This window comes from Bos javanicus, chromosome 3, assembly GCF_032452875.1.
Source record: "Bos javanicus breed banteng chromosome 3, ARS-OSU_banteng_1.0, whole genome shotgun sequence".
Taxonomy (NCBI): domain Eukaryota; kingdom Metazoa; phylum Chordata; class Mammalia; order Artiodactyla; family Bovidae; genus Bos; species Bos javanicus.
Window position 1 is genome coordinate 18,723,250 of NC_083870.1, and position 72,089 is coordinate 18,795,338.

Consider the following 72,089-nt stretch of genomic DNA (forward strand, 5'->3'; position numbering starts at 1 on the left):
TGAGCACAAAGATAACACATTCTTACACCCTGACACTATTATGTACGAAAAAGATACAAATGCACAGTTCTGGAGAGAAATTTGGTGGAGATAATGAGGCCATTCTTAGTATGCTAAAAAATTATTGGTATAAATGATTTTAAAATATTGCTCATAATATCTACTTGATACAATCTACTTGATCTATGCTCCCAAGACCTCTATAGTAACTATCACCCAAACATATAACCTATAATCAAAACTCTCTTATTACATTACAGGTGGCGTAATGACCACGGCCAAAAAGAAAAGTTCAGTTCAGAAGATGTCTGGTTCATTTCCTGGTCTTGGGTACAAGGTCATGTCTAGAAGGCTTATGCGTTAAGGAAGATAGTTCACCTGTTTCCCATGAATATTCTGAAGGGAGTATTTCCTCTCCTCCCTTAACTCCACAGGACAAAATGAACCCCCATGAAGAGACACATAAAGAAGGAAGGGAATGTTGTGCTGCCTGTCTGAATGGAATATGCTGGAGAATCTCTCAACTCGAGTTTCCACAGGGATATTCTACGGAATGTCACTACCAAGAGGATAGGTCAAGGGGAAAAATTGGAGTTGACGGCCCATGAGTTTCAGATACAGTTACACTGGAGTCCTCCTTTGGAAACTCACAATACACATGAGGCTTTGAGAAGCGCTGCTGTATAAGAATAATAAATAAATAACTTCTTTCAATTTGCTTAACCCCTGGTTCCTAAGTTTAGTTAATGATAGCACCTTAAGTACCTAAATACTCGAAACCAGTACTTTGACTAATCAAAAGGTATCATAATGCCATATCCAAGCAAAAGACAGCTATCTTGAGCTTTCCATGTGGGCTGTAATCAGCATGATCTTAACCACCTACCACCTGGACCCTTCTCTAAGTGCCTGGAACTTGGAATCATGCATTTAAGACTAACTTCTCATAGAGAACAGAAGAAAAGTTAACACATTAAAAAAGGGAGAACCTCAGAAGGCAAATAGGAATGACTGGAGCTTTTCTACTTTTGATTCATCAAATTCTGGCCACGAAAAACAAAATTCACACTGGAGACAAACCACATTTCAAAGACTATATCCTACTATCAATACCTTCCAGACCCCCAAGGTATTATTTCATGAGCTCTAAATTTCCATGGTTTCCACATCAACAGATTGGCCCAAAGGAGCAGACCACATCTGACCAAACCAGCAAGTTGAAAGCCCAGCTCAGTCACTGAGTGATGTCTGGCAGAGAACTTAACCTCGACATGGCCCTGTTTCTATATCTGAAAAGTGGAGACAGCAGCCCTTTCATCAGAATAGGCTGGATGGGGGACACCTCATAAAAAGAAGACTGTAAAATCCTTTGCAATACATTCAGTGTCCCATAAAATCTTAATAATTATAATCAAGCTGTGTCTAGAAGTCTGCAAGGTCTGCACATGACAAGTAGTAGTCACTGCTCTGGTATCTGATAACACGACATTCTCACCCCCAGTGCCTCCTTTAGCTGCACAAACTGGTCTCGGCCAAGTCTGGCTTCTTCATACCAAGGTTGCAAGTGAAAAACATGGCTGAAGCCAAGTCATCTTGGTCTAATCAGCATCACGTTTCACTGGAGACAAGATTTTCCCAGCCTCCTATCACAGATCATGAACTTCTGTATAACTATGGCTGAGGAGACCGCCTGCATGAAAACTGACCCCCCACTGCAGAGGACTTCCCCACTGTACAGCATGTGTTCGTCCTACTCACATCACAGGAGACAAACTGTCAGCTGAACTATGTTGGAGATGGTAAAGAGATCTTATAACTGGCACTTTCCATATCAAAGTGCTGTAGCCTCCACACTGGCAGCAAAGGACTAAAGGAATATTACTGATGGTACAGAGTATGGGTATCCATACAGAATCCAGGTAGATTGGGACTCAAATTCCAGCTCTGACACTTGCCAACTTCTTTGACCTCAGGTAAGTCGCCTAACATCTCAAAGTCTCAGTTTCCCCATCTATAAAATGAAAATAATCATGTTTACTACACAGGATTGGTTAAGAACTAACTAACAGACAGCAGTTACTATCACATATGGTTTCCAGTGATGGCGACGGTGATGATGGTGATGATCACAAAAACGAAAACAGACTCTCACCATTCTGTCACTGCCTCCACTACAATTCCCCCCACTGAATTGGAGATGTAGGACAGAGGTATCACTACTTCATGTTTGTGTTCTCAGCACCGGGACCAATGCTTAATAAATTTGATTTAGACTTTTGTTTTTATTTTCATGACTCTTGGAGGTGGATCAAAAAAGATCTTACTACGATTTATGTCCAAGCGTGATCTGCCTATGTTTTCCTCTACAAGTGTTATAGTATTACATTTAGGCCTTACATTTAGGTTTTTAATCCCATTTTGAGTTTATTTTTGTGTCTGGTGTTAGGGAGTGTTCTAATTTCATTCTTTTACATGTAGCTCTATAATGGCATGGGGCTTTCCCTTGTGGCTCAGCTGGCAAAGAATCTACCTGCTATGCAGGGCACCTGGGTTGGGAAGATCCCCTGGAGAAGGAAAAGGCCACCCACTCCAGTATTCTGGCCTGGAGAATCCCAAAGACTATACAGTCCATGGGGTCGCAAAGAGTCAGACACGACTGAGAGACTTTCCCTCACTCACTCTATAATGGCATACATGGGGAAAAAGTCTAAAGGAGAGTGAATATATGTATATGTAAAACTGATTCACTTTGCTGTACACCTGAAACTAACACAACATTGTAAATCAACTGGACTACAATTTAAAAATTGTTTTAATTTTGATTAGACTGATTTGATTATATGATGCTGAATGCAGAAGATTAGGCTAAAAGATGACAGATGCTTGGATTAAAAACATGAGACTTCCTTCATGAATTATTGTCTACATATGGGCAAAACCAGTCCACTTAGCCTGCCTAGGCTGGTGCCCCAGGGAGTTTTCCTCACTGAAGCAAATTCTGCTTGTTCAAGTCTTCGTTTGAATAATAATAGCAGAGGAAGCTCAAAGTGACTCAGGTGGTACTCCTGGAATTCTTTTTAAGATATAGATATGAAACCAGTCCCTTGGCAAAAATAATTTCTTTTTCACAACCTTTGGTTTTAATATTCAAAAGAAATCACTGCCCAGCCCAAGGTAGGAAGAACTAGGATCTTCATTTTAATGTCACTGCTCTTGCCCTCCTCATCCTTACTCCCACCACTTGTGTCCTGACAATCCAGCCACCTATTCCATACACAGAGCAAGGTTTAAAAAATAATAAAATTGTGTCCTTTCTCCTATCAATGGTCCATTGAGACTTCTCTCACATACTCCTTTTCTACCCACCCTCTTCTTCCTAATCTGCCATCAAAAAGTGACTTCTTCTGGACTCTTATAGGATTATTTTCTGATCATGGAATTTTTATATCATCTTATGTATAACTATTTCAATTCAAGTATTCACTATTTCAATCAACAAATACTTCCTGAGTACTTGCTTTATATAAAGCACTGGGAATACAGCAGCAAACAAAACAGATATGTAGGTTCATGGAAACTACATCCTACTGTGTTCAACTCTTTCCTCAGTGAATTGATGGATGGATGGTTAAAACAAACGTCTCTCTATAAGGTCACTCCTTGAAAGGACCAAGGAGACACAGCCCTTTATCTCCACCATAGTGGAGAGTAAGAAACTCTCCACGATAGTCGACAGCTCAGCCATCTTTTCTTAAAATATACTTTGCCCACTCCTATTCCCCAGCTTTCCTCACATTGACTGTAATGCCTCCCACTTGACCTGCCTGATACCCACTCAACTTATGCTGAATAAGCCCCATCTCCTCCCAGAACCCCTCTCAAACTGATTCTTTAGCCAGCAGTGGTACCTTCCTTCTTTAACCTGTAGAATGCTTATGTATTATAACCAGACTTTACAATTACTTCATATTCTCTAAATGCCCAGGATGGTACCTTTGCCAGTGCTATAATGCTCCCTTTAACCTAGTGTAGTACCTTCCATTTAACAGGAAGTTTAGTGAAAGTTTTGATTAGCTGAATAGTAAGAGACTGTGGGGGGCTTTCTAGGTGGCATTAGTGGTAAAGAACCCACCTGCCAATGCAGGAAACATAAGTGACGCAGGTTCCAAAAGATCCCTTGGAGGAGCACATGGCAACCCACTCCAGTATTCTTGCCTGGAGAATCCCATGGACAGAGGAGTCTGACAGCTATGGTCCATATTCACAAAGAGTTGGACCTGACTGAAGCTACTTAGCACGCACGCACACAGACACTGTGGATATTCATGGGACAGGTTGGGGTATCTGAATCACAATCACTATTCTAGGACTTGTAGTCAGAGACATTCAAAAATGTACGCACCCTGGAATGTACAAAAGGGACCCCAAGATCTAATATTGAAATATACTGGCAATGAAAGAGAAGATTATATTAATGTCAGAAAAACTAACTTGTGCCCTATGAGAGGTTGTAACCTTTCCACATCTATAACACCTATAGAGGAAGACCACTGCAGATGGTGACTGCAGCCATGAAATTAAAAGACACTTGCTCCTTGGAAGAAAAGCTATGACCAACCTAGACAGCATATTAAAAAGCAGAGACATTACTTTGCCAACAAAAGTCCATTTAGTCAAAGCTATGGTTTTTCCAGTAGTCATGGATGGATGTGAGAGTTGGACTATAAAGAAAGCTGAGCACAGAAGAATTGATGCTTTGGAACTGTGGTGTTGGAGAAGACTCTTGAAAATCCCTTGGACTGCACAGAGATCCAACCAGTCCATCTTGAAGGAAATCAGTCCTGAATATTCATTGGAAGGACTGATGTTAAAGCTGAAGCTCCAATACTTTGGCCACCTGATGTGAAGAGCTGACTCATTGGAAAAGACCCTGATGCTGGGAAGGATGGAGGACAAGAGGAGAAGGGAACAACAGAGGATGAGATGGTTGGATGGTATCACCAACTTAATGGACATGAGTTTGAGCAAGTTCCGGGAGTTGGTGATGGACAGGGAAGCTTGGTATGCTGCAGTCCATGAGGTCACAAAGAGTCAGACGCAACTGAGCAACTGAATTGATAGAGGAAGTGACTCAATTCAAAGACCCAAGTTGTGCTGCCAGAAGCACTTTTCTTGTAATTTGGGAAATGCTCTCAAACAATGTGGTTATAGATGAGACTTTATTGAAGAACCCTCAGCTGAAAGCTGACAGCAAGTCAGCTGAGCCCAGGGGTAGATGGAGCTTAGTCAGTCACGCAGAGAAGCAGCATCCACTCTCCATCTGCAGATAAGGAAAAGCCTCAAAGAAAAAATACTTGAAAATTTCCAATTACATTTGACAGAATAGCTAAAAAGCTTATGTACAATCACTTTAGTGAGTTCTAAGGCTTTAAAACTTCATTTAGTTTCACTGCACTTAAAAAAAATCTCTGAATATTCTGTCAGGTGACCTTCCCTGGTGGCTTAAAGAATCCGGAGATTCTTTAGACGATAAAGAATCCACCTGCAAGGCAGAAGGCCCAGGTTTGATCCCTGGGTCAGGAAGATTCCCTGGGGAAGGGAATGGCTACCCACTCCAGTATACTTGCCTGGAGAACCCCATGGATAGAAGAGCCTGGTGGGCTACAGTCCGTGGGGTCACAAACAGTCAGACATGACTGAGCAATAAGCATGCATGCATTCTATCAGGTACAACATAAAATGAGTAAAGAAAATATACTCTTATTTCTAGAAACATTGACTCCTAGGAGTTCTCCTATGTCTGCTCTTGTTTATCTTAGAATAAATTTTTAAATCTCTGATATTATTCTGCTTTTTATCTTCTCTTTGTTTCATCTCTTTTCTATCGGAATTAAACTTTTGTTTTTCTTTTTAATGTATTTATATTTTAAATAGATAACACATTCACATGCTCAAATATCAAAATGTATAAGAAAATACACAGTAAAAAGACACTTCCCCACCTCTCTCCCTACAGGTAACCACTGTTATTGTTTTTTTGTATGTCCTTTGGAGAAAAATTTTTAGCATACAGTAGCTGCAAATACAAGCAAATATTACCTCATCTTTGGAATTAAACCTTTCATATCACAATATGTCCCACTCCATCGGGGTAGGGTTGGAGTACCTTCTGGGAGGAAGTGTCTTGCACCATGCCTGGCATAGAATTAGGGATGCTATTATATAGGAAGCACTCAGTAAATGCTTGTGGATCTAAAGAGGCTACTGCAGGAAGAACAGAGAAATGCACACACAGCCTGACTTCTGTTCCTCCACTAATGCTATGAACTCACTCAGATTCTCACTTAAAGCAAAGGGACAAGGACCTTACCTTGTGCCCCCCTCCCGAAGTCCCTTCAACCCAATCCTATTTCTCTACCAGAGTGGTTTTGAGTATGGGATGGAGAAAAGGAATTTTTTAAAGGAGAAGACACAAAGAAATGAGGAAAGGAAAGCAACTAAAAAAAGGATGCAGGAGAGGAAGGGGAAGGTGGAATCCAGAGAAGCATGAGCCCCTTTGAAAAGGAAGGGTCAGATGAAACCCACTAAAAATTCTGATCATCACCTGAACCCCATTCCATCCCCATTCCATCACCATCCTTCTGTCAGACATAAGCTGTGATTCAGGACACTGAAACACTCGAGATTAGGACTCAATAAATTTATCATGACACAGTGATTACTGAACACCAGCACCTGGAGAAAACATTCCAAGCCAGACTGGCAGTGCCTGTGCTGACAGTGCTCTTTTCCACATCTGAGAGGCCATGACTTTTAGTCCCACGACCTAAGACATCTGCTGAGTGTGAAGCCTCAGCTCCTAATCTCCTTTATGTTATGCTTTGCTGTCAGAAACAAAACCTCTCCCTCAAAATAATTTTTTAAGTTCTCTAGACTTATATCCTCTTATCTCATCCCAAAGAGTGACTTACCATTCTATCAGAAATAGATCTAAGTCCCAGAATAGAGAATGTCACATAGTATCTCTGCCTTTGAGGAACTATGGCCCTTCTTTCACATGGTAGCTGTGAACGTTTTTATAACAGATATCAGAAAGTTTCCACAGTCCGATCAAAAACATCTGCTTCTTTCATGCAGAGTGTGTTCACCATATTACAAAAATTAAGTTTGTATTTCCCATTCAGTATGTCTTTTGACAAATTCCAAAGCTCTGTCCTGCTGGTTAAGACAAAGATACAATTCTGCAATCTATGGCCAGCGTGATGACAAAGAAAGCCAGGAACCCTCCGCTCCTCTGGGTGCCATCAGGAGTGGGCCTAAGGTGGAAGTGCTCTCTCTGGGCACTCACGCCCCGTCACCATGTAAGGCATGATGTAAGATGAAAGCATCTGCTGACTCTCAGAGGTATAATTATCACCAGGGTGGGGGTATAATTAAAGTACGGATAATTTACCTTGAAGAAGATAAAAATTAAGAATTATTAACGATCATAATTAGCCCTGTTATATCTAAGAATCACAAAATGCTTTACAAGCTGTAATTATCACAGCTCTCCCTCTGAGGAAGGGATTCATATCAGCTCCTTGTTTAACAGGGGGTGAAGTGATGGGCACGGGGGGGAAGGCCGAAAGGGGTGGAGTAATGCTTCTCTGTCATCTGTCCTGTAAAGTGGCGAAACTCGAGAGAGGCCCAGAAGGGCTGACTCCCATTATGGTATATGCCCTCATCCCCAAGCCACCACCCCAACTGCCAGAACTCCATCTCAAATCAAGCCACTCATCTCATTCTGACTTGCTGGCCATTTAAACTGCTGTAATGCAATAAAACTGTTGCATATCAGCCAGGATTTTACTAAACACTTAGAAGAAATAACAGATACTGCATTGCCTTCAAGGAACTTAAAACCTAATGAAGAAGACAAAACAAGCGCCCATTAAATTAGAGAAAAGTATGGAAATTACACATTAACTAGTGCTAGGTTATATGATGCTGACTAAGCATGCTCTGGAAAAAATTTTCAATTGTAAGATCATTATGTATAAAGGTCAAGCAAGGTTTTGGGAGTAGATGGAACTTGTGTGGGGCCTCAAAGAAAATATGTTAGGTTTTGGACTGGCAGAGGTGGGGTTCCAGGGGATAGGTCATTGAATAAAAAGAAACAACAGGAAAATTTGAAAGGTTTAACATATAATTTTAAAGAAAAAGTCTTCACTGAAGAAATGTTTATAGAACTTACCAATGAAACTTACTTTCTTTAAAGCCATCTAAAATTATCCTACTTAGATATTTTCCCAGAATCCACATCATGGCTCACACTGGGTTTTGGAGACGCCCATTAGACTGAGGATGACAGTAGAATTTTCACTGTTTTACCTAAATTTTCATTTTGGTGATTTCTCCAATAAGGCCAAGACCGAACCTGGTTCTGCTAGAATGCCACAGAATGTCAAATACATTATCTACTTTTTTTCTGGGTTGAGAAAATGGGTTCTGTGGTCTCTATCTCTGGAAAAACCTAAGACCATCTCAGTTCTCTGTCTGTTACTCCAACAGAGCTCCACATCCAAAGATTTTAGCATAGATGAGGCTTCGTGATTGATCTAATAATTATAAAGCATCTGAGTGATATAAGTTTATAATCTCTTTTCAATTCTTCTTAAAGAGTTCAAATCTCAAAGCCAAGAAACAGTACAACACTGCAGCTGCGCTCTGAACTTACCATCATTAACCCTTGATAAAGAGGAACATTTTTGCAGAACTGAGCACAGGCACTTGGATCATTCTTGGGCCAGTCACTGACATTCTCTGACCTCTCAGTCTCCAGTCTATAAAATAAATATAAAGAGACTTTTTGCCTACAAAGAATATAGAGATCTTCAGGTGATTTAAAAAAAAATTTTTTTAATAATCACAATGAGTGACATTGCCACATTTCAAGGATTCCAAGTTGGTCTTTAAAAAAAAATAAAATGAATGAATAAGTTAGGAATTGATAATTTTCTACATTCTCTGACATTTACCAACCTTTTAAGGAATGAGAAAGCAAAGAAAATCATTTCCTATCTAAGCATTACGTCAGGAGGTCCTTTTAAAATAATATTGTAAACTAATGACACTCTTAAATACAAGAACATTATATAACAATGAGGATCACTTCATTAGAATATCAAATTTGATTTTACAATTTAGCGTTTGAACCTGTTTACAGTGTTTCTGATAATGGACTGAGAACAGCAAGGAAGAGAGGCTAGTTCTCTTAGGTGTGTTCAGGTTTTTAAATATTTTCTCTCACATTGTACTGACTTTAAACAAAGTAGGTAAGAGAGCCACTGAACTGAGAAGGGAATGGCAATCCACTCCAGTATGCTTTCCTGGAGAATCCCATGGACAGAGGAGCCTGGAAGGCTATGGTCCATGGGGTCGAAAAGAGTCGGACTGAGTGACTGAACTGAACTGAAGAGAGCCACCACTGAATTTAAGATTTAGATTCATTCAGAGTGGTGAAGAGTTTTTTCTGTTACTGTGAATACAATTGCAACAACTTTCTCAAGGATGTTCAGAAGCCTCTTCCTTTTGGGTTTGCTTCTATATTTGTTTCTTCTTGTTCAACTATTTTAGATGATTGATGTGTGAGTTGCTCAGTCATGTCCGACTCTTTGCAACCCCACAGAAGATAGCCCACCAGGCTCCTCTGTCTATGCGATTCTCCAGGCAAGAATACTGGAGTGGATCAAACCCAGGTCTCTTGCATTGCAAGCAGATTCTTTACCGTCTGAGCTACAGGAAAGATCCACTAGATGATTAATATTTTCCCTTTATTCTCTTAGAACCTAATAAATGTCCAGTCCTTTTTTGAGTGTATTGACTATAGAAGTGTAATGAAATCATACAAATGCATCCCACCACCTGGGCTGAGGTCCCGTAACAGATCACACAAGCAGATAAAAACAGAATCAGACATAAGGCAAGGTTTGTCAAGGGAACTCCTTGAAAGACACCCATAAAAAGGGCTATTACCCTCTGTGAGATACAGAGGTTCTGTGATGGTTTGTGGTTACAGTGTATATAGTGCTCATGATGATTCCATCTTATTCAAAGATTAAGAGAACTCTGCTGCTGCTGCTGCTAAGTCACGTCAGTCGTGTCTGACTCTGTGCGACCCCATAGATGGAAGCCCACCAGGCTCCTCTGTCCCTGGGATTCTCCAGGCAAGAACACTGGAGTGGGTTGCCATTTCCTTCTCCAATGCATGAAAGTGAAAAGTGAAAGTGAAGTCGCTCAGTCGTGTCCAACTCTTAGCGGCCCCATGGACTGTAGCCTATCAGGCTCCTCCATCCATGGGATTTCCCAGGCAAGAGTACTGGAGTGGGGTGCCACTGCCTTCTCCGAAGAGAACTCTATAAAACCCTAAATAGAAGTCAAAAAGAGATATCTTCATTCTTCACTAAGGAGCTGCTACAGCAAGTTTGCTGAGTCCAAGAAGTGGTGACAGTTCTAAGAGAACCTTTAGATCACAGACATTGATGCTGAAGTCCTTAAGGATGAAAAATTGAACCAGGCTTACAACTGTCTTCCCATTGCCAATCAATTCCACTTTCCTCTTCACCCCACTTCCAGGATAGCAACAAGGGAAGGGATGAATTGAATTCAAGATCACTATCATTCAGACCAACTTGAACATTAAAATACAGCCATCAGGACTCAGGTCCCAAATCTTCATATCCCATTGGAGGATCCTACAAAGTCTCATCAAAATTCAAAAAACCTACACTTGCCTCTGTTGGACAAAGGAAGAGAGAGAAATGCCAAAAACCACTGAATCATTTAATAGTCTCCATAAACCTATTACAAACCAAAGTTTCATACTGTCTGAAATGTAAGGGTGAGAGTCAACCAGGGATAAAATTCAGGTTCTTACAATAAAACAATGCTGATATTTGCAAATGATCGCCAGAGTTGAGAAACCCCTGACAAACATAATGGGTCAGAATGACTGATTACCTTAATGTGCTTCCACGAGAGCCAGACTTAAGTGTTTAGGTGTCATAATCATCAGTAACTGGGGCTGAACAAGATGACTATATCTACAATAATGCATTACACCAGCTCTTTTCCTCCAGGGGCATCAATATGCTAATGAGAACAGAAATGAGCAAATTTCATTTAGATAGAATATCACTAATAATAACATTTCACAGATTTAAAGTTCTCTTATGAACAATTTGATGAAAACATATTTTTAAGTACCCTTAAAAATTATTTACTAAGGACATGATCTCCAATCTGTAGGAAAATCATAAGACTAAAGAATATAGATGCAAATGTTTTCCCACCAGCATTTTTAGAGAAGAAATTAAAACTAGTTCCTTACAAACTCTTGTTGACCTGGAATGGCCTCAGGCAGTTCCCCATGGACTGTCATATCCCGGAAAGAAATCATCTGGGTCTCATTAGTTTATGCCAAAATTTCTGTTTAACCTCAGCCTAGAATTTATATCTTTTATAAAGTAAATGGTTTACAGGTCACTACTTTGTAATGAAATTGCAATTAACTAAGATTCTGAACATGAATTTATTTAATTTTAACAACTAAGGAAAAATAGAGATTCTGCCAAATATTCTATCCTTTCATGTTAGGTGGAGCCAGTACTCTGTCAGGAAGAAAGGTCTGTGAACCTCGTGCCAAAGAGCTACGTGAGCAAACAGCAAGATAAACAAGTCATTCATGGAGACAGAGGTGGAGCTGGGCTTGGTTAGAAATGAATCAGGCCATCCCACAGAGTGGGTGTCTCCTTTCTAAGTTGTTCTTCAGGGCACAATTAAAACCTCTATAAAAGGCCCAGCTCCCAGCTGTTCAGTACACCTGCCAGCAGTGTCAGCGAGCACTTGACCTCTTCCTCTGGTGAAGTGGGTAAGTCCCATTCGGTGGGATCATGTTCTTCTGTACGATTCTTCATTTTCCAGCTGTTGTAGATGTTGGGGGGGGTTAAGGAGGGTCTATGTGACAGTTAGCATCAGTATCTTACAGATATACCTGCTCCTACTGCTGCTAAGTCACTTTAGTCGTGTCCGACTCTGTGCGACCCCATAGACAGCAGCCCACTAGGCTCCCCCATCCCTGGGATTCTCCAGGCAAGAACACTGGAGTGGGTTGCCATTTCCTTCTCCAATGCATGAAAGGGAAAAGTGAAAGTGAAGTCGCTCAGTTGTGCCTGACTCTTAGCGACCCCATGGACTGCAGCCTACCAGGCTCCTCCGTCCATGGGATTTTCCAGGCAAGAGTACTGGAGTGGGGTGCCATTGCCTTCTCCGACAGATATACCTAATTCCTACTAACTCCATGCCATCTTTCTACGGAGCACTTAACTCTATAAGTTTGTTTGGACATTAGGGGTTGGAGGATGGTCATATATGACTGATGTGGCTCATCTTCCTAAAAAAAGTTTGCCAGCCCTCAGTTCTCTTCTTTATATTGCTTCTACCCAATATGGACTATGCTCATGTGGTTATGGTACCTGAGGTATTGAAGTTGAGAAGCAACTAAAGAAGCCAGCTTTCCAGGTTCAGTCTGACTCACCAAATCTGGCAGCCAATCAGAAAGCACCTAACAGAAACTTACAATGATTGAATACTTGTAATACATAAGAATTAAGGCTAATAATATGAACTTTGTTTTCTGCATTGATATATCTAAATATTACAATACCACCTTTGACTAGGAAGTAGTACTTAAGAGCTGGTGACTTACAAATTATACTTCTAGATCTCTAAAGGACTATATACAGTTAGGAACTAATCCACATCCCCTTTTTATTGTTCCAGTTTTGCTGCTACAATTAGGTTTACTTATCCATTTTAAGATCCTTCACTTTTTGGTTTTCACGTAGCTGCTTTGCTCAGTCTTAGAGGAAAATTCTTGAGTAGCAACCTATCAAATCTAAATATCTACAATCTTCAGTCTGATTTGAAAAACACTAGGGAATAGGAAGAAAGAGAAAGGATATGGATAATATAAACTGGGTAGAAAATCAAAAGCTAACTACAGGATAGCCTGAGATGCGTGCCTGGCTTGAAATTTTTCAGAATCTCTTCCCTTTTATAAGCACTACATGAAAGTGAATGTCAGTCAGTCATGTCCAAAGCCTTGTGATCCCATGAACTGTAGCCTGACTGGCTCCTTTTCCATGTAACTCTCCAGGCAAGAGTACTGGAATGGGTTGCCATTTCCTTCTCCAGGGGATCTTCCCCACCCAGGGATCGAACCAGGGTCTCCTGTGTTGCAGGAAGATTCTTTACCAACTGAGCCATATTCAAAGATTTTAATATGCTTTGAAAGTTCCAGTTGAAAATACTTTGGTAAAGTCAAATTATTTAGGGATCTGCCTGAAACTGTGGAGAAAGCCTCCCCAAGATCAGAAACAGAGTTTTATTCTGAATCCAATTTTATTGTTCTAGGTTTACTTGAATTTGAAGGAAGAAAAAAATGTCTCCACTTCTGAGAAGCATCTTTAATATCACTAAAATTTTCAATCAATATGCCTCACATGATTGTGATGGGACAACACTAAGCAAGAAAGACCTGAAGAATCTCCTTGAGAGGGAATTTGGAGATATCCTTCGGGTAAGAAATAACAAGAAAAGGAAATTTCTCTACTGATTTAGAGCTATGAAATTTCTTCTCAGGAGAGACCAGAGCAAGGAATGGTGACTTTATATTCATTTATAGCCATGACAGTTCTACACCATATTCCCCATTCATGTCTGAGTCTGAAGGTAATTAATTAGTTACTTAATTATTTAATCAGGCTCTTCTCTAAATGGCATTTAGTAAAATGGCATTTCTGCAAATGTTTTGTTCTGTTTTCAAACATGGGATAAAAATCAAATCAGCATACTGGCTATTTCAGACAGAAATGGCTGCTGCAAATCTTCATACATTTCCACTGCTTTCTCTCTTGAGGATGAATTCATTCTTATTTATCCAGCTATAACTTGTATTCTTTTGATCAGCATTAAATTATAAGATGCAAAAATTTCCAATGAATGTATGCTTTAAAATTAGGTTGTTCACGTTTTACATGCGGACAAGACTCCATACAACTGAGTGTTTCTCTAATTGTTCTTAATGTCTTTTGAGTACCAACATATTATAAAATATGCAGTGTGTGTGTGGAAGTTTACTACCTGTAAATAGTACATTGTAAAAGTTTTGATTTCTTTTTCAGAGACCACACGACCCAGAAACGGTAGACCTGGTCCTGGAACTTCAGGATCGCGACCGTGACGGGCTAATCGATTTCCATGAATTCCTCGCGATCGTTTTCAAAGTGGCTGCAGCTTGTTATTATGCTCTCGGCCAGGCCTCGGGGCTAAATGAGAAGGAAGCCAAGTGTGAGGGAAAGGGAAACCCGTTACAAGATCGCAGGAGGGAAGACCAAAGGAGATTCGAGCCCCAAAACAGACAACTAGAAGAATGCAGGCTGAAGAGGCAGGAACTGGAGGAGCTCGCTGAGGAAGAGGAGCTGAGGGAGCAGCAAGTAAGACGTGAGCAGAGGCTGCAAAGGAGAAAACAAGAAGAGTGTGGTGAGGAGGAAGAGCTGCAGCAAAGGCCCAAGGGTCGGGAGCCAGAGGAGCTTCTGAGCCGAGAGCAAAGTTTCGAGAGGCAGGAGCAACGGGAACGACAGCGCCTCCAGGTGGAACAGCAACAGCGGCAAAGAGGAGAGCTGCGGGAGCGCCAGGAAGAAGTGCAGCTCCAAAGGCGGGAGACTCAGGAGCTCCAGAGGGAGCGTCTGGAGGAAGAGCAGCAACTGCAAAAGCAGAGGCGCGGGCGCGAGGAGCGGCTCTTGGAGCAGGAGAGGCGGGAGCAGGAGCTGCGGCGCAAGGAGCAGGAGCTGCTCGAGAGACAGCAGGAGCAGCAGATCCGCGAGGAGGTGCAGAGCCTTCAAGAAGACCAGGAGAGGCAACGACGCAAGGAAGAGCAGCGCTACGACCAAAACTGGAAGTGGCAACTAGAGGAGGAAAGCCAGAGACGCCACTACACACTGTACGCCAAGCCAGCTCAACGGGAGCAGGTGAGGGAGGAAGGGCAGCTGCGGCTTGAAGAGGAGCAGCTGCAGCGGGAGAAGAGGCGCCAGGAGCGAGAAAGGCAGTATCGGGAAGTGGAGCTGCAGAGGGAGGAAGAGCGACTAAAGCAGGAGGAGGAGCAGGTGCAGAGAGAGGAGCAGCTTCAGAGAGAGAAACGCGAGAAGAGGCGCCAGGAGCCCAAGAAGCAGTATCTAGAGAAAGTGGAGCTGCAGGAGGAGGAGCAGCTGCAGAGAGAGGAACGAGAGAAGAGGCGCCAGGAGCGCGAGAGGCAGTACCTCGAGAAGGAGGAGCTGCAGCGGCAGGAAGAGCGATTGCAGAGAGAGAAGGAGCAGCTGCTGAGGGAGGAACGCGAGAAGAGGCGCCAGGAGCGCGAGAGGCAGTATCTAGAGAAAGTGGAGCTGCAGGAAGAGGAGCAGCTGCAGAGAGAGGAACACGAGAAGAGGCGCCAGGAGCGTGAGAGGCAGTATCTCGAGAAGGAGGAGCTGCAGCGGCAGGAAGAGCGACTGCAGAGAGAGAAGGAGCAGCTGCAGAGAGAGGAACGCGAGAAGAGGCGCCAGGTGCTCGAGAGGAAGTATCTCGAGGAGGAGGAGCTGCAGCGGGAGGAAGACCGACTGCTGAGAGAGAAGCAGCTGCTGAGAGAGGAACGCGAGAAGAGGCTTCAGGGGCGCGAGAGACAGTATCTAGAGAAGGTGGAGCTGCAACGGGAAGAGGAGCAGCTGCAGAGAGAGAAGAGGCGCCAAGAGCGGGAAAGACAATATCGGGAAGAGGAGCTGCTGCGGGAGGAAGAGCGACTGCACAGAGAGGAGCAGCAGCTGCAGAGAGAGGAATGTGAGAAGAGGAGGCGCCAGGAGCTCGAGAGACAGCTAGAGGAGGAGGAGCTGCAGCGCCTGGACAGGAAGAGGCAATTCCGGGATGAGGATCAGCACCAAAATGAAGTTCGTAATAACAGGGTTTACGCCAAACACCGAGAGAACAAAGAAAAGAGCTGGCAACTGGATGATTCCCGGGTGCAGGAGAGTCAATTCCAGCAGGATCGGCGCCCCCTGCAGGATGAACAAGAAGAGAAAAGAGAACGCGAACAAGAGAGGAGGAGCCGGCAAAAGCGTGACAGGCAATTCCCAGCTGAACAACTGCTGGAGCGAGAGCAGCAAAAGGAAACCGAAAGGCGAGATAGGAAATTCCGAGAGGAAGAACAGCTGCTGAAAGGGGAAAGAGAGGAGAAAATACGCTATCTGGAAGAAGACAGAAAGTTCCGCCGCCTGGAAGGCGAGCAACAGCTACGCCAGGAGCGAGATAGAAAATTCCGCGAGGAAGAACAACTGAGCCGCCAGGAACGAGACAGAAAATTCCGTGAGGAAGAGCATCTCCTGCAGGAAAGGGAAGAACAGCTGCGCCGCCAGGAACGCGACAGAAAGTTCCGCGAAGAGGAACAGCAGCTGCGCCTCCTGGAACGCGAGCAACAGCTACGCCAAGAACGAAACAGAAAATTCCGCGAAGAACAGCTCCTGAGAGAAAGGGAAGAACAGCTGCGCCGCCAGGAGCGCGACAGAAAGTTCCGTGAGGAGGAACAGCTCCTGCAGGAAAGAAAAGAACTGCGCCGTCAGGAACGCGACAGAAAGTTCCGTGAGGAGGAACAGCTCCTGCAAGAACGGGAAGAACAGCTGCGCCGCCAGGAGCGCGACAGGAAGTTCCGTGAGGAGGAACAGCTCCTGCAGGAAAGAGAAGAACTGCGCCGCCAGGAGCGCGACAGAAAGTTCCGTGAGGAGGAACAGCTCCTGCAGGAAAGAGAACTGCGCCGCCAGGAGCGCGAGCCACAACTTCGCCAGGAACGCGACAGAAAGTTCCATGAGGAGGAACAGCTCCTGCAGGAAAGGGAACAACAGTTGCGCCGCCAGGAACGCGACAGAAAGTTCCGTGAGGAGGAACAGCTCCTGCAAGAAAGGGAAGAACAGCTGCGCCGCCAGGAGCGCGACAGAAAGTTCCGTGAGGAAGAACAGCTCCTGCAGCAAAGAGAAGAACTGCGCCGCCAGGAGCGCGAGCCACAACTTCGCCGGGAACGCGACAGAAAGTTCCGTGAGGAGGAACAGCTCCTGCAAGAACGGGAAGAACAGCTGCGCCGCCAGGAGCGCGACAGAAAGTTCCGTGAGGAGGAACAGCTCCTGCAAGAAAGGGAAGAACAGCTGCGCCGCCAGGAGCGCGACAGAAAGTTCCGTGAGGAAGAACAGCTCCTGCAGCAAAGAGAAGGACTGCGCCGCCAGGAGCGCGAGCCACAACTTCGCCAGGAGCGCGACAGAAAGTTCCGTGAGGAAGAACAACTCCTGCAGCAGAGAGAAGAACTGCGCCGCCAGGAGCGCGACAGAAAGTTCCAAGAAGAAGAACAGCTCCTCAGAGAAAGGGAAGAACAGCAGCTGCGCCGTCAGGAACTTGAGGGGGTCTTCTCCCAGGAGGAACAACTGAGGCGCGCCGAGCAAGAGGAAGAACAGCGACGTCAGAGGCAGAGAGACAGGAAGTTCCTCGAGGAAGAGCAGAGCCTCCAGCGCGAGCGAGAGGAAGAGAAGCGCCGCGTCCAGGAGCAGGACAGGAAGTTCCTCGAGCAAGAAGAGCAGCTGCACCGCGAGGAGCAGGAAGAGCTGAGGCGCCGGCAGCAGCTAGACCAGCAGTACCGGGCGGAGGAGCAGTTTGCTAGGGAGGAGAAGAGGCGTCGTCAGGAACAAGAATTGAGGCAAGAAGAGCAGAGACGCCGCCAGGAGCAGGAGAGGAAATTCCGGGAAGAAGAACAGCTCCGCCGCCAGCAGCAGGAGGAGCAGAGGCTTCGCCAAGAGCGCGACGTGCAGCAGAGCCGCCGCCAAGTGTGGGAGGAAGACAAGGGCCGCCGGCAGGTCCTGGAGGCTGGCAAGCGGCAGTTTGCCAGTGCCCCAGTGCGCTCCAGTCCGCTCTACGAGTACATCCAAGAGCAGAGATCCCAGTACCGCCCTTAAAGAGATGCTGCCAAATCCCGACACCTGCCGAAGCTTCGAGCAAAGGAAAATGAGAATCACTGAGTACCAAATGACTCTGGTTGTGGGAAAACTCTGCTGTTAGAATAACTGTTTTTTACAAAATCTTAGTCTGTACTTTTTCATGTGCTTTGTACTTCTGCCTTTTATTCTTTCTTAAATAGTTCTTTAGGATGTCTTTGCTCTTTGGTGCAGATGTGGTGTGCATTTTTAAAAACCATAAAAGCCATTTAATTTGTTTAAGGAATTTTGTTTGGGGAACACGTTCATTCATTGCTTTCAGAAGTAACAAAGATAGTATGTCCATTTGAGATTCAAAAGAATGGGTCAGCTTTTTTATTGACCCATCTTGTAGAGAGCTCAGATATTTTTTATGTTCAAGTTGATATTTCTTTCTGGGCCTAAATTATGTTAATATTTATCTCCAAATAGCGTCCCACTTTTTGTGGCATAATTAGCACAGATTCTGCAAGGGGACTGAATTTTTCCAAAAACCCCTGAATAGTGCAGGAGGAATGGCTTCTCCAGAAAGAGTCACTGAATTCAGCCCATAATTGGAAGAAATATCTATAAGACTTGGAATTAGATTTCTTTTACATTTAACTCCATAAATACTTAAAATATCATGAAGCAAAAGCAAGGTGTTTCTCAAACAACTCCAGAGCTCAAACTTTAAAACCATGTCTGCTGTAGTCTGTAGCATTCAGTTCCTTTCCCCCAGTGTTGGATGAGCTTGAGAATATTACTGCCTTTGTTAATTTTAGCTGAGAAGGGACCTGCTCAGGATCCTGTAAACATCTGTCTTGCTCTAGAGCCAACAAGAGATCACAGAGCATTTGGGGGTGGGGAAAAGGGAAGTTTTGTGGACAGAAGGGCAAGTCCCTAGAGGCCCTTTGACAAGCCCTGTCAGCCCACAATCCTTTGAGCCCTACTGATACTACCTTGGAGACATGTTAAAATAATTGGACTGTGTAAAAAATAATAATAATAAATATTTTGGCAATTATTTTTGTCTGTTTTAACTGTGCATCAAACCATAACTCAAGATTTAATGGTCTGGGAACTGACGTAACTTTCCAGTCATTTAAGGGTTTCGTTTACTATTAATTGATGTCTAGTTGTGAAAAAGAAAAAAAAAAAAAAACCTCTATTCTCCACAACCATTTTTTTGACTATTAGAGTGAATGCTATATTATTTCCACCAAGTTAGGATTCTTTTTCCAAGTATTTTTATTCTTGACTCTGCAGCTGTCTTTGTCCTTTTAAAATGGAGCGGGGCCCTATGGCCCTTCCCCCTGCCCCACCCCATGTCCTGCCTTTTGCTTGTGGAAAACTTTGGTCAAAGAAGTTTAATCAGAGAAATGAGAACACATAGAAACAAAGGACAACAGTCAAAGGAGACCAAATAATAATAAGGTAGTTATTAGGTGAGTTTTCATTCCAAGCTAAAGAAAGGCAATGCCAAAGAATGTTCAGACTACCCCACAATTGCACTCATCTCACATGCCAGCAAAGTAATGCTCAAAATTCTCCAAGCCAGGCTTCAGTTCAGTTCAGTTCAGTCACTCAGGCATGTCCGACTTATTGTGACCCCATGAATCACAGCATGCCAGGCCTCCCTGTCCATCACCAACTCCTAGAGTCCACCCAAACCCGTGTCCATCGAGTCGGTGATGCCATCCAGCCATCTCATCCTCTGTTGTCCCCTTCTCCTCCTGCCTCCAATCCTTCCCAGCATTAGGGTCTTTCCCAGTGAGTCACCTCTTCACACAAAGTGGCCAAAGTATTGGAGTTTCAGCTTCAGCATCAGTCCTTCCAATGAACAACCAGGACTGATCTTTAGGATGGACTGGTTGGATCTTCTTGCAGTCCAAGGGACTCTCAAGAGTCTTCTCCAACACCACAGTTCAAAAGCATCAATTCTTCAGTGCTCAGCTTTCTTCACCGTCCAACTCTCACATCCATACATGACCACAGGAAAAACCATAGCCTTGACTAGACGGACCTTTGTTCACAAAGTAATGTCTCTGCTTTTGAATATGCTATCTAGGTTGGTCATAACTTTCCTTCCAAGGAGTAAGTGTCTTTTCATTTCATGGCTGCAGTCACCATCTGCAGTGATTTTGGAGCCCAGAAAAATAAAGTCTGACACTGTTTCCACTGTTTCCCCATCTATTTCCCATGAAGTAATGGGACCAGATGCCATGATCTTCGTTTTCTGAATGTTGAACTTTAAGCCAACTTTTTCACTCTCCTCCTTCACTTTCATCAAAAGGCTTTTTAGTTCCTCTTCACTTTCTGCCATAAGGGTGGTGTCATCTGCATATCTAAGGTTATTGATATTTCTCCCAGCAATCTTGATTCCAGCTTGTGCTTCTTCCAGCCCAGCGTCTCTCATGATGTACTCTGCATATAAGTTAAATAAGCAGGGTGACAATACTTGACGTGCTCCTTTTCCTATTTGGAACCAGTCTGTTGTTCCATGTCCAGTTCTAACTGTTGCTTCCTGACCTGCATACAGGTTTCTCAAGAGACAGGTCAGATGGTCTGCTATTCCCATCTCTTTCAGAATTTTCCACAGTTTATTGTGATCCACACAGTCAAAGGCTTTGGCATAGTCAATAAAGCAGAACTAGATGTTTTTCTGGAACTCTCTTGCTTTTTCTATGATCCAGCGGATGTTGGCAATTTGATCTCTGGTTCCTCTGCCTTTTCTAAAACCAGCTTGAACATTTGGAAGTTCACGGTTCATGTATTGCTGAAGCCTGGCTTGGAGAATTTTGAGCATTACTTTACTAGCATGTGAGATGAATGCAATTGTGCAGTAGTTCGAGCATTCTTTGGCATTGCCTTTGGGATTGGAATGAAAACTGACCTTTTCCAGTCCTGTGGCCACTGCTGAGTTGAACCAAGAAGTTCCACATGTTCAAGCTGGATTTAGAAAAGGCAGAGGAACCAGAGATCAAATTGCCAACATTAATTGAATCATAGAAAAAGCAAGAGAGTTCCAGAAAAACATCTGCTTTATTGACTATGCCAAAGCCTTTGACTGTGTGGATCACAATAAACTGTGGAAAATTCTTAAAAAGATGGGAATACCAGACCACCTGACCTGCCTCCTGAGAAATCTATATGGAGGTCAAGAAGCAACAGTTAGAACTGGACATGGAACAACAGACTGGTTCCAAATCCAGAAAGGAGTATGTCAAGGCTGTGTATTGTCACCCTGTTTATTTAACTTGATGCAGAGTACATCATGAGAAATGCTGGGCTGGAGGAAGCACAAGCTGGAATCAAGATTGCTGGGAGAAATATCAATAACCTCAGATATGCAAATGACACCACCCTTATGGCAGAAAGCGAAGGAGAACTAAAGAGCCTCTTGATGAAAGTGAAAGAGGAGAGTGAAAAAGCTGGCTTAAAACTCAATATTCAGAAAATTAAGATCATGGCATCTTGTCCCATCACTTCATGGCAGATAGATGAGGAAACAATTGAAATAGTAAGAGACTTTATTTTTCTGGGCTCCAAAATCACTGCAGATGGTGACTGCAGCCATGAAGTTAAAAGATTCTTGCTCCTTGGAAGAAAAGCTATGACCAACCTAGACAGCATATTAAAAAGCAGAGACATTATTTTGCCAACAAAGGTCCATCTAGTCAAAGCTATGGTTTTTCCAGTAGTCATGTATGGATCTGAGAGTTGGACTATAAAGAAAGCTGAGCGCCGAAGAATTAATGCTTTTTAACACTGGTGTGGAGAAGGCAATGGCACCCCACTCCAGTACTCTTGCCTGGAAAATCCCATGGATGGAGGAGCCTGGTAGGCTGCGGTCCATGCAGTTGTGAAGAGTCAGACAGGACTGAGCGACTTCACTTTCACTTTTCCCTTTCATGCATTGGAGAAGGAAATGGCAACCCACTCCAGTGTTCTTGCCTGGAGAATCCCAGGGACGGGGGAGCCTGGTGGGCTGCCGTCTATGGGGTCGCACAGAGTCGGACACGACTGAAGCAACTTAGCAGCAGCAGCAGCAAATCTGGTGTTGAAGAAGACTCTTGAGAGTCGCTTGAACTGCAGGGAGATCAAACCAGTCCATCCTAAAGAAAATCAGTCCTGAATATTTATTGGAATGACTGATGCTGAAGCTGAAGCTTCAATACTTTGGCCAATTGATGCGAAGAACTGACATTGGAAAAGGGCCTGATGCGGGGAAAGACTGAAGGCGGGAGGAAAAGGGTACAACAGAGGATGAGATGGTTGGATGGCATCACTCACTTGATGAATATAAGTTTGAGTAACCTCCGGGAGTTGGTGATGGACAGGGAAGCCTGGCGTGCTACAGTCCATGGGGTCACAAAGAGTCAGACACGACTGAGTTACTGAACTGAAGCATAGTCAAGGATCTTTAATTCCTTCTCAAGAGTTTTAGATAATATTCTGAGCCATATCCTGTGAGCGGTCTATAGATACCAAAATCCCCACCAGGTAGAGAGGTTAACTACATGATGACCAGAGTTTAGCCATGACATAAGCTGCCACAATTCTGACAACTGGCCTCAAAGAAATGGAAATAAATGGATCCTAGAATTGAAGATAACTATATCTAAAACAACCAGCATGATGCTGGTCAGACCATCAATGCCAATTTGAAGATGACTGTCAGAGATGACTGTGCTGTTCTGCGTATACTGCCCTCACCCCTCACTTCTGTCTATAAAAGCTCTTGCCCCAGTGGTTGCCAGTGGGGGCAGTCGGCCTTTGGACAGACATCCACCACCCCCACTGCCAGTTGCCAGAATCTGAAAAAAAGCACACTTTGCTTTCTACCAACCTGGCCTGTTTATTGGCTTTTAAGCAGCAAGCAGCCATATCTCACATACTTTTTAATAACACTTTCTGGTGGCGACTCACCGCTCATGATAAATAATGGTACTTCCAGTATTTGTTAATATTTGCTTCTAAGAACACAGCAGCTTCTTGGTCTCTGACATCTGACAAGCCAATAGAAGAAAATGGCCTGAAACTTCAGCTCGGCAATACAAAAATTAAATGACCTCTTGATTTAAGCAACACAATCCATGAGGTGACTTAGTCAGAAGGTGCTTAATAATAATCAGGCCAAAAGCATCAGACTATCATCTAAAGATCCAAACACCCCTGTTCCACCTGCTGGAATCTATATTTAATAGTCACACCTTGGTAACTAGGAATAAATCCAAGAAGGCCCTGATGTAAGATAGTATCATTTCTAATTTTGAGGGTCATGGTTGAGAAGATTTTCTAAGATAGACACAACATTTTGGTCAATGGTGGAGACAAGAAAGCTAAGCCTATGGCTCCTGAGTATCATTCTGATAGAGTAAGGTGGCACTTTTTTCAAGGAGCAAGAGCTTCTCTCTCACTTTAACACAAATAGCAGATGCCCACTAAAGACAAATCTTGGGAATCCCCTGGTACTATCTTGGAGTTCCATCTCTTTCAAATGCTTTCTAACTGCAAAAGTACTTTCCTCTTAAGTGTATGCTTTTACTTACTAAGAATCTTCACAGAAACCCTGGAAAGAGCCTCACTGGCTTTCCCCAGGGTCCTCTCAGTAGGCACTCATTCCAGAGCCTCCTTACAAATCCCAACCCCAGGATGCTTCTGAAATACACACTCATTATCTAAGTGACAGTTCAACATAATAACCATGATAAAAATAATCAAAGTCCTTTACACTTCTTGCAGCACTTCACAAGATGAGGAAAGAGCCAATTTCCAAAGAAGAAAGTATTGTTTCATCACAATTATAATAGCATGTACTTTAAAAAAAAAATCAGCCAGCCTATGCCCTGTGGCTCTTATTTTAGCATGCTGGCAGGAGAACATGCTGGCAGGCAACCCTCCTGCTCCACCAGGATAATGTACATGCATGGGAAGAACCTTGAGGCTTTTGGGAAATTGGCTGCTTAACTGATAGCTTAAGGTGAACAGCTTCAGATTCCTGAACTCCGAAGAAGATTTAACTTCTCTACCAGGGACCAGGGACCAGGCTTGATCACTCAAGAGCTTTTGTATAGCAAAGTTTTATTAAAGTATAAAAAGGGACAGAGAAAGCTTCTGACACAGATATCAGAAGGGGGATGGAGAATGCCCCCCTCACTAGCGTTAGCTAAAGGAGTTATATACTTTTTAACTAGTTATTACAATAAATCAAAAGAATGTCTTAAGGTTGTAAAGATCTTACTAGACCCACTCCCATAATTTACATTTTAAGATAACAGGATTAGCCAGAAGGTTTTCAGGAAGGAGAAACTGTCCTCAAGCAGAATACATTGTTTTTACATAATCCTTAGTACAGAGTTTAAACTGAGTTGTTTGTTGTGTAATCATCAGTTCCTGGCTCAAAGAAAAACAACGTTTTAAGTGACTAAGACTAAGGAATGTAGAGAAAAAAAGATGTTTGTCCTTTCCTCCTCCTTGAGAATTCCAGACCCCTATCTCCACTTTGAGAGCCCCAGACCCCTTTCTCCTCCTCTCGGGGACCCCGGACTTCTTATCAACCTGCCTAGGAATTGACTCTTTTATTAACTATAAACTGGGAGCTCTGTTAACATCACCTTGGCTGATGCTAGAAAACAGGGTTGAGGGTTTATTATGCTGTGTGATGGAAAAGTTGGTCTCCATGTTTTACGAATTATGTCCCCCCACCAAAGTTTCAAATGATGAAGTCCTAAGCTTCAGTGCCTTAGAATGTAACCATATTTGGATAGATAGTGTTTAAATGGTAATCAAATTAAAATGAGGTCAATAGGTGAGGCCTTAATCCAATATGAATATTGAGTGTCCTTATAAGAAGGGGGAAAATGGACACAGACAAAGGGAAAATGATGTATAGACACAGAAAGAAGAGAGCCATTTACAAGCCAAGGACAGAAGCAAGGAACAGATCCTTCCCTTACGGCTCTCAGAAGAAATCAACTCGACTAACACCTTAACTTTTACTTCTAGCCTCCATAACTTTGAGGAAATAAATTTCTGTTGGTTAAGCCACCCAGAATTTGGCACTTTGTGATAACAGCCCTAGAAAACTAATATACCATGGAAAGTGAGATTATGTTTCTAGGGAAATCTACCTATATTGTGATAATCTGTATTCTTTGACATTGTACAGGTACAACCAGGTCCTGGTTGCTCAAAGACACTCTTTTTTAATTAAATCTCCCATAGTTTATATGGTACAGTGGAACAACTGCTACAAGGAATCAGAAGCCTGGGGTTCATTCAGCTATTAATTGGACAAATATTTAGCGAGCATTTCCTATGTGCCAGGCATCCTAAGCAATATGCATACAGTGGTGAAGTAGTCATTCTGGTCTGTTTCTTCACTTTACTATCCATGTGTTCTCTTGAAAGCCACTTAAGTTGTCTGGGCCTCCACTGTTTCATATTCCAAATTATGAGACTGAAATAGCCACCACCAAGGTTATTCTCAGGACTAAAAAAACTACTTTTATTCTAACATTTGGCTTATTCAGCTGCAACTCTCAAAGTAACTCAAATAATCCCTCATCCCAACATCTACCTTTAGCTAACAGAAAACAGGGAAAAGAATTAACTGATGAAGGTGATCATCAGACCCTAATTTCAGCATCAAAGGTCTTTTCTTTCTAGCCAGTCAGAACTGATCTCTCATTTGTTTCCCATATTCCTCCAGAGCACCTTATTATCATCCCAGGTTTATTCAATGAGGGAGAAGACTCTAAACCTACCCCCGTTTTCTGTGACCCTAGTATTACCCAAAATTATTGCCCCTCTCGTTTATGAAATTTACATATCCATTTAATTAATCCACTCTTTTCTGAGAAAACAAAGTCCTGGAACTTGGTTCCACTCAAACTAAAAGTCAGTGGCCATTAGTTAAATATAAAGCCATCTGTGCTCCATCTTTTGCACTAACTGCACATTGCTAATATTTTCATTCAGTCATATTAATTATGAGTTTGTTCAGCAAGTGTGCTGGGACTGTAATCTGCTGCAGATTGTGATCTGTGTAATATGTAATAAGCACTTGTTTACTTGTTAGTAAAAGAGCTGACGGTCACACGCAATAATCTGGAACTAACCCAAGAGGTAGATTTCTGAGTGAAGTGAAGTCGCTCAGTCATGTTGGGCTATTTGCGACCCCATGGACTGTAGCCTACCAGGTTCCACCATCCATGGGATTTTCCAGGCAAGAATACTGGAGTGGGTTGCCATTTCCTTCTCCAGGAGATCTTCCTGACCCAGGGATTGAACCCAGGTCTCCCGGATGGTAGGCATTGTAGACAGACGCTTTACCGTCTGAGCCACCAGGGAAGATTTCTGAGTAGGTTATCATTTTCTGAACCCTCAGGGCATCAATGGCAAGCACTCAAATCACCAAAATTTTTAAAAGTCTGATTTCCGTTTGTCATCACTCCCCCTTTTTAAAAAAAATTGGCATTTTCTGAAAGATAAAGTCTGAGGTCTTCAGCTTGGCCTTAAGGCTCTCCACATTCTAGAGATAAGCCACCTTTTATACTCTGACCCCCACAACACTCCAAGAGCTAACCATGTGTTAAACCAGACTAGACTATTTGTCATAATTAGGACATCCTATAACTGTCCTTACTTTAGAGACTTATTAGCATAATTTTATCTATTTGGAATGCCTGTCTCCTTTCTGTCTACCTCGATAATTTCTATTCAGTTTAAATTAAGATAATTTCAACTCAAGTTTAGTCCCACCTTTTCCCTAAATCTTTCCTTATCTCCCCAACATACATGATCTCTCTCTTCATTGATTATAAGACTTTTTATATTTACTCCTCATTTATTGATTATAATAGTCTACTTTAGTTGGCTTTATACTTGCTTCATCTGCCAAATTGAAAATATCTTGAAAACAGAGACTACAACTTGGAATTCTTTATTTTGTATATTCTTTCCATAACAGACAAAAAGTGATAGAGTTCTATGAGATGCTGACAAAATATGTGGACTGTCTTGCTAGAAAAATAAACACTCTCAAAATTTTGCCTAGAATTTCAAAAGTTCCTGGGGCCTATGAAGCCTTCTGAACTGCATGCAAAGAAACTTGGTTCAAGGAGCTTTGAGAACTAGATGTATAATGTAGGCATTCAGTAACTATTTGGTAAATGAATGAATTAATATAACCTTAATAGCTCTTTTTGTCCAAGACCTCTTATCCCCATCTAACACGCCATCTCTCCCTTCTGAATACTGAAGCCCTAAGTCCTTTCTTATATATTGAAAATTCCTCAATGTTGGGCATTATAGAATTTCATGATTCTTCCCCCTCAATTTTTTCTGATTTTGTTTAGTAATTGGAATAAGCTCTAGTTTCAGTATCTGTCAGTGACCCTAGTGGGGTAAGAATGCACGGGTAGGTCAAGGAAAAGGCAGATGGTGGTCTCATGGTGCTGGGGGTGGGGTAGGGGGATGTAGTGAGAAGCAATGGTAAGATTCCCATTCCAGGCTTTGGCTGGTTTTCTCATAAGCATTTGAATTCAAATACAACTCATCAGCATGAGGATTATTTTCATTTTGAAAGCCTCCTTCTCTGGTATACAAATCAACTTTATTCCTCTTATTACCATTACTTTGAATCTATTTCTTATCAAATAATAACCCTGACCTTATTATGCTGAGTGCCTGTACCTCCCTTTTTCCCTGGAGCACCTTACAAAGTGTCCTCACATTAGTTTTCATGAGTTGGTCATGACCAAGCCAATCCCCAGGTTTCATTTCTGACCATGGGTGAGGAGAGAGGATGGTTAGAAGTGGGAGAAGGACACAAGTGTCAAACATTCTGCTCTAAGTGCTAAGGTCAGAAAAACACAGTTTATGAAAACAGCAATATCTTCTTACTCTGTTTAGAAGGATCAAGAAAAGCTTTCCCAAGGGAACTTGATGTTTAAGCTGGAACTTGAGAATAGTTAGGAATCTATCGCACAAAGAGGAAAAGAAATAGCTTTCCAGATAGAGTGAAATTCTTATTCAAAGACTGGAGGCAAAAGAGGGTACTATGGGTTCAAGAAAGTCAAATTAAATCTGACTAGAACTTAGAATATCAGCGATAAATGGTAAGAGATAAGGCTAGAAAGGTTACAAGGGCTTGGTAAGCCATATTATATTTATCTTGAGAACAACAAAATATTATTGTCTTTTTAAGCAGGGGAATGATGAACCAGATTGACAGTTTATAAGAATCATTCTGGCTCACATCTTTTTAACCCCAGTCCCATTCCTCACAGAAAAAAGTCTCTTAAATATATTTTTAAGATTTTTCTTGCAGTAATCTCTTGCATAAAATTTATCAGTTTTAAATGATATTTCCACTATGAGAGGTGATGATTTAAATGATTTCACTACCTTTCTTCTCCTCTCCCTTTGTCATTATTTAATATTTTCATTATTCTAATTCCTGTTACCTTTCCAATAAAAGTATGAGTTTTTTCTAGCAACTTTTGACAGTATCACTTACACTTTTACATTTCTGGTGTTGGTTATGTTAGTCGCTCAGTCATGTCCAACTCTTTGCGACCCCATGTACTATAGCCCACCAGGCTTCTCTGTCCATGGGATTCTCCAGGTAAGAATCCTGGAATGGGTTGCCATTTCCTTCTCCAGGGGATCTTCTGGACCCAAGGATCAAACTCCAGTCTCCTGCATTGCACGCAGATTCTTTACCGTCTGAGCCAACAGGGAAGCCCACCCTTAACAATAACTGGGTCTGCTAACCACAACCAAATATATCATGCCTTTTACATATACAGACTCTAACACTTGGGAATGTCTACATTGTTATGTTAAGCACACAGGCATAGTAGCAAGTTTGCCTGAAAGCAAAAACTGGGTTTACCACTTACTAGCTTCGTAGCCTTGGGCAAGATACTGGACCTTTCTTTTTCTCCCCCTTGGTGTTCTAAAATTTCCAAGGATATATGTAGATGAATATATCCTTTAAGATCTGAAGTCTCTATAAAATCTTTTCATTCCTTGACACATTAATCTTTTTTTATGTCTTATCTTTCTGAGGTTCCTATTAGTTGATAGTGGAATCTCCTGAGTTGATTATGTATATTTCTTTTCTTCCACTGTTTACATTTCTTTTTTTATTTCCATGCTTTATATTCTAAAACTGTATTGTTAAATATGGTAGTCATGAGCCAAATGTGACCATTTGTGTTTAAATTTAAAATTATGAAATAAAATCTAAAATTTAGTTTCCCAGTCACACGAGTCATATTTTGAGCTACATGTAACTAGTGGCTATCAAATTGTACAGTGAAAATATCTAAAGTTCTGTTAGATGATGCTATTCTAGAAGTTTTTGTCAACTTGGATTCTTTTTTTAATTCTATTGCTTTTTGTTCATCTAAAGAGTTATAATTAATCTAAAATACTTTTTATACTCTTATTTTTGTTTTCTGATTGGTATTCAGAACATCCTAATCTAGTTTCATTTAGTCTCTTTAGAGATATTAATGAGCATTTTTAACTTCTCTTTCACTTCCTGAATTGTTATCCATTTCCTCTGGGGTCAGTTTGTCTGTTTATTTCCTTCTTTCTCTTTTGTGCTACTGATTTATTCATGGCTTCCCTTGTAGTTCAGCTGGTAAAGAATCCACCTGCAATGTGGGATACCTGGGTTTAATCCCTGGGTTGGGAAGATCCCCTGGAAAAGGTAATGGGATTTATTCATATCCCTAAATGTTCTTCTTACCCCTTTATATCAGTAAAATCTTCTGATTTGCGGTCTGTTTACACACCAGCTCTCTTCCTTGAATGGAAATTTATGGCAGGATAGAGGAGAAGCCTATCAATTTGCAAGTAAATGGGATCAGGCTGCACTCAGTCCCACCCCTCAGTACGAATGACAAGGTTTTCCTGGAGCATTAATTTTTGTACTAGACACTTTAGTACATTTAGTCTATTGAGTCAACAGATATTGACAAAGCATCTACTATAGTCCAGATACTCTTAAAGCTTCTAGAGATAAAGTGGAAAAGTAGATATAGAGTCCTGCCCTCAAGGAGTCTACATTTATGGAAGTTTGTTCAGTTTCTTTCTTTTTTTTTTTTTTTTAAACCAAGTCCAAATGAGGTGAGCGTCAACCGGGTGCCTCCCCGTCAGAGGCACGGGATGCTAATGACCTCATTAAGATTCAGATAACAAGTGCCCTGTTCAGTTTCTTTAGAGACCAGTCATGTAGGATTTTGCTAGGAAGATAGAGCAATATATGACCAAATGTCTATGCTCTATGTTCTAAATTGGAGGAAGGGTATGGGAATGACTGCTGAGACATAAGTTCCTTACATAAACATTCAATTGCTTTCCTGTTTAAAGCCCTACTTCTTACCCCCTGGAAAAGGTAATGGCACCCCACTCCAGTACTCTTGCCTGGAAAATCCCATGAATGGAGGAGCCTGGTAGGCTGCAGCCCATGGGGTCGCTAAGAGTCGGACACGACTGAGCGACTTCACTTTCACTTTCACTTCTTACCCCCACCTCCTTTATTCCTACTAATTCCGAGTGCAGAGCTTCCCCAGGTTCGGACAGTCAGATTTGCCTTCACCTCCATCACTGCTTCAAAATACATTCTGGGGAAGGAGAGTGGCTAAGATGGTGGAAGACCCTGAGCTCACCTCCTTCCACTGGCACACCAAAATTGCAACTATTTATAGAACAATTGGTGAGAATGACACGACAGGCAACTGACAAACAGGAGAATAATCAGAACTGCAGAGGTTCTCTCCAAGGAGCAAATGGTCTCAGCCCCATGTCAGGCTTCCTAGCCCCAGGGTCCTGAACCAGGAAAATGAGGCCACAGAGCATAGGGCTTTAAGACTAGCAGGGCTTACTTTCAGGAGAGCCAGACAACTGTGAGAAATAGATAATTCACTGCTAATAACCACATCCCAAATTTTACATGCTCCAGGACCCACAGCAGAAGCAGTAATTTGAAATGACCCTAGATCAGACCCTCCTGCTGGTCTTAGAGAGCCTCCCAGAGAGGCAGGAGGCAACTGGAGCACAGCCTGGGCACATAGACACTGGCAGCAGCCATTTGGAGGAGCTTGTTCTAACACAGAGACACTGGTGCTGAGAAGCACTATCTTGGAATCCTCCCTCTAGCTTATTAGCTCTGAGATCCAGCCCCACTTATCAGCCTGTTGGCACCAGTGCTGAGACCCCTTGGCCAGCCTCATTTGTCAGTGGGCCAGCACTAGCTCTGGAACATCCTGACCCAACAGCCAGGATGGTCTCAGGAACTGGCCCCACTCACCAGCAAGCTGCTGACACTGGATCTAGGAACCCTGGCCTCACAGCTACCCACTTCAGAACCTGGCTCTACCAACCAGTGGGTTCTATAGCCAGCTGCCTCATGACACACTTCCAACCAGCTTATGGCAGCCTTCACACAAGACAGGGCCAACCAGACCAAGGACCTGCCACAGCTACCAGACCACCCATAGCAGTTAGCCTGTCACACCAGAAGGATCCATGCAGCCCACATAGGGACACCCCTGAGCACATAGCTCTGATGACCAGAGGGGAGTGTGCTTCTGGACACACAGGACATTTCCTGCAAAAGGCTGCTTCTCCACCATCAGCAAACATAACCAACCTACCAAACACAGAGACAAAAACAGATAAAATTTAGACAAAATGAGGCAACAGAAGAATATATTTCCAAAGAAGGAACAAGATAAAGCCTTAGAAGAAGAACTAAGTGAAGTAGAGATAAAGAGTTCAAGTAATGATCATGAAGATGTTCAAAGAACTTGGGAGAAGACTAGATGAACACTGTGAGAAGTTAGAGGTTTTTAACAGAGTTAAAAAATATAAAAAGAACAAGGATAAAGAATACAGTAACTGATCATCTCTGTTTGCATCTGCATTGCTGCAAATGACATTATTTTGTTCTTATCAACTATACTTCATTAAAAAAATTTTTTAATTCAATAACTAAAATAAAAAACACACTAGAAGGAGTTGCTGCTAAGTCACTTCAGTTGTGTCCGACTCTGTGCGACCCCATAGACGGGAGCCCACCAGGCTCCCTCGTCCCCAGGATTCTCCAGGCAAGAACACTGGAGTGGGTTGCCATTTCCTTTTCCAATGCATGAAAGTGAAAAGTGAAAGTGAAGTTGCTCAGTCGTGTCCGACTCTTAGTGACCCCGTGGACTGCAGCCTACCAGGCTCCTCCACCCATGGGATTTTCCAGGCAAGAGTACTGGAGTGGGGTGCCATTGCCTTCTCCACTAGGAGTTAACAGTATATTAAATGATACAGAAGAACAGATGAGTGAACTGGAAGACAGAGCACTGAAAATCACTAAGCAGAAGGAAAGAATAAAAAGTAAAAAGAAATGAGGACAGTTTAAGACACCTCAGGGACAACATCAAGCATACTAACATTCAAATGTAGGAGTCCCAGAAGGAAAAGAGGGAGAGAAAGGGGTAGAAAAATTATTTGAAGACAAAATATCTGAAACTTTCCTAACTTGGGAAAAGAAAATAGATATCCAGGTCCAAGGAAGCACAGAGAGTCCCAGACACAATCAACCCAAAGAGGACCACACCAAGACAAGGCATATCCAATCTTGATTTTCCAAATAGAAACTGTAACCTAAAACCATAAACATTTAGAGTTGGAAGAGTTCTGTGTCCTTCACTGTAAACCACTTCAGCCTCACCTCTTCCTTTGGCAGGATTTCTCCCAAAACTAGGTCAGTGGATTATGATAATACCTCTATTTAAATAGGTCTAGTGACAGCGATCTCATTACTTTATAGGCAGCCTACACCACTGTCAGACAACTATCCCTTAAAAAGTTCTTATGAATTAAGGTTGCTTTTTTTAAATGTTGTTTTATATTGGAGTGTAGTTGATTAGGGGCTTTCCTGGTGATGCAGTGCTAAAGAATCTGCCTGCTATTCAGGAGACCTGGGTTTGATCCCTGGGTCAGGAAGATCCCCTGGAGGAGGGCATGGCAACCCACTCCAGTACTCTTGCCTAGGGAATCCCATGGACAGAGGAGCCTGGTGGGCTGCAGTCCACAGGGTCACACAGAGTCCAACACAACTGAAGCGACTAAGCAGCAGGCACAGCGTAGTTGATTAAAAATGTTGTGTTAGTTTCAGGTGTACAGCAAATTGATTCAGTTATACATACACATATATTTATTCTTTCTCACATTCTTTTCCATTTAGGTAACTTCAGAATATTAAGCAGATTTCCCTATACAGTATACAGTATACAGTAGGTCCTTGTTGGCTACCCACTTTAAATATAGCAGTGTGTACATGTCAATAAAGTCTGCTTTGTAGAAAGTTTCCACCACTGATTCTAGTTCTATTCCCTGGCATTACACAGAATAAGGAACTCAAGATAATGGAGACAGCACAGGCTCAGAGAAATTTAGTTGAGAAGGGCTTCAACTCTGATTCAGGCTTTGCAATTTACTTGGTACGTGACCATACGCAAGTTACTTAACAACTAAGAGTTTAACTTCCTTATCTGTTAAAAGAGGATAATGACTACCAAAAGGACAATGAGGATTACGTAAGACAGCCCATGTAAGCACCTGACAGGTCGTAAGTGTTCAGTAAACATTAGTTCCTTTCTGTCCCTCCCCATTTCTCATCCCTATGAAAATTCTTCAAAAATTTCAAAACAGTTCTACTTCCTCCCCCAAGTCTTCAATCCAGCCTTGAACATACTGTTTCCTTGAATCCTTTTTCATGAGGCTGGCTCGTGAACTCCAGGACAGGGAGATAAAACTTACTCAATTTAAAATACCCCAGTGGCTGGCAGAGTGTCTGAGAAAGCGTTGGTACTCAGGGGATTCTGACGGATCAGAATTAAGATGACCTTTGCATGATATCCCAGTTCTCAGTAGAATTCTTCTCCCTTTTAGGAGAGAATGCTAAGAAATACTTCTTATAGGTAGAAACTATCAGCGTGGATTTTTTTCACCCCAACATCCTTGCCATGTTTATGTTTAACATTCTCCCTTGTACTTGTTTATCAAGAAAATCAGAACAAGGTTTTGCTCAATATCAATGCTTGCCTTAGCCTCAATCTTCTCTTATAATTATCTCTATCTCCACCTTTCCATTATCTTGGTCTTTGTCCTTTACACTTGTTTACATGAATCTATTTCTAAAAACCTTTTGCAAGCAGAAAAGAATTTTTAAAACATCCTCTATTCTAAGTATCAAAAAAGCTGAACCCAATTCTCCTGTTAATTAAGTAGTTTCCACTTAGAGGGATGCAGATCTAGGAGGTAATCCCAAATTTGCCAGCTTAGCATCTTAGGCTGTTTCCTACCTGTCCTCAGCTTGATGGTTTCTGTCTCCCTTTCCCTTTAACACAAAGAACACAGTAATATGGATGCTCATTTCTAAGTTCCTTGGATTGTAAAAGTGCCTTTAAAGAGTAGATATCAATCACATTTTTAAAATAGCACATCTTAGGTAAGCAAAATTCTGCACACTCAGATTTTTTTCTAATGCTGCCTTTGGGCAAGGAGAGCAGAACATAGAAACAGCTAATTCAACTGGTATCTCCACTTTTGTCATATGCTGAACTGGAGCCTCTATTTTTAAACACATGATTGACACTCATATGTCCAGGCTAGGTCAAATACAGTCCATCCTGTGGGCAGAAAGAGGAATCATGACTTCTGAGGTCCCTGCCAGTCCTGTGATTTGTCAAACAGAAATGTAATTGTGTCTTTAGGTTAAGAAAAATAGCCAACAACCACCTCAAAGATTCCCCAAAACTATAACCTGCAAAAGTCAATAAATGAAACAAGATAATACCCTTTCCCCTTCCTTCAGATGAGTCTAAAACCATTACTTAACTGAAGGTGCCTAAAGAAGAAAATAAAAATAAAACAATCCAAGAGTAGAGAAGGAGGGAAGACTGGGTTTGGTGGTGATGAATCAGGGCTTTAGACCCAGAGGCTGTCTCCTTCCTAACTGTGCAATTAGAGACTCAATAAAAGGTTTGAGCACCTCCTGTCAGCTCACAGCCGCTGCCCCACATTCCACTTGCTCTCACTCGAGAACAAGGTAAGTCTCCGAGACTATCTGCTTGACCATATTTAGAATCTCGGCTGCTATTCTTGTGTGAGATTGTATGAGAATGTATGAGAATTTTAGAAAAAAATACACTCTTAACTCTAGGTTGATGATTATTAATAATAATAATTAAATTAATAATAATAATAATAAAATTTCATTTTAAAAACCTATAAACTATTTGTATGACATAGGTATGAATACAATTTAATAAGACACAGGACTCAGACCTATATTAAAATATAGGGTCATTTAAATGATGGATAATGACTAAGGGGTTGAGACTCTGTTTTACCAGTGAATTCATGGAGCCACATCTTCTTGGTAAAAACATGTTGCTTGGCCTGCATAAATGGAGGCTGATTTTCTGTGTTACTTCTCTTTCCTCTGGAAGTTTTTCCTAACTTAAAAGTTATACTTTCCTACAATGAGGAGCTAGATTGAGCCAAGGGCGGAGGAAAACAGGTGGCCAGACTCAGATGATGCTGAAATGATTAGTACCACTCTGTTGGCTTCATTTGTACATTTTAGTACTTACATTTGAGTTCTTTTTCTACTCTCCTTTTACAATAAAGCTTTCCCTGAACACATGAGTGTCTCTATTTTCTGCAGGGTAGGGAGAAGTATCTCTTCTAATATTTATCTGTGCAAAAATCCTATCTCACCACATTATCTGGCACAAATTTTAAGATAAAGAATAGAATAAATGATGTCAGTGGAGCTGGGGGAGGGACAGAAGGAAGGGAGATCTGGTATCTCCTTCCTGAGAGATCTATCCTAGGAAGTGAGTTTTGTTTGTTCTTTCTCACAGTCTCCTGAGTTTGTAAAGATGCCTCAGCTCCTGAGAGACATCCTCTGTGTAATTGAGACATTCCACAAGTACGCCAGGGAGGATGCAGCGACGCTGACCTGCACAGAGCTGAAACAGCTCATCCAGAGCGAATTTGAGGACATTTTTCAGGTGAAGTGCTCATGGAGCTATGGAAATTCTTCTCCATTTGCCATTTCTCCAAAATACAAGCAAGATGGGCATACGTAATCCCTCCCCATTTTACATTTGGTTACCAGCTCTCAGTACTCATTGACTTTTGAATAAATTTTTTTTCAATCTCATTTCCCTACTCTGTGCAATTGCTTGGTCATGAGTTCTAGGGGGAAATGAGGTTTTCATCACTGGGACTATTGCTTCTGTAAAGTAGGCATCTGAGAGGAGTCCTGAGCTTAGATGCATCTACATGCAACTCACAATTGATATGAATGCTCCTTCTTAAAGATAGTTCTCTGATCAAAAATGGTAACCAGAATCAACAAAGTCTTACCTTCTTTGGGGAGGGTCTTACCTTCTTTGGGGAGGGTCTTCCCAGGTGGTGCTAGAGATAAACAATCCACCTGCCAATGCAGGAGACACAAGGGATGTGGGTTCGATCCCTGGGTAAGAAAGATCCCCTGGAGTAGGAAATGGCACCTCACTCCAGTATTCTTGCCTGGAAAATTCCAAAGGAGCCTGGCTACAGTCCATGGCATTACAAAGAATCAGACATGACTGAGCACACACACACACACACATTTGGAGAAAATTTCCCAAGTTCATGAGGAATAGAATAAAAAAAGAGGGTTCTTAGAAAACATGAAGACACTCAGGGCACTTGACCACATATAAATAGGCTGATTTTTCACTGTGTTTCCATGCAGCCATGTGCCATCCATGCTGTGGAGAGAAACTTGAATCTTCTGAATATTGACAGTAATGGCGCCATCAGCTTTGATGAATTTGTTCTTGCAATCTTCAGCTTTTTGAATGTCTGTTACCTTGACACACAGTCATTACTAAACTCAGAACCAAGACAAGTATCTAAACCAGAGGGGATGCCACAGGATATGGGTCTTCAGGTGACAAATGGAACTGACCAGTGGACAGAAGGAACTTCACAAACTCAAGACAAAGTGGTGCTTCCTTCAGGAATGGCATCATCAACTCATCTCAGCCTCGAAGAGAGAGCAGTTGAACACAATAGGGTGGACCCACAGGGACATACCACAGCTCACAAACTACCAGTAGAAACGTCTGAACACAGTGACTCTAAGAACCAACATCTGAAAGGAGATGAACAGAGCCAGAAAGTGGACCAAGATGTATCAGCAACAGGTGACAGTAGAACCCAACGTGAGACAAGTAAGCCAATGGCAGGATCAGAACAGATCAGCAGTCACACAAAGCGGGAGGGACAGAATAAGGAGATTCTCCAGAAGGGAGATATACTAGCCAGGAAACAAAGTGGCACTGAGACAGGAGGACGGTTTGGAGAACAGGAAGGGAGCTTGGGAATCCTGCATTCTCCACTGGAAGAAACCACACAGAGGCCTGGTGGATCATCTGAGGATCAGGAAGTTGCAGGAGAGAAGGGTGTTAAGGGACACCCTAAATCACAAGAACCATCAGTACAGGGAAAAGATGAGCCCAGTTCAGAACATGTCGACCTGCCAAAACAAGCTGCTGCTCGGAAACCATCTCAGACACAGAAATCAGCTGCTGCCAAGGATGAGAGTAGAACAGCTGAGACTCCAGAACCACCCATACAAGAAAAAGAATATGAAACAAGGGACTTGTCAGTCCAAGGTGAGAACAGAAATGTTTCAGAAACACCCATGGTTAGAGTTGAAAGGAAGGGTGTAAGAGGTCCAGAGGTCCATCAAACAGTAGGGCAGAAACAAATTGAGGAAAAAACTCAGCCACCAGCTCTGGAAGAGCCAACAGAAGATAAGAAGTATCATGAACTCCAGGAATCATCAAAAGAAAAGAATGCTGGAGAAGATTCTGAGACACATGAGTTAAACTCAGAAGGAGGAGAACAGAAAGATTCCGAAAGTGAAGGAGCCATCAGCCCAGGAGAAGAGGCAAGACATGCTGAGGAAGGCACAGCAGAAGCACTTGTGAACAGTAAAAATGCCCTTGAAGCAGAAGGGACACCAGGAACAAGAGAAAGAATATGGGAGTTGACAACACTTGAGAACCAATCTGGAGAAAAAAATAAGATGATCACCAAAATTCATGACAAGCTGGTCAAGGAAGATGACGGCTACCAGGGGGAAGGTTCTGAGCCAGTGGCCACACAGAATGATGAGAGGTCTCCTGAAACCCCCAACAGCCTGACTGCAGAGGATGGTAACAGCAACTCAGAGACAAGTGATCTGTTTGTGCAAGGGGATTCCCAAAGTCAAACAAACCCATTCAGAGGGTCTGTGCAAGGAAGTGACAGTAATAACCCAGAAACTCAGAAACACTTAGCACTGAGTGAGGAAAAGAGAGTTCAGGAGGCAGCAGTGCTGGCAGTCAGAGGAGAGGATGAGCAGGTCACAGAGGAACATGCACAGGAGCACGAGGGTCAGGGCTCAGCGACAACAGGCCGAGGCCCAGCTGTGGAGCCCAGGGGACACTCCGACACGCAGGTGTTCATTGTGAGAGATGAAAACACAAAGTCCCTGGAGCCAGGGATCCCAGGTGCCCCAAATGCAGACATCACTAACCAGCTTTCCGTAAGGCAACTCCCTACAAAGAAAGACAGTAGAAAAGAGCTAAAGGACCAGAGCCCAAGTACCAAAAAAGAGGAAGATGGAGCCCTAGAAGCCCAGGAGGATTTAGTAAAAAGTCTGGATGAGAACAATGCAGTCTCCCAAAAGACATGCCCTGCAACACCGGAGGAGGAGACTGAAAGCCCCCAACAGCTGGCAGGAGAACAAAGTCTCTCTATGAAAGAACACGATCCTTCAGTCTGTGAGTCAGGCCTTGAAGAGAGGATGCAGAGAGACCAAGAACTCTGTTTGGTAGAGAGAGGTGCAGAACACTCTAGTCCCCTGTACGAGGCCCTGCAGGAGAAGATGCTGCAGCAAACACACGTAACCCAAGGGGAGCATCAAAATCAAGCTCAGACAGCCAGTGTAGCAAGCCCAGAGATCCGCAGAAACCAGTCGAGTGCATCCCTCACCAATGACAGCTCAGATGGTCTTGTCTTTTTTATTGACAGACAAGCACTACAAAAGTACATCAGGGAGTTTCTGCCTGATGAGGATCCTACTGGTGCACAGCAAATATCAGCTCCCCAGGCCTTGGAAGATAAGCAGGGTCGCCCTCAAAGAGAGGAACTAGAACCACAAAAGGAAGCAAGCACACCAAAGCAATGAATCATTATCATCATCCCAGGAGAAGTTCCAAGAAACCTCATACATTGAAACAGGCCCCAGACTTCTTCCCTCCCAGTCACTCTCAATGCTCATACTCACACATTCAGATGAAGATTAATAATCCCTTAAATCCCCTTCCTAAATTTCTGCTGTTGATGTTGTTTAGTCTCTAAGTCATGTCTGAGTCTTTTGCGAACCCACGGACTATAGCCTGCAAGGCTCCTCTGTTCATGGGATTTTCCAGGCAAGAATATTGCAGTGGGTTGCCATTTCCTTCTCCAGGAGATCTTCCCGACCCAGGGACTGAACCCAAGTCTCCTGCATTGGCAGGTGGATTCTTTACTACTGTGCCACCAGGGAAGTCCTCCTAAATTTCTACAAGAGAAAATTATAAAATATTCATCAGCAGAAGCTACCAGCAAAGAAATGGCATACCAAACAAACATTGTACCACGTGAAGCTACTTCCAAGAGCAAAAACAGACTTTCTCATGAAACCATTTATCACAATTTACCTGTTTACTAAAAACAGAAAAATCTTTTCCAAATCTTTAATAAACATCAAGTTCTTCAATTGATTCACTGATTTTTTTATAATGTGACAGTAGAAAGTATGAGGCTGCACTACTGTCTTATAATTATAAAATAACTTTAATTCATAGATGTATTATTGTGCATCATGACATTTCCTACATAAATTTCAAGTTTAAAAATTTTTATCCCTCAAATAATCCTTTATCACCATAACTTAAAATAATTATGATTTCCTAACACCCAATTAAACTAGATTGCTGACTCTTTGCTCATGTCCAAGTGCAACTAAATCTATGCCTTGGATTCACTCATTCATTTACTTATTGAGCAAATTCATTAAATTCTATTCCTCAACATATTCTTTTCATAGTTTCTGGCTCAAATAAGCAATCAGAATAATTATGAAGAAGAGAGAGAATACAAATCCAAAATATACTTGATTCTGTAAGATGTTCTTGTAACCACTGCTACTGCTAAGTCACTTCAGTCAAATGCTTATCCATATGGTTTTCTGAGGGCATTGTATTAAAATTAACAATTAAATAACCGGATGAGCAATATCTTTTGTTGGTTCATTTTTTCCTTTCGTTCTCCACCTAGCCTTGGAGGCACTGATCAGAAACAAAAACAAACAGTGATTTCTGTTTTTTTAAATGACTAATTAAAGGATTATGCTCACAGAGCTTAGTAATGACCTAAGAAAGGAATAAAATAGTCATCATATAACATTTCCTGTGGCAATAACACCCCATCTCCATTGCATTCCATTCTTTCGAGGCTCAATTTTCTTGCATTTCAACTCATATTTCTTCTGGAATCTATAATTTCCCTAAATTTCTTCCCCTTCCAACATTTTCAGATCTTTTCATTCTACCTTCAAATATGAATGAATATCCCTACATGAAAAAATATCCCTTAAATGAAAAACAGACTCAAGACAATTCACAAAAATGAAAAATGTATCCTAGAGCATAAAGTAATCAGCTCTTTTGGCAAACAACTTGGCAATATACATCTGGGACCACGAAAATGACAAAGGTCATGAATAATATATTAATCAAAGACGCTATACTGATGACCAATAAATGTATGAAATCTTCACTAGACTGCAAAAAATGTAAATTTAATAGTTTTGCTTATCAAATTAGTATAGGTTGTTTGTCTGTTTGTTTTTAATAACCACACAGAGAAACTGAGAGTGTGGGGAAACAGAAACTCTGAAATACAGCTGATAGATGTATAAATAAGCACAACCTTCCCAGAAAGAAATTCAATAATATGCATAAAATATTTTAAATATGTCTCAGCATTGTAAGAAAATAATCATACAGGTCAATAAAAATTTATCTACAAAGATATGTTATAGCATATTTGTATGTGTGTGTGTGTTTAGTAGCTCAGTCATGTCTAACTCTTTGCGACCCCAGCCCAATAGGCTTTTCTGTCCATGGAATTTTTCAGGCAAGAATACTGGGGCAAGTAGCTATTTCCTACCCCGAGTTACTTCCCCAACCTAGGGATCGCATCTCTTGCGACTTCTGCATTGGTAGGAGGATTCTTTACTACTGCACCACCTATAGCAAAAATCAGAAATAACTTAAATATCCATCATTAGAAGGATGATAAATTAACTTATGGGTACTAGATACTGTGGAATGACAAAAACCATTAATAATTATGAGGTAACATTATTTAATTAAATGAGGATGGATTAATAAGATACTAAACTTTCAATGATTATAAAATAGTAGATAATGATTCCATTCAAAGATTAATAAATGAATCAACAGGCAGAGCATGAGATCAATATTTTAACAGTAGTTATCGCTAAGTAGGACAACTACAAAAAATGTTCTTTTCTGTTTTGACATTTTCTTCATTTTCTAAGTTTTTTATAATTAAAATATACTACTTTGTAATCAGAAAAATAAGATAGCCAATTAATAATCTTTAATTATTAAACCTATTATTTTTATTATTTTTCTTTTTTTCTTCTTTTTTCTCTTTTTTTCTTTTTTTTAGCCTCAAGAAAAAATTTAAAGTAGAAAAAGATTTCCTCACAAAGATGTTCAAAACACCATTCTTTACAATAATAAAAAGTAGAAAAAATCAAATTTCTAATAATAGGGGGATAGGTTATATAAATTACTAAATATCCCCTTGATGGTTATTACATAGTCTCTAAAATGTGCATTTATGAAGCATCTGAATTATACAGAAAACTCCTCATGTGGAAAAACATGACAACATCTGTGCTTTCAGTATAATATCAACTATATTTAAAGATAGTTATATAAGACGGAGAGGAAATATATCTGGATATATACAATGCTCATCTCTTGCTGACAGTTATAATTTATTTTCTGCCCTGTTTCTAAATTTCTCTATTTTTGAATGTTTTATGTACTAGCATATTTTAGTTATTCTAATTTAAAAAAATCAAAAAAATAGTAACAGCTTTTAAACATCCTATTTTTATTCTAGAGGCAATTTTTTTTCCCACCATCCTACATCCTTTGAAGATGATACTGCTCTTCTCCCAACAAGCCTAAAGACCTCTAACCTCCACGTTTTTGGCAGTTGACACTAATGATTGCCCCCCCTCCCATGAAATGCTCGCTTCACTGGTCCTTCCTTCCTCTCTTGTGGGTCTTTCGCATCCAGATTGCAGATTCTTTATAGAAATAAGATATTTCTATTCCTGGACTTTCTCCCTCTAAGAACATATCCTTGACCCAAGTTACTATTATTTCTTACACACTGATAAGTCTCAGTTCACCGTGTTCAGATTTGACTGCACTCCAACCCAATCTATGCAAGTGCTCACAAGATATAATCCTTGAGATTGCCAACCACTCCCCGATAACCTGGCTTGTCTTCCAGGCAGTATACTTCCACTACAGTATCTCAAGAGTCTTCCTTAAACCCTGGTGAATGGAACAGCCATGGGCCCTGCCCTCATGAAAGATACAGTCCTGCATAAGACAACTAAATCATAAAGTCCTACAAAGAATTATTCAAAGGCAAGGTGTCTAAGTGAAGTAAGCCAGACAGAGAAAGACAAATATCATGTGACATCACTTATATATGCAATCTAAAAAAAAAATTATACAGATGAATTTACTTACAAAACAGAATAGACTCACAAATGTAGAAAACAAATTTATGGTTACCAATGAAGAAAGAGGGGACGGATAAATTTGGAATTTGGGATTAAGATACACACTATATATATATATATGTATATATATATATAGTAGATAAACAACAAGGAACTACTGTATAGCAAAGGGAACTTATGTTCAGTATCTTATAATAACCTATAATGGAAAAAATATGAAAAAGAATATACATATAACTGGATCACTTTGCTGTACACCTTAAACATTGTGAATCAACTATACTTCAATAAGATTAATTAATTATAATTGAGCTCCTCTGGTGGCTCAGATGGTAAGGAGTCTGCCTGCAATGCAGGAGAGCTGGGTTTGATCTCTGGGTTGGGAAGATCCCCTGGAGAAGGGACGGCTACCCACTCCAGTGTTCTTTCCTGGAGAATTCCATGAATAGAGGAGGCTGGCAGGCTGCAGTGCTACATTACATTCAATTAATGTAAAAGTTAGTTAATTTTTAAAATCAAAGGCAAGGTGCTGGCCATATTATTATTTCTATCTCCATGCCTCTGCTGTTGTGGTTTACCTTTCCTGAAACACATGTTCATTTTCTCTCTATTCCTCAATCATACCTGTCCTTAAAATCCTAGACTAAACCTTACCTCTACCACTGATCCTTTAACTACTGTATCACTCATGGCCTGCAAGACCCAGATTAATATTTTAATACTTACTGGCTAGTATTATTAATTGTTTTCTGAGTGTTACTTCCCTAACTAAATAAATTATAAGCCACTGGAGATAAAGAAGAATTCTTATACTCTAATACTCCACGTGTCCTTGGACAACATATTCAATCTCTTGACCTCAGTATCTGCCCATGTAAGATGTCATTATGCCAACTCACAGAGCTGTTGTGAGGGATTTTTTTTTTTTAAAGAGCAGAATTTTGTCAATAAGTAGCAAACAACCTAATTTCTTTTCTAAAAAATGGTGCAAAATGTAAACAGTTACTTCAGAAAAGAAGATATCAAAAAAGCCAGTGAAAAGGTACTGAATCTTATTAGAGTACCAGGTAAGTGAAGGTTAAACCACAGTGAAAACCACTCACACATGCCAATGTCTGAGATTAAAAAGTGATGATATCAAGAGCATGCAGAAAGACAGAGCAACTAGAATTCTCACATCAGTAGCAGGAAAATAAATAAATATAACAATCATTTTGGAGAACTGTAGGGCAATACTGACTAAAGCTGAACATACACAAACCGTCTGGCCAAGTAATTCCATCCCAAGTATACAACTGAACAGAAATGTACCAAAAGACAAATTCAAAAGTATTCACAGTAGCATCATTTATAACAGCCCCAAAGAGAAGATAAACCAAAGATCCACCAAGAATGAACCAGTAATTTGCACTATATTCACATAAAGGACTATTATACAGCAAGAACAGTAAAAGAACTACAGCCAGTAATGCACAACATAGTGACTATAGTTAATAATACAGTATTGTACATTTGAAAGTTGCTTAGATAGTATATCTTAAAAGTTCTCATCACAAGAAAAAATTTTGTAATTATGTGTGGTGATGGGACTTATGGTGATCAGTTCAGTTCAGTTCAGTCACTCAGTCGTGTCCGACTCTTTGCGACCCCATGAAGTGCAGCATGCCAGGCCTCCCTGTCCATCACCAACTCGCAGAGTCCACCCAAACCCATGTCCCTTGAGTTGGTGATGCCATCCAACCATCTCATCCTCTGTCGTCCCCTTCTCCTCCTGCCCTCAATCTTTCCCAGCATCAGGGTCTTTTCCAATGAGTCAGCTCTTCGCATCAGGTGGCCAAAATATTGGAGTTTTAGCTTCAACATCAGTCCTTCCAATGAACACCCAGGACTGATCTCCTTTAGGATGGACTGGTTGGATCTCCTTGCAGTCCAAGGGACTCTCAAGAGTCTTCCCCAGCACCACAGTTCAAAAGCATCAATTCTTCGGTGCTCAGCTTTCTTTATAGTCCAACTCTCACATCCATACACGACCACTGGAAAACCCATAGCCTTGACTAGACGGACCTTTGTTGAAAAATAATGTCTCTGCTTTTTAATATGCTCTCTAGGTTGGTCATAACTTTCTTTCCAAGGAGTAAGTGTCTTTTAATTTCATGGCTGCAATCACCATGTGCAGTGATTTTGGAGCCCAGAAAAATAAAGTCAGACACTGTTTCCTCATTTATTTGCCATGAAGTGATGGGACCAGATGCCATGACCTTAGTTTTCTGAATGTTGCACTTTAAGCCAACTTTTTCACTCTCCTCTTTCACTTTCATCAAGAGTCTCTTTAGTTCTTCACTTTCTGCCATAACGGTGGTGTCATCTGCATATCTGAGGTTATTGATATTTCTCCCAGCAATCTTGATTCCAGCTTGTGCTTCCCCCAGCCCAGCATTTCTCATGCTGTACTCTGCATATAAGTTAAATAAGCAGGGTGACAATATACAGCCTTGACGTATTCCTTTTCCTATTTGGAACCAGTCTGTTGTTCCATGTCCAGTTCTAACTGTTGCTTCCTGACCTGCATACAGGTTTCTCAAGAGGCAGGTCATTTTACAATATACAAATATCAAGTCATTATATATATATGAAACTAATATAATGCTATGTATCAATTATTCCTCAACAAAAAAAATTATTGCAACAGAATTTCTTAAGTTTGGTAATTTTTAATATATATATTTTATTGAAGTATAGTTGATTAACAATGTTTCAGGTGTACAGCAAAGTGAGTCAGTTATACATACACACATATATTATTTTTCAGATTATTTTCCATTATAGGTTACTACAAGATATTGAATACAATCCCCCATGCTATACAGTAAGCCCATGTTGCTTGTTGTGTATCTATTTTATATTTAGTAGTATTTATCTGTTAATCCCATACTCCTAATTTATCTCTGTCCACTCTTTCCCCTTTGGTAGCCATAAGGTTACTTTCTATGTTAGAAAGTCTATTTCTGTTTTATAAATAAGTTCCTTTGTATCATTACTTTAGATTCCACATATAAGTGATATCATATGCTATTTATCTTTCTCTGTGGGAGTTACTTCACTCAGTATGATCTCTAGGTCTATTCATGTTGCTGCAAATCACATTATTTCATTCTTTTTATTGCTAAGTAATATTGCATTATATATATATATATATATATATATACACACACACACACATCATCTTCTGTATCCATTCATCTGTCCATGGACATCTAGGTTGCTTCCATGTTTTGGCTAAATAGTGCTGCAATGAACATTGGGATGCATGTATTTTTTTGAATTAGTTTTGGTCTTTTTCTGAATACATGCCCAGGAATGGGGTTGCTGGATCACATGTCACTGTATTTTCAGTTTTTAAAGGAACCTCCATATGGTTCTCCATAGTGGCTACACCAGTTTATATTCCTACCAATAGTGTATGAGAATTCCCAAGCATAGAAGAATTTTATAAGCATGATGTCAAGTAAAATAAGGCCAGACACAAAAAATTCATACTAAATGACTGTATTTACATAAAGTTCAAATAGTAGGAAAACTAATCTAAGGTACTAGAAGTCAGGATAATGGTACTACTAGAGAGGAGGGAGGGGTTGAATATGGGCAAGAGAGTAACTTCTAGGGCACTGTGTGTGCGCAATCACAGTTGTGTCCAACTCTTTGTGGCCCCATGGCTATAACCCACAAGGCTCATCTGTCCATGGAACTTTCTAGTCAAGAATATTGGATTGGCTGCCACTTCCAACTCCAGTCTAAGGCATTGGTTATGCTCTATTTCTTGATTTGGGTGGTGGTTACATGGGAGTGTCTACTTGTGATAATTCATCAAGTACACACTTATGACTTAGATGTTATACTTCAGTGAGAAGGTTTGTCTGAAAAGCATAAATGGAATAATATGCATGAAAGTGCCCAGCAAACCACCTGCCATTAGTAAGTACTCAATACATGTGTGTTATTTACTATTTGTCATTGGATTCACAGTAGTCCAAACCCATAGGAGGCACTTTGTTCATCTGTGAAGTCTATAATTAATCACCTACTGAACTATGTATACAGGGTACAGAATGATGAGCAAAACAGACATAATTCTTGACCTCAGAGAGTGTAGAGTCTGATAGAGGAAGAGAGTCATTTTAAAAATTGACACAAAACAATGCATAATTTCAAACTGCAATGAGTGCTATAAGAAAAAAATCAATAGGGAGAAGTACTTTAAATTGAGGGGTCTCTGAGAGAGTGGCATACCTTCATGAGTGATTACTGAATCCTAGGACAGCAAGTCTTCCCCACAAAGCACTTGAAAATGTCTCTATACCAATCAAGGTGCGTTACTCCTACTAGTTATTATGGGAAAGGTCAATAAAAATCCACACTTCTTCCTCAAAATACCAGGAAAGAAGTATCTAAGAAGTGAGGAAAGTGAAAGTGAAAGAAGCTCAGTCGTGTCCAACCCTTTGTGACCCCATGGACTATACAGTCCATGGAATTCTCCAGGCCAGAATACTAGAGTGGGTAGCCTTTCCCTTCTCCAGGGGATATTATCAACCCAGGGTTCGAACCCAGGTCTCCTGCACTGCAGGCTGATTCTTTGCCAGCTGAGCCACAAGGGAGCCCAAAAATACTGGAGTGGGTAGCCTATCCCTTCTCCAGTGGATCTTCCTGACCCAGGAATCGAACTGGGGTCTCCTGCATTGAAGGCAGATTCTTTACCAACTGAGCAATCAGGGAAGCTCAAGAAGTGAGGAAATGAAGGATAAAGGCAGAAAGGCATGTGGTTAAGAATATGGACTCAGGAGTCAGACTATGTCCAGGTAACAATCAACCCTAGGTCTGCCACTTACTTACAGTGTGTTCTTGGGCAAGTTACTTAACCTCTCCATGCTTCTGTTTATGCCTCTGTTAAAAATGTTGCATAGGGACTTCCCTAGTGGTCCCAAGGCTAAGACTCTGGGCTCTCAACACTCTGGGGCCTGGGTTCAATCCCTGGTCAGGGAACTAGATCCCACATGCAATAACTGAGAGTTGGCATGCTGGAACTAAAGATCCCACATGCTGCAACCAAGAACTGGTGCAGCAAAATAAATTTTTTTTAAGTTGCATAAAATCTCAGGAAGTTCACCAACTAGTCCTGCACACAGGTTAGGAACTCCTTTCTAGGGATTCCTTACCCTCAGACAAAAAGGTCAGCTCATAGTCTGTAGAAAGGTTGAGTGAGACCAAGCAAAATATAATGACTTTTCCAAGGTCACTTAGCTCCTGTTAGGAAAGGCAATCTTGGCCACACAGTCTTTCAACCTCCACTCAGCTACACAAGAACAGACCTTGGGCCTTGAAACACTTCATTACCAAGAGATAAACAGCCCACGAGCCTGTGCTGGACTTATTATCCTGTGTGGGACCATCTTCCCCTGTTTCAGACTCAATGCATACTCCTTGGTTCTGCTTAAGTATGTTCATCATATGATATCTGGCCCACTGCTATATCTGTCCCCTGCAAGGACAGATACAAGGTTCTTCATTCTGTGGCACAGGAGGGGTACATGTGGACCAATGGCCCTATGTCAGCTGCCACTGGCTTCCTGACCTCCCACCCTGAGCTCCTTCCAAATCTGTGACTTTGGCTCCCTAGACATAGAATCCTGCCTCCTGAGAAATGTGTATGCAGGTCAAGAAAAATAGAACTGGACATGGAACTACAGACTGGTTCCAAATTGGGAAAGAAGTACGTCAAGGCTATATATTGTCACCCTGCTTTTTTAACTTATATGCAGAGTACCTCATGAGAAATGCCAGGCTGGATGAAGCACAAGCTGGAATCAAGATTGCCGGGAGAAATATCAATAACCTCAGATACGCAGATGACACCACCCTTATGGCAGAAAGCAAAAAGCCTCTTGATGAAAATAAAAGAGGAGAGTGAAAAAGTTGGCTTAAAACTCAACATTCAGAAAACTAAGATCATGGCATGCCATAGTCCCATCACTTCATGGCAAATAGATAGGGAAACAATGGAAACAGTGACAGACTTACTCCGGGGGGCCAAAATCACTGCAGATGGTGACTGCAGCCAAGAAATTGAAAGATGCTTGCTCCTTGGAAGAAAAGCTATGACCAGCCTAAACAGCATATTAAAAAGCAGAGACATTACTTTCCCAACAAAGGTCCGTCTAGTCAAAGCTACAGTTTTTCCAGTAGTCATGTATGGATATGAGAGTTGGACTATAAAGAAAGCTGAGCACCAAAGAATTGATGCTTTGGAACAGTGATGTTGGACAAGACTCTTGAGAATCCCATGGACTGCAAGGAGATCAAACCAGTCAATGTTAAAGAAAATCAGTCCTGAATATTCATTGGAAGGACTGATGCTGAGGCTAAAACTCCAATACTTTGACCACCTGATGTGAAGAACTGACTCACTGGAAAAGACCCTGATGCTGGGAAAGATTGAAGGCAGGAGGAGAAGGGGACGACAGAGGATGAGATGGTTGGATGGCATCACTGACTCGATGGACATGAGTTTGAGCGAGCTCTGGTAGTTGGTAAAGGACAGGGAAGCCTGGCGTGCTGCAGTCCATGGGGTCGCAAAGAGTCAGACATGACTGAGCAACTGAACTGATGAGGCACAGAATACATCAACTTACTTCATTGTTAAATCCTTGGGAGACCATTCAGGTCTGAATCCATAAATCTAAATGGTACACAAATCAAAACACAGAGTAACCTAAAGATTCAGCACCACCCCAGGACACACCGTGCTGAGTCATGACTGCACCTAGGTGCTGCCAGGAATTGAGGATCCACTGAAGGTGCCCAAGCCTTGAATAGTGGTCCGGAACAAAGCCTTCAATAGAGAAGAAGAGCCAGTTTCCCAAAACCAGTCAGAATCACCTTGTAATTAAGTCTAATACCCATTCTACTTGTCCCACTGATCCACAGGAAAATGCAAGCTGCCTTCAGTCATCCTGACACTGATGACAGACTGCAGTAGCTCAAGGATTCTACTAATTAAGAGAAAAGTGCCCTTATAGACCATCTCCCTGTAGAAATGTGTGGTCTTTATCCAGGTGAGAAGATGGCTTTGGCACCTTGTTTTATGGTAACATCATCCTCCCTGACATCTGTCCTCTGGTTTGTAGTATGAAGCTCCACCACTCTTAGCGTTGCCAAGAACCAGCGTGCTGGGCTCATCCAGGACACTCCTGCCAGCAATGATGTTGGCAGATAATTGTGTTATTGTTCAGTCACTCAGTTGTGTCCGACTCTTTGAGACCCCATGGACTGAAGCATGCCAGGCTTCCCTGTCCTTCACTATCTCCAGAGTTTGTTCAAACTCATGTCCATTGAGTCAGTGATTTCATCTAACCCATCTCATCCTCTGTTCTCCCCTTCTCCTCCTGCCCTCAATCTTTCCCAGCATCAGAATCTTTTCCAATGAATTGGCTCTTTGCATCAGGTAGCCAAAGTATTGGAGCTTCAGCTTCAACATCAGTCCTTCCCATGAATATTCAGTATTGATTTCCTTTAGAATGGACTGGTTGGATCTCCTTACAGCCCAAGGGACTCTCAAGAGTCTTCTCCAGCACTACAGTTCAAAAGCATCAATTCTTCAGTGCTCAGCCTTCTTTATGGTCAATTGTGAAGCACTAATTCCCACTCCTCAATTAGCACAAATTCTACCCCTGGCCTAAGGTAAATCTCACAAAGGCCATATAAGGAAACCACATTCATCTATGCTTCAGAATTGCCCTCACTGAGTTATGTTTTAAAGTCACATGCCCAATTTTTTAATACCCATCAAATAATAACTCCCACTCACATCCTCAATTTTGGTCAAAACTGCAAGAAACAGACACGTGGGGGGAAAAAAATCACTGCTTTGGCTGTCAAAACGCAGTTGAGAATTTTGTCCATTTCATCATGAAGTGAACACCTTTATAAAGTCCCACATGAGATGTATTTTTTTTAGAATTTAAATCTAAGAAATGCTTTATTTTCTCATAAAATGAATGACAGTTTTTGACAGTGGATGACAGTTTACAATCATGAGGACCATATTTTGAAACTGACACCAGAAAGCCTCAAGTATAATAACAGCAATTGCACTGTTGGTGTCTTTGAATTCTTCTTCTTCTTTAGTTCTAATTTTTTACCTTAAAAAATTACTAGTTTATTCTTTATGTGTTTTATTACAAACAGCTTTAAATCTATCTGAGGAAACAGTGGAAACAGTGTCAGACTTTATTTTGGGGGGCTCCAAAATCACTGCAGATGGTGATTGCAGCCATGAAATTAAAAGACGCTTACTCCTTGGAAGGAAAGTTATGACCAACCTAGATAGCATATTCAAAAGCAGAAACATTACTTTGCCAACAAAGGTCCGTCTAGTCAAGGCTATGGTTTTTCCAGTGGTCATGTATAGATGTGAGAGTTGGACTGTGAAGAAAGCTGAGCGCCAATGAATTGATGATTTTGAACTGTGGTGTTGGAGAAGACTCTTGAGAGTCCCTTGGACTGCAAGGAGATCCAACCAGTCCATCCTAAAGGAGATCAGTCCTGGGTGTTCATTGGAAGGACTGACGCTGAAGCTGAAACTCCCGTACTTTGGCCACCTCATGCAAAGAGTTGACTCATTGGAAAAGACCCTGATGCTGGGAGGGACTTGGGGCAGGAGGAGAAGGGGATGACAGAGGATGAGATGGCTGGATGGCATCACCAACTCAATGAACATGGGTTTGGGTGAACTCCAGGAGTTGGTGATGGACAGGGAGGCCTGGCATGCTGAGATTCATGGGGCCGCAAAGAGTCGGACACGACTGAGTGACTGAACTGAACTAAAGAGGTTACACAAAAATAAATACACTTAAAAGGGAAGAATAATTTTCTCTCAAAGATTATAAATAGAGAAAAAAGACATACTTATACATATATATATAGTGATATATATTTCCAACTTTACAACCACTCAGTAACAGGAATATGTTAATCAAAACTTAGATTAGGATGGAGGAAGGAAGATTCAATGACACTGAGACATCAGTCAAAGATGTCACCCTGCTTCAAGCAGGAGCCTGGATTTCACATAAAGGACCCAAATGCAACTTCCAACAGCTAAATCCATTCTGTTCTTAGGGTCAATTCAACCCTAGATGGGAAAACAGTGGGAACAGTGTCAGACTTTATTTTTTTTTGCATGGCATCACCGACTTGATGGAGATGAGTTTGGGTGAACTCTGGGAGTTGGTGATGGACAGGGAGGCCTGGCATGCTGCAATTCATGGGGTCGAAAAGAGTCGGACTGAGCGACTGAAGTGAACTGAACTGAACCCCACCAGGAGCTGCAATCCTGATCAGTCAGTCAATAAGCAGTTGTTGACTACACACTATGGCTCTGCATTCAACAACTTTCAATCCTTTTGTGGAACAAAAGAGTATGGAAAAACAAATGAATAATTAGTGACGGAATTCAACACCATTTCAAGTGTTGAGTCATTAAAAACAACAAAATTTGGCTTCTAAACCCAAGAAGCTGACAATATAATTCAGGAGATAAGATGTACTCAGGAAACAGCTAGAAAATACTCAGTGATGAAGGTCCAGATAAGGCACCATCATTCAAGTTTTGCCAAGTGCCTTAGCACAGGCCTGGCTACACACAACACAGACAGTTGGTATAGACATCATTAACAAGGGCAAGATCATGATACTTAAAAGCACTGCCATAGTTAGATTTGCTTCATGTAATCAGAAACCCCTAGCCATATTTTTTCTATTTAACCCAGATTTTTAGATCTCACATGGCACTGATTTTTACATAATAATGTCTTTAATAAGAAGGAAAAAAAATCACTAATTTAGTCATTCAATAAATATCTGCTGCATGTATCTACAACCTAGTAGGCACTTTCTAGGTGTTGGGAATAGAGCAATGAGCAAAACAGACCAAGTCATGCCCTCACGGAGCCTATATTCTAGGCAGAAAAATAGAAAATAAATAAGCAACTATATAGTACGTTAGATGGGATCAGTGTTAGGGAGAGTAGAGAGCAGAGTGGGGGAGTGGGCAGGAAAAATAAGAGTGTTGTCATAAGCACGGGGTTGGGGGGCGGGAGTTGCAGGAGGTGAGGAAGGGAAGCAGGCTATGGTCACTAGGGGAACAGAATGCCAGTGGAGGGAACAGTGCATGCTAAGGCCCTGAGATGGGCTTGCCTAGCGTGTTCAAGGAGCAACAAAGAAAGCAATTTGGCAGGAAGAGGGAGCAATACTAGACACAGTGGAAGATGAGGCCAAAGGCAGTGCAGTCTCAATCAACCATATCACCAGGGAATGGTCCCAGGGAGAAAATGGAGTTCAGGCAGAAGGAAAGTCAGCTCATGCTCTCAGGTCAAAGGGAGCACTGTGAACAAAGGCTGGGAGGCAGGGAAGAGCGCAGGGAGCATGTGTAGCCCTGAGAGCCTCGTGTGTGAAGTCAGTCAGATTCCAGATGTGATGTGTAAAGTATATGGCTAGTGGTAAGCTGCTATATAGGACGGGGAGCTCAGCTTGGTGCTCTGTGATGACCTAAAGGGGTGGGATGGAGAGGGTGGGAGGAAGGCTCAAGAGGGAGGGAATATATGTATACACACAGCTTCCCTGGTGGCTCAGATGGTAAAGAATCAGCCTGCAATGTGGGAGACCTGGGTTTGATCCCTGGGTTAGGAAGTTTCCCCAGGAGGAGGGCATGGCAACCCACTCCAGTGTTCTTGCCTGGAAAATATCTTGATTTCTTGGGCTTCCCTGGTAGCTCAGATGGTAAAGAATCTGCCTGCAATGTGGGAGACCTGGGTTCAATCCCTGGTTTGGGAAGTTTCCCCAGGAGGAGGGCGTGGCAACCCACTCCAATGTTCTTGCCTGGAAAATATTTTGATTTCTTGGGCTTCCCTGGTAGCTCAGATGGTAAAGAATCTGCCTGCAATGCAAGAAACCCAAGTTCGATCCCTGGGTCGGAAAATTCCCTGGAGAAGAAAATGGCAACTCACTCTAGTATTCTTGCCTAGAGAATTCCATGGATGGAGGAGCCTGAGAGGCTACGGTCCATAGGGTTGCAAAGAGTCAGACACGACTGAGCAACTAACACACACATAGCCAATTCACTTTGTTGTACAGCAGAAACTAATACAACATTGTAAAGCAATTATGGTGGTGGTTTAGTTGCTAAGTCACGTCCAACTCTTGCAACCCCATGGCCTGTAGCCTGCCAGGCTCCTCTGTCCATGGGATTCTCCAGGCAAGAATACTGGATTATACTCCAATTAAAAAATTAAATTTTAAAAGTTTTCAGATGCAAGTAAACATGAGAGAAGTTTGAATGGTGGGCAGGGGCCTGTGATGAGAACCAGACTCAAGCCTTATTTCTCGGGAGCTTTTCAGAAAGCACACAGGCAGGAGTAGCAGCCCCAGCAGTCATCTCCACTGGGACCCGAGAGGGGCTCCTCTCCAGGCACTGCTTGGGAAAAGAAAAAAAAGTAGAAAGAATACAGAATGGTTTGATGAAAAGACAGAATTCTTCCATATGTGTTTGGTGGCACATATTGCCTATAGGAGCAATGAGGGTCCCAAAAATGTTAAGGCTGTTCCTGAAACTTCCAGGAAACATCACAAAGATTTTCCTCTGCTCTCTATAAACCACGAAGGAGAAACTGAGGAAGGCTTCAGAGCCCAAGCTGAGATTAGCTGACTAGGTGCTACCACCTCTAAAGGGACAACTCCTTCCGGGAAAGCAGAACACGGGAACACCGAGAGGCAGGGACGGTGTGGCATAGGGCAGGTGAAGAGGCAACACAAAGGCTCTTTTCATCACAATGCTTCAGTTCTTTGAAGAGAGTCTGAATATATGTTAATTCCTTTGGATTAAGCTTAAAGCTTTAAGTATTGTCAAAATCCAGGAGAGAATAGTTCAGTTTCCCACTGGGTGAGGAGCAGTAGTTTTGAAACAGAGAACCTGATCTGTTCCTAACTTTGTAACTAACTCTACTGCAGTAAAACGCCATATAATCATTTCTCTCAAACAATAAGATTTTAGTTAACTATTCCTCACCAACACACACACACACACACACACACACACAAACACACACAACCGTATAGGCTTGCAGGGAGGGGGAGTCAGATCAAACAGAAGATATCGTTCCTGGTTCAAGAAGCATACAATCTGCTTCAGGAGACAAGGCTAAACCATAGGGGGAAATATGTGGAGACCTGTATCCACATCCTTCTTGGTTTCCTCTATCCATAAAGATGAACAGGCAAATATATATATATGAAAGAAAAACACCAAACTGATCACAGTTTTTACCCCTGAGAAGGGAGAAACAGGGCCAGGAGGAATAGTACTTTCAAATAAGTCTTAGAATGAATAAGTAATGTTTTCAAGAATCAAGAATTTATACATTGTGTTTAAATAAAAATTACTTTGAGCCTTCTACCATGTGAGGACACAGCAAGAAGATGGGTATCCAAAAACCAGGAAGCAGGTCCTCACCAGACACCAAATCTGCCCATGCCTTGATCTTAAGACTTCCCAGTCTCTAGAACTGTCAGAAATAAACTTACGTTGTTTATGAACAAATAAATTTACTTTTAGATCTGCAATGACATCAACATGTTTAAACCATGAAAAAGAAAATCATACCCCTTACTGATTTGTTTTAAAATCCTTAACAATCATAGTTTCAGAAATAGGTCCTCAAATATAAGAAGGGTATTAAAAAGCAGAGACATCACTTTGCCAAAGGTCTGTATAATCAAAGCTATGGTTTTTCCAGTAGTCATGTACAGATGTGAGAGTTGGATCATAAAGAAGGCTGAGCACTGAAGAAGTGACGCTTTCAAATTGTGGTGCTGGAGAAGATTCTTGAGAGTCCCTTGGACTACAAGGAGATCAAACCAGTCAGTCCTAAAGGAAATCGACCCTGAATATTCACTGGAAGGACTGATGTTGAAGCTGAAATTCCAGTACTTTGGCCAACTGATGGGAAGAGCTGACTCATTGGAAAAGACCCTAATTCTGGGAAGGACTGAAGGCAAAAGAAGAAGGGGACAACAGAGGATGAGATGGTTAGACAGTATCACCGACTCAGTGGACATGAATTTGAGCAAACTCTGGGGGATAGTGGAGAACAGAGGAGTCTGGCATGCTGTCATCCACGAGGCTGCAAAGAGTCAGACACGACTTAGCGACTGAACAACAACATAAGGAAAGTCAGTTAAATGTACCTATTGTTTGGTCACTGAGTTTATGATCTTCTATCAAGAAAGACCCAAGGATAAGGATTTTCTGGCTTTTCCATTTTCTGATCAAGAAAAGTTTGTCTCAGCTGAGCAAGGGCACATCAGGAATCTCGGCACCCCCCTCATTCTCCCAGTTCATTCCTAATTGTGAACATGTTTGGGGAAGTCTGAAATTCTGTAATTACTGGCCCAAGTGTATTTAAAGGAGCCTCATTTAGATGGAACAAAAGCTTGACATTTCATCATGCCAAACCCCATATTTAACATAATAACTGGGATTTGTATGAGCTTTTCCTCAGAGGAGCTTAAACCACACCACAATACAGCATTCCCTTGAGCCGCAAGGTACCCTGGGGACACACCCAGGAAGTGATGACCACTTGATCTTGCTGCTGAGCTTCAGAGAGATTTCCTAAGTTGTCAGACATAGCATAGCAGGCAAGGTTAGAATGGGACCTAGGGTCTCAGGAGGCATTTAGAGACCTCAGTGGCAGGGGGCATGACCATATCACCATAAGGTTGTCACAGGAAGAGCTATGCTTACAACATTGGACCATGGACTCTGGGTCAAAAAATGTTGTCTCCATAGAGGCAGGGTGGGGTAGAATGGAAGGAGCACGGACCCTGGCAGGAAGTAGTCCTGGGCTGAAGACCAGCTCCCCTGCTGTGTGACGGGCTGTCTCCCCCTGGGCACTCAGTAAACGTCACTGTCCTTTCTGATAGCAAGAACCAGATATGTCAGTTAACATGTGCTTTGCTTTTATTTTCCCTGATAGAAAATAATAAATTTTTGATCAAGAGGATGAAAGAGAAGACCAACATGAATGGAGATTTCAAATATTCTGGAATGAATAGGGTGGGAATGGGGAGATGGAAGAGACAGAAGATAAATAAGGAAAGGAGAAACAACAACAACAACAAAAAAAAAAAAAAACAGAAAAAGATTGAAAGGTTGAAAGGAGGGGAAGCCAAAAGGAAGACAGAAAAGAGACCATCAGAGTATGAGAAAGATGGAGAAAGGAGGAAAGCAAGAAGACTCCAGGCAGGGACTTCCTTGATGGCCCAGTGATTAAGAATCTGCCGCCCACAGTACACTCTTTGACATAAATCACAGCAAGATTCTCTCTGACCCACTTCCTAGATTAATGGAAATAAAAACAAAAATAAACAAAAGGGACATAATAAAACTTAAAAGCTTTAGCACAGCAAACTATAAACAAAATGAAAAGACAACCCTCAGAATGGGAGAAAATAATTGCAAGTGAAGCAACTGGCAAATGGTTACTCTCCAAAATATAAAAGCAGTTCATACATCTCAATATGAGAAAAACAAACAATCTAATCAAAAAATGGGCAGAAGGCCTAAACAGACACTTCTGTAAAGAAAACATACAGATGGTAAATAAACACATGAAAAGATGCTCAACATCACTAATTATTAGAGAAATGCAAATCAAAACTACAATGAGGTATCACCTCACATTGGTCAGAACAGCCAACATCAAAAAATCTACAAACAATAAGTGCTGGAGAGGATGTGGAGAAAAGAGGGAACCTTCTTACACTGTTGGTGGGAATGTAAACTGATACAGCCCTTATTGAAAACAGTACGGAGATTCCTTTAAAAACTAGGAATAAATCTACCACATGACTCAGCAATCCCACTACTGAGCATATACCCTGAAAAGTGTTAGTCACTCAGTCATGTCCGACTCTTTGTGATCCCATGGACTGTAGCCAGCCAGGCTTATCTGACCATGGAATTCTCCAGCAAGAATATTGGAGTGGGTAGTCATTTCCTTCTCTAAAGGATCTTCCTGACACAGAGCCTAAAACTGGATCTTCCCACGTGGCAGGCAGATTCTATACCATCTGAGCCACCAGGGAAGCCCTGAGGAAACCACAATTCTAAAAGGCACACGTATACTATTGTTCATTGCAGCAATATTTACAATAGCCAGGGCATGGAAGCAACTTAGATGTCCATCGACAGATGAATGGATAAAGAAGTTGTGATACATATATACAATGGAATACTACTCAGCCATAAAAAGGAACTAGTTTGAGCCAGTTGTAGTGAGATGGATGAACACAGAGCCTCTTAGAGTGAAACAAGTCAGAAAGAGAAAAAACAAATATAGTATATTAATACATATATATGGAATCTAGAAAAATGGTACTAATGAAGCTAGTAGAGAACAGATTTGTGGACACAGCAAGGGAAGATGAGGGTGGAACAAATTGAGAAAGTGGCATTGACATATATACACTACCATGTGTAAAATAGTTAGTGGGAAGTTGCTCAATAACATAGGGAGCCCAGCCTGGCACACTGTGACCTAAAGAGGGAGGATAGAGGGAGGGGAAAGAGGTTCAGGAGGGAAGAGTGTATATATATAATTATGACTGATTTTCTCATTGTTGTAGGACAGAAACCACTGTGAACTTGTAAAGCAATTTTCCACCAATTAAAAAAATAAAAAAAAATTTTTGAAATAAATAAAATCTGTCTTCCAATGCATGGAACAGGGTTTTTATCCCTGGTCAGGGCACAGCCAATAAATAAATGAATCCACTTCCCAGAATTTCCATTAAAAAAAGAGAAAGACAACCCCAGGCATAAGATAATCCAAACTCAGAAGCGAAGGCGGTTAGAGCACATGCAGCAGCACCAGCAGCCCCAAGACCACACACAAAACCCAGAGGCAGCATGCCTGGCTGCCGAAGGCTGACTTGCCAAGAGGGTGGGAAGATGTTTACACAAGGAAGTTCCTTCAAGCGCAAGAAATATTTGTATTACTGTTATTAATCACCTCAACAATGGTAACTCACGGCCACAGGAAGCACGCTCAGCAGATCCCTGCCCTTTACACACACAGGGTCAGCAGCTTCTCCACAGTCATGTGGGGAACATGGCCTGTGTGAGACTGGGGGGTCCAGCCACCCCCTCATCCACCTTCAGTAACCAGGAAACACCTAGCCCATACCTGGGAGCCCTCTGAATATGGGCATAACGTAGTTTTCTACACACATTCAAAAATAATGAAATATTATTGAGTCAAGTATCTGGAATGCCTCTTTACAAAAACCTTGTTTGCTTTATTTTGCTTTAATTAAAAAATATACTTTCAGCATTCCCAGAAATAAATTGCCCAATATGTGCATGCTTAGTCACTCAGTCAAGTCTGATGCTTTGCAACCCTATGGACTATAGCCTGCCAGGCTCCTCTGCCCATGGATTCTCCAGGCAAGAATACTGGAGTGGGTTGCCCTGCCCTCCTGCAGGGGATCTTCTTAATCCAGAGATCAAACCCACATCTCTTTATGTCTCCTGCGTTGGCAGGTGGGTTCTTTACCGCTAATGCCACCTGGGAAATCCCTGAGCCATGAGGGAAGCCCCCAAATTGCCCAGGGCTGCAGGCATATTCACCTGCAAGGAGATCAAACTAGTCAATCCTAAAGGAAATCAGTGCTGAATATTCATTGGAAGGACTGATGCTGAAGCTGAAGCTCCAGTACCTTGGCCACCGACTCATTAGAAAAGACCCTGATGCCTGATGCTGGGAAAGATTGAAGGCAGGAGGATGAGATGGTTGGATGTCATCACTGACTCAATGGACATGAGTTTGAGCAAGCTCCAAGAGTCAGTGCTAGACAGGGAAGCCTGGCATGCTGCAGTCCATGGGGTCACAAAGAGTCGAACATAACTGAGCAACTGATCTAAATTGAACAGGCATATTCAAGGGAGAAGCTGAGTAGAATTGACATTTCATGTTTTTGCTACAGACTTTGTGAAAAAACTCAAAATGTCTTTATTACACACAACACAGGAAGTCACATAAGGGACTTAAACAAACCAAATTGCAGGTAAAACAATTTAGGGTCTAAGCCTGTGATTCATTATGTTACTGTGGAAAACAACACACAACCTCTTGTGTTCTCAGTATGTCCTTCTGTGAAATGGAGATGAAAGTGCTCTTGGAGCTATTCTCACCATCAGTGTAGCTAGCAAAAAGGGAACTATTATGTTCACCGGAAAATACATTCACCTGTACTTACTTTAACTGATTTTATAGTTCTTATCAGCCTGTCATATCCACAAGATGGAGGTTTCTTTAATGCAGTTTACCTTGTGGTTGCTGGGCTTCCCAGGTGGCTAAGTAGTAAAGAATCCATCTTCCAATGCAGGAGCCGCAGGAGATACAAGTTCAGTCCCTAGGTTGGGAAGATCCTCTGGAGGAGAAAATGGCAACCCACTCCAGTATTCTTGCCAGGATAATCCCTTGGACAGAGGAGACTGGTGGGCTACAGTCCATGGGGTCACAAAGAGTTGGGAGTGACTGAGCACACACACACACACACACACACACACACACATACAAACACACACACACCCTGTAGCTGTTAAGACTAATGAGGACTAGCTGTTTCTAAGAGAAGTCTACACAATTTCTGCAATAAAGATAAGCAGAAATTCTTTTTATTGTCATAAAAGATTCTATGAGAGGACATCCACCTACACATAATTTCTTTAGAAACTAAGGAGCAATTTGTAAGCTGGTGAAATTGAAAATAGTTTTTAATAATAATGAAAAAAATCCTTCCTTCCAGCTTATGATCGTTAAAGTGAATGAGTGAGTGTTGTGTGCTCAGTAGTATCCAGCTCTTTGAGACCCCATGGACTGTAGCCTGCCAGACTCCTCTGTTCATGGGATTTTCCAGGCAAGAACACTGGAGTGGGTTGCCATTTGCTTCTCCAAGTTAAAGTGAATAGAACCTAAAGAAAAGGGTCCCAGGTTTGCAAAATTCCATAAAAGCAGTGAAAGCACAACAGACCACCAACACTGTAGCTCACAGATTCTCTCCTGGGTCCAACATTATGCTGCTATGATCATCAAAAATAAGTGTATTCTCTTCAGTCCACCTTATGCTTTGATGGCAGATGAACACAGAGGGAGGGGTCATGAGGAGCAGAGTCAGCAGCATAGGGAACAGGCCAGGTGGCAGTTCAGACAGACAGTATTTGTGTTTATCACCACATGGCAGCAAGCATCGAATGTAATCGGACACTTCAGTCTCAACAAAGCCAAATCAAATGTACTGTTGCAAACTGTGCAAGAGGCCTTGTTTGGGATTGAAATGGTTCAGATTAAGAATGCATGTATTTTATTTCATCAGGAGATGAAGCCACTGTTGACTCACAGGATTTTTCTGGAGACTAGTTCAGCACATTGACAGCACATTCTGATGAGGCTATGGTCACACAGTGGGTGTGAGATGGAGCTGTCCCTCAGGGGCCAGGCTGTACAGAGAGAGAATGCAAAACAGGAGTGGTGTTCAAGGAAATGCTGAGATAAAAGGCCTGCTGGAGAAGAAACAGGTGGAATGGGGTTTGGTTGGCCATGAATCAGTCCATTATACACCTGGGGCATTGTCTGCAAAAGACATCTAGCTAAAAGGTGCGATTAAAAACCCCTATATAAGCACTGGGATCCCTAAACCCAGTATCACAAGCTCTCAGCCTGAGTCCTCCACTTCTCTTGGCAACTCAGGTAAGTCCTTCAAGAAAATAATCTATTTCTGTTTTTCTAAGAGTTTGCTTTTCTTTGTACTCTCACATAGACAAACTGTGCTGTTGTAGTTTTGCCTTTCTGGAGAATTCTATGACACTGCCAACAAAGACATGTTCTTATTAGAATGAGAGGGACAAAATCTTAGTGTACGCTGCTAAAAAGCTAATATTTTGAGACTATTTCTCTATTGTCTTCAAGAAGGGTGACATCTGATGGACAGTACCTATCTTGGTCTCCAACCACTGCTTGGTGCCCACTATTGGGCTTGAATGTGACAACCCTGTATCTCCTCTTCTAGCCACTGTGTCCCTTGAGAAAAGAAACTGTTTCTTATTAATCTCACATTTCTAGAAAACACCACAGCAGTGGCACAAAATAAACAGTTAACAAATGCTTGTTGAAATGGTTAATTCATCACTATCGATATCATAAAATCTTCTGGCTGCCAAAGGACCTCAGAGGTCAGGTAGTCATTGACTCTTGAAGTTGCATCAGAGTCAGCCAGGAACAGTTTAAACGTAGACTCCAGGGTCCCACTACTTACCTACTGAGTCACTATTTTTGGAGGGAAGACCTGGAGTCTTTATGTCTCTAAAGATCCCCCCTGGTGATGGTTTCTTTTAAATTTGACTGTGTCGGGTCTTAGCTATGGGATCTAGTTCCCTGACCAGGGATCCAACCCCAGTTCCCTGCACTGGGAGTTTGGAGTCATAGCCACTGGACCAGCAGGAAAGTCCCTCCTATTGGTGAATTTAAAGTACAGCAAAGTGTAGGAACCACAGACCTAGTCCAACAAATGCCTTAAACTAGGAATTATTCATCTGTTTATATATTCATTCATAGAACACTTATTGAACTTCTACTATAGTCTGTGGTTGTTGTTCAGTTGCTAAGTCATATCTGACTCTTTACAACCCCAAGGACTGCAGCACACCGAGCTCTCCTGTCCTTCACTGTCTCCTGGAATATTCCTAGATTCATGTCCGTTGAGTCAGTGATGCTATCTAACCATCTCATCTTCTGCTACTCACTTCTCCTTTTGCCTTCCATCTTTCCCAGCATCAGGGTCTTTCCCAGTGAGTCAGCTTTTCACATCAGGTGGCCAAAATATTGGAGCTTCAGCTTCAGCATAAGTTTGTCCAGTGAATATTCAGGACTGATTCCTTTAGGATTGAGTGGTTAAATCTCCTTGCTGTCCAAGGGACTTTCAAGACTCTTCTCTAGCACCACAATTCAAAGGCATCAAATCTTTAGCACTCAGCCTTATTTGCGGTCCTATTCTCACATCCGTACATGACTACTGGAAAAACCATAGCTTTGACTATATAGACCTCTGTTGGCAAAGTGATGCCTCTGCTTTTTAATACTCTATGTTTGTCATAGCTTTTCTGCCAAGGAGCAAGCATCTTCTACTTTCATGGCTGCAGTCACCGTCTGCAGTGATATTGTAAGCAAAAGTGTTAGTCGATCAGTAATGTCTGACTCTACCACCCCATGGACTGTAGCCCACCAGTTTCCTCTGTCCGTAGAATTCTCCAGGCAAGAATACTGGGGTGGGTTGCTATTCCCTTCTCCGGGGAATCTTCCTGACCCAGGTATCAAACCTAGGTCTCCTGCATTGCAGGCTGATTCTTTACCATCTGAGCCATCAGGGAAGCCTAGAACTTTTGGAGCCCAAGAAAATAACTGTCACTGCCTCCACTTTTTCCCCTTCTATCTGCCATGAAGTGATGGGCCTGGATGCCATGATCTTAGTTTTTTGAATGTTGAGTTTTAAGCCTCTCTTCTTTAACCCTCATCAAGAGGCTCTTTAGTTCCTCTTCACTTTCTGACATTAGACTGATATGATGTGCATATTTGAGTTTGTTCATATTTCTCCCAGCAATCTTGATTCCAGCTTGTGATCCGTCCAGCCTAGCATTTTGCATGATGTACTCCACATATAAGTTAAATGAGCAGAGTGACAGTATACTGCTTTGTACTCCTTTCCAATTTTGAACCAGTCATTTGTTCCAAGTCTGGTTCTGTTACTTCTTGACCAGCATACAGGTTTCTCAGAAGACAGGTAAGGTAGTCTGGTATTCCCATCTTTTTAAGAATTTTCCAGTTTGTTGTGATCCACACAGTCAAAAGCTTTAGTGTAGTCAATGAAGCCAACGCGGATGTTTTTCTGAAACTCCCTTGCTTTCTCCTTGAGCCAACAAATGTTGGCAATTTGATCTCTGGTTCTTCTGACTCTTCGAAACCCAGCTTGTACACATGGAAGTTCTTGGTCCATGCATTGCTGAAGCCTAGCTTGAAGGATTTTGAGCATTACCTTGCTAGCATATGAAATGAGCCCAATTGTACCACAGTTTGAAATTCTTTGGCATTGCCCTTCTTTGGGATTGGAGTGAAAACGGACCTTTTCCAGTCCTGTGGCCACTGCTGAATTTTTGCTGGCATATTGAGTACAGCACTTCAACAGCATCATCTTTTAGGATTTGAAACTGGAATTCCATCACCTCCACTAGCTTTGTTTGTAGGAACGCTTTCTAAGGCCCACTAGACTTCACATTCCAGGATGTCTGGCTCTAGGTGAGTGGACACATTTTTCCCTTTCTCCCTTGCCTTTCACTTCTCTTCTTTCCTCAGCTATTTGTGAAGCCTCCTCAATTTCTTTTTCTTGAGGATGGTTTTGGCCACCACCTCCTGTACAATGTTATAAACCTCCGTCCACAGTTCTTCAGGCAATCTGTCTACCAGATCTAATCCCTTGAATCTATTTTTCACTTCCACTGTAAAATCATAAGGGATTTGATTTAGGTCATACCTGAATGATCTAATGGTTTTCCCTACTTTCTTCAATTTAAGCCTGAATTTTGCAATAAGGAGCTCATGATCTGAGCCACAATCAGCTCCAAGTCTTGTTTTTGCTGACTCTATAGAGCTTCTTCATCTTTGGCTACAAATATAATCAATCTGATTTCAGTATTAACCATCTGGTGATGTCCATGTGTAGAGCCATCACTTGTGTTGTTGGAAAAGGATGTTTGCTATCACCAGTGTGTTCTCTTGACAAAACTCTGTTAGCCTGTGCCCTGCTTCATTTTGCACTCCAAGGCCAAACTTGCCTGTTATTCCAGGTATCTCTTGACTTCCTACTTTTTGTATTCCAATCCCCTATGATGAAAAGGACATCATTTTTTGGTGTTAGCTCTAGAAGGCCTAGAAGGTCTTGTAAGTCTTCAAAGAGCCATTCAACTTCAGCTTCTTCAGCATCAGTGGTTGGGGCACAGATTTGGATTATTGCGATGTTGAATGGTTTGCCTTGGAAACAAACTGAGATCACTCTGTCATTTTTGAGATTGCACTCAAGTACTGCATTTCAAACTCTTGCTAACTCTGAGGGCTACTCCATATTTTCTAAGAGATTCTTCCTATGCACTATTGTTCTTTACAGCATTAGACTTTACTTTCACCACCAGATACATCCACAACTGAGCGTCATTTCCACTTTGGCCCAGTCACTTCATTCTTTCTGGAGCTTTTAGTGACTGCCTTCCACTCTTCCCCAGCAGCATATTAAACACCTTCTGACCTGGGGGCTCATCTTCCATATCTTTTCGTTTTTCATATTGTTCATGGGGTTCTTGCAGCAAGAATACTGGAATGGTTTTCCATTCCCTCCTCCGATGGACCACATTTTGTCAGAACAAATAATGTGTCCATCTTGGGTGGCCTGGCTAATAGCTTCACTGAGTTACACAAGCCCCTTCACTATGACAAGGCTGTGATGCATGAAGGGGTATATATTCTAGGCACTAAGATAAATATAAAGTAGATATTATATGGTCCTGGTGCTCACAGACCCCAATTTCTTCAGGAGTGAGATAAGAAACAGCAATTAATATACAATGTGATATGTATTATAATAGGATTAAGTACAAAGAAATAGATAATTTAATGCAGATGATTCTCTTGATCTGCTTTTTACTTCCTGGGTCAGGCAGTACAGTGTTGACAGCCCTTCCCATTAGCACTATCCACAGGGGATGGAAGCAGAAGTTGTATATCTTCATTCCAGGTGACTTCTATGCAGTTTGGCTACAGAGCCAAGGGATCCTGTTCAGTTTCTGTCCTCTTCTGTTTAGGGATCATAGTAAAAACATTATCATTGCAAGTGAAATACTGGGTTGGCAAAAAAGTTTGTTTGGGTTTTTCTGTAACATCCTATGTAATAATCCAAATGAACTTTTTGACCAAACCAATACAAACTAAAAATGCCAAATTTTACAAATTCCCAAAACCAGCTATACATCTGAAATTACAAATAGGTCAGATCTTTACATTGTAATCTTCCTCCAAGATATAGAGGAAGAAGAGATTATAGCAATTCAAGACTATGAAACAAGTTGGGAATTCTTTATCCTATTCCAGGTGCACTCCAGTTGGCTAAACAAGATGACTCACCGTCTTCTGAGAAGCATCATCAGTATCATTGATGCTTTCCTCCCTAATGCAAAGAGTGATGGAGACTGTCAGAGCCTGAACAAGACAGAACTTAAGAAACTTCTCCAAGAAGAGTTTGGAAATGCTCTGGAGGTAAGGACCATCTACACTGTTACTTGAGACTGTTTTATTGGATCCAATGGCATTATCCTCTCTTGGTTTTCCTCCTACTGGTCCAGCTATTTCCTCTAAGGATTACTTCAAGTTCCTCTTCCTCTGTCCATTACTTAAGGCTTGATATTCTCTGGGATTCTCTTCTCACTTCATGCATTCCCCTCAGTAATTTCACTAACACTCTGTTTCAACCACTGTCTGTATATTGAAGATTTCAGTCATTTCATCAGTTCAGATCTCTCTCCTGAGCTTCTGATACATTGAGCATCTCCCTTGGATATTGCATAAGCATTTAAATTCAACCTTTGCAAAACTCAAGATTTGATCCTGGTCAAACCAGGCAATTTCTTCTACCTGTGATATATCACAGAGATGTCACCAAAGCAGTTGGATGTATAAGTATGGAGCTCAGAAGAGAGATCTGGTCCAAGGACAAAAATCTGATTCTCATTTTCTTATTGATGGTATGAAACCACAGGAATGCATGATAATGTTAAAAACAGGGTAAGAACAATGTCCACAACTAAATTCTGAGCAACTCTAATACTTAGAGATGAAGTAGAAAAGGAGAAATGAAAATAGGAAATGGAAAGGGAGGTTAGAGATATAGGAGGAAGATCAGGAGAGTAGGATGGTCATGGAATCCAAGAGAAGAGAATGTTTCTAAAGGAAAAATTAATTATTTGTGCTAATTGAAGCTGAGGGGTCAAATAAAATGTGGGTTGAAAAGTGTCCATTGTGTTTGGCATTAAGGAAGAAACTTGGTGTGGTGGTAAATGTGGATACAAGAATGACATGGATTAAAGGGTGAATGAAGGGCAAAGAAGTGGAGATATTTGCAGATAACTTTCATGAAGCTTGGAGATAAATGATAAGAAAAGATAATGGATGGTAGACAGAAAGAGATGTGAAATGTGGTATATAAGAAGATTTTTTAATATGGCAGCTAATAAAGCATACTGTTATAGTATGATAACCAGTGAAGACTAAAAATTTAAAAGTCAAGAGAAAGAGGGATTATGAGAAGCAATTCAGACTTCTAGAAAATAAAGGGAATTAACTCCAGAGCACACATAGATGGATTTGTCTTTGACTGAAACTTCCTCTATTGTCTTAGGAAAATGATGAGAGAGTTCTACTTTGGTGACTTGTACCTACTTTTGAATATGAAAGAGCCTTCAGTAAGAGCTGGAGAAAGGGAGAGGCATTAGTGATAAATATATAATAAATATATAAATACATAATAAAAAATATATATTTAAATCTTATGCTTTTGTAATACATGTTAGGAATATATACTCTATTCACTGTGATTCCAAATTATGAAACTATACATAATACTGTCATGGAAGATATTATTAAATGAGGTAACTAATAAAAAGAACAAAAAAGTAGAAAACAGAATGTTTATGTGTCCCTTAAGAAATTTTCTAGGTAACAAAGAAGGAATAAGAAAAAAAAAAATAACAAATGATGAACATACTACCTCTTTTCTTGTTTTTCCTTCTTTTCTTTTTCTTGTTTTCTTGTGTTTTTTTTTTTTTTCTCTCATAGGAATCAAATAATTCTGAGACAACAGGAAAAATCCTCCAGCAGCTGGATCAAGATGGTGACCAAACAATTGATTTCAGTGAATTAATTTTGCTCATGTTTGCAGTGACAACAGCCTACTATGCCCACATAAAACCTCTTCTCTATCCCAAATTAAAAGAAAGGGACAGAAGATCTGCAATTCAAGAAAAACAAGCAACAGAACTAGAAGGCAAGCAACTGCAAAAAGAAAAATTCCAAGAGAGAGATCAGGGTGAAGAGTCCCAGGATGTGGAGAGACATAAAGTGAGAGACCAGAGACCAACGCCTAGTGATGAAAAGAGTCATAGAGTGAGAGACCAAAGCCTAGAATTACAGGATATTGGAAGACACCAAGAGAGAGACCAGAGTCCAGAACCAAAGGATGTTGGAAGGGATCAAGTGAGACAACACAGCCCAGATTTCCAGTATAATGCAAGACAAAAAAGTAGGGAGTGGACACCAACACCAAAATCTGGAGGGCGCCATCAAGTAAGGAATCAAAACCCAGAACGAAGCAACAGTGGGACACAGATTGGAGAACATAAATCTTCACCCAGAAGGGATGAGACAAAAGAAGTTAATGATCAGACCTCAGCACCAAGAAATGATGAGAGAAGACACCCGCAGGGAGAACTAAGTCCACAAGCCAGACGCAATAAAGTACAACAAAATGGAGAACTAAGACCAGAGATGAAAGAAGATGGGAGACAACAGATGAGTGCTAAGATCTCAGCACCAACAGATGAAGAGAGACATTCAGGGAGAGGGTTGAGCTCAGATATTGAAAATAGTGGAAGACAGCAAATTAGAGAACAGAGACCACCTCTGAGAGAGGATGAGGTTCTGAGAGTTAGTGACGAAACTCCAATACCACAGGAAAATGGGAAATGCAAAGTGAGAATTCAGACCCCAGTGACACACAGTGATGAGAAACAAGTGAGAGACCTGAATCCAGAGCCCAGGATTACAGAGAGAAATCATGTTAGTAACCAGAGCCCAGAACCTAGAAGTGATGATAAACAACAAGTAAGAGATCTAGGTCCAGAAAATGGGAGAACTGAATTTAAAGAGCAGAAATCAGCTTCAAGAAAATACGAAGAACGGATCCAACGTAGAGACCAGATCCCCTTATCAAGGGATGAGGACAGAAACCCAGTGAGAGAGCTGAGTCCTGAACCCCAGATTGATGAGAGACACCGCCTTAGGGAGCAAGGACCGGAACCCAGGGGTGATGACAGAAGACAAATCAGGGACCAGAGACCAACTGCAATAGAAGCTGAGAGACCTGGAGTGAGAGACCAAACCCTAAGAGCAAGGGATGAGAGGAGACTCCAAGTAAGAGATGTGAGACCAGAAATTGGAGATGATGAGAGAAGCCAAGACAGGGAGCAGAGGCCAGCTCCAAGACAGGAAGAACGGATCCAACGTAGAGACCAGATCCCCTTATCAAGGGATGAGGACAGAAACCCAGTGAGAGAGCTGAGTCCTGAACCCCAGATTGATGAGAGACACCGCCTTAGGGAGCAAGGACCGGAACCCAGGGGTGATGACAGAAGACAAATTAGGGACCAGAGACCAACTTCAACAGAAGATGAGAGACTTGGAGTCAGAGACCAAACCCTAAGAGCAAGGGATGAGAGGAGACTCCAAGTAAGAGATGTGAGACCAGAAATTGGAGATGATGAGAGAAGCCAAGACAGGGAGCAGAGGCCAGCTCCAAGACAGGAAGAACGGATCCAATGTAGAGACCAGATCCCCTTATCAAGGGATGAGGACAGAAACCCAGTGAGAGAGCTGAGTCCTGAACCCCAGATTGATGAGAGACACCGCCTTCGGGAGCAAGGACCGGAACCCAGGGGTGATGACAGAAGACAAATCAGGGACCAGAGACCAACTGCAATAGAAGCTGAGAGACCTGGAGTGAGAGACCAAACCCTAAGAGCAAGGGATGAGAGGAGACTCCAAGTAAGAGATGTGAGACCAGAAATTGGAGATGATGAGAGAAGCCAAGACAGGGAGCAGAGGCCAGCTCCAAGACAGGAAGAACGGATCCAACGTAGAGACCAGATCCCCTTATCAAGGGATGAGGACAGAAACCCAGTGAGAGAGCTGAGTCCTGAACCCCAGATTGATGAGAGACACCGCCTTAGGGAGCAAGGACCGGAACCCAGGGGTGATGACAGAAGACAAATTAGGGACCAGAGACCAACTTCAACAGAAGATGAGAGACTTGGAGTCAGAGACCAAACCCTAAGAGCAAGGGATGAGAGGAGACTCCAAGTAAGAGATGTGAGACCAGAAATTGGAGATGATGAGAGAAGCCAAGACAGGGAGCAGAGGCCAGCTCCAAGACAGGAAGAACGGATCCAATGTAGAGACCAGATCCCCTTATCAAGGGATGAGGACAGAAACCCAGTGAGAGAGCTGAGTCCTGAACCCCAGATTGATGAGAGACACCGCCTTCGGGAGCAAGGACCGGAACCCAGGGGTGATGACAGAAGACAAATCAGGGACCAGAGACCAACTGCAATAGAAGCTGAGAGACCTGGAGTGAGAGACCAAACCCTAAGAGCAAGTGATGAGAGGAGACTCCAAGTAAGAGATGTGAGACCAGAAATTGGAGATGATGAGAGAAGCCAAGACAGGGAGCAGAGGCCAGCTCCAAGACAGGAAGAACGGATCCAACGTAGAGACCAGATCCCCTTATCAAGGGATGAGGAGAGAAACCCAGTGAGAGAGCTGAGTCCTGAACCCCAGATGGATGAGAGACACCGCCTTCGGGAGCAAAGACCGGAACCCAGGGGTGATGACAGAAGACAAATTAGGGACCAGAGACCAACTTCAACAGAAGATGAGAGACTTGGAGTCAGAGACCAAACCCTAAGAGCAAGGGATGAGAGGAGACTCCAAGTAAGAGATGTGAGACCAGAAATTGGAGATGATGAGAGAAGCCAAGACAGGGAGCAGAGGCCAGCTCCAAGACAGGAAGAACGGATCCAACGTAGAGACCAGATCCCCTTATCAAGGGATGAGGACAGAAACCCAGTGAGAGAGCTGAGTCCTGAACCCCAGATTGATGAGAGACACCGCCTTCGGGAGCAAGGACCGGAACCCAGGGGTGATGACAGAAGACAAATCAGGGACCAGAGACCAACTGCAATAGAAGCTGAGAGACCTGGAGTGAGAGACCAAACCCTAAGAGCAAGGGATGAGAGGAGACTCCAAGTAAGAGATGTGAGACCAGAAATTGGAGATGATGAGAGAAGCCAAGACAGGGAGCAGAGGCCAGCTCCAAGACAGGAAGAACGGATCCAACGTAGAGACCAGATCCCCTTATCAAGGGATGAGGACAGAAACCCAGTGAGAGAGCTGAGTCCTGAACCCCAGATTGATGAGAGACACCGCCTTAGGGAGCAAGGACCGGAACCCAGGGGTGATGACAGAAGACAAATTAGGGACCAGAGACCAACTTCAACAGAAGATGAGAGACTTGGAGTCAGAGACCAAACCCTAAGAGCAAGGGATGAGAGGAGACTCCAAGTAAGAGATGTGAGACCAGAAATTGGAGATGATGAGAGAAGCCAAGACAGGGAGCAGAGGCCAGCTCCAAGACAGGAAGAACGGATCCAATGTAGAGACCAGATCCCCTTATCAAGGGATGAGGACAGAAACCCAGTGAGAGAGCTGAGTCCTGAACCCCAGATTGATGAGAGACACCGCCTTCGGGAGCAAGGACCGGAACCCAGGGGTGATGACAGAAGACAAATCAGGGACCAGAGACCAACTGCAATAGAAGCTGAGAGACCTGGAGTGAGAGACCAAACCCTAAGAGCAAGGGATGAGAGGAGACTCCAAGTAAGAGATGTGAGACCAGAAATTGGAGATGATGAGAGAAGCCAAGACAGGGAGCAGAGGCCAGCTCCAAGACAGGAAGAACGGATCCAACGTAGAGACCAGATCCCCTTATCAAGGGATGAGGACAGAAACCCAGTGAGAGAGCTG

At 42.0% G+C, this 72,089-nt stretch overlaps 2 protein-coding genes across 2 annotated transcripts; both read left to right on the plus strand.

Moving 5' to 3' along the window:
* The first annotated feature begins 11,824 nt into the window (after positions 1–11,824).
* TCHH (trichohyalin) lies at positions 11,825–19,086 on the plus strand. The gene is made up of 3 exons (XM_061406261.1): positions 11,825–11,911; positions 13,456–13,621; positions 14,226–19,086. The coding sequence occupies exons 2-3, from the start codon at positions 13,484–13,486 to the stop codon at positions 18,060–18,062; spliced, it is 3,975 nt and encodes a 1,324-aa protein (XP_061262245.1). The 5' UTR covers positions 11,825–11,911; positions 13,456–13,483; the 3' UTR covers positions 18,063–19,086.
* A 16,892-nt stretch (positions 19,087–35,978) lies between these two features.
* Positions 35,979–39,943, plus strand: TCHHL1 (trichohyalin like 1). Its single transcript, XM_061413231.1, has 2 exons — positions 35,979–36,157; positions 36,889–39,943. Exons 1-2 carry the CDS (start codon positions 36,026–36,028, stop codon positions 39,373–39,375), a joined length of 2,619 nt encoding a protein of 872 aa, XP_061269215.1. The 5' UTR covers positions 35,979–36,025; the 3' UTR covers positions 39,376–39,943.
* Positions 39,944–72,089: the final 32,146 nt, after the last annotated feature.

Coding starts and splice junctions, on each gene's coding strand:
- TCHH (XM_061406261.1), top strand. CDS start 13,484: ATGTCTCCACTTCTGAGAAGCATCTTTAATATCACTAAAATTTTCAAT. Junction 13,622..14,225: donor AATTTGGAGATATCCTTCGG/GTAAGAAATAAC, acceptor TTTCTTTTTCAG/AGACCACACGACCCAGAAAC.
- TCHHL1 (XM_061413231.1), top strand. CDS start 36,026: ATGCCTCAGCTCCTGAGAGACATCCTCTGTGTAATTGAGACATTCCAC. Junction 36,158..36,888: donor AATTTGAGGACATTTTTCAG/GTGAAGTGCTCA, acceptor GTTTCCATGCAG/CCATGTGCCATCCATGCTGT.